The following is a 72,089-nucleotide window of genomic DNA, read 5'->3' on the forward strand; positions in this document are numbered from 1 at the left end:
TCTGCCTTTTGCTCTATTCATGGCTTCAGTGGATTAGGTGATGCCCACACACACTGAGAAGGACAATCACTTTACTGAATCCACAGGTTCAAATGCTAATCTCTTCTGGAAACACTCTCACAGGCATACCTCAAAATAATGTTTAATCTGGGTACTCTGTGGCCAGTCAAGTTGACACACAAAATTAATCATCAAAACCTTCCCAACTACAATGAACTTCATAAAGGAAGGTCTCAATACCCACCAAATGCTGCTTGTTGGGGATGATGGAAATGATTAACAATTGCACATGCCATTAGCAGTCATTTAACCTTAAAATTTAACCTTAAAAAGAAAAAGGAAAAGGACTAAGCAGAAAAGTAGGAGGAACGGGTCTGAAAGTTCTGAGTCTGTCAAGAAAAGGACTTTAGGAATAAAATAATAAGGAAAAGTCATTATCAGCACACTTTACTTTCACAACATCATCAGGGTTATCTCAAACTGTACTTGTCAAAAAGGATCTAATACCACAGTTTAAATACACTTTTTCTAAATAGAAACTAAATGACCAGAACGAGCAAGGTATTTGATCCTTGTTTAGCTTCTCTCTTACCTATTTTGGTCGGCTATACTTATGATACAATGTCATTGGCACACACTTGGATTACTCTACATTGGCTGTGGCCTCCACTATCCTTTGCCCTACAATTATGTAGAGGTATAGATTACATGTCTCAGGCAGTGAAACATAATCCCTAGATGAGACCAGGACAGAGCCATCCACAAAAAGACAATGGCATATTCTAGTTGAGGGAGAGCTGGGATAGTCTGAAATGTCTTCCCCTTTACCTTTAGTTGAAAACCACATTGTTCCTTTCAAATATGCTGAAACCACATTCTTGAGTGAGCAGCCTGAGGTTACAGATGATGAGGGTTTTAGACCTGAACCTAGATCTTGCAGCTCCTGAGCTTGTTCTCCATCTAGCCTACTTTGTGTGAATTTCAGTCTTAAATACATTTGTGTAACCAGCATCCACAACATTCTCATTTCCTAAACGGCAACAAAAGAGACTAGCGAGGATTGTTGTGGAGGCCTAAAGCAATGTTGAGAACATTGGTATTTAATGTGTTGTTCATTTATGCAAGAGAATTTAAAGATAACTTCATACCATGCTTCTCAACATTTTTCACAACATTTTTATAATCTTTCACTTTGCCTCACCGAATTTCTCTGACTTCTGCAGTAGTCAAGACAGGTTTTGGTTAGATTTACTTGAGTCCACAAGGCAAGTTTCAAAATGGGTGAGGTGTTTTAATTGGCTGGTTCAAACCAGGTCTTTTGGCCCCGCCAGTCAGCATATGGCCCCAGTTCCCTTGTATCCCCCAAAACTCAGCAGTTACCATGTTCATAGAGCAGAAACTACTGGACCTACATGATTAGATGGTCTTTCTATTGGTCCAAGGATAAATAACTTAATAATATCACTAAAACCACTAAATAATAGCAGAGTTATTTTTAAGAGCCCATGGAACATTCACTAATCCTGGATCATAAACCAAACAAAACTCAACAAATTAAAATCATCAAAATGATACACTGTGTGTTCCCCGATTATGATGAAATAAAAGTAGAAATTAATACCAGAATAACAGAAAAACCAACAAGCATTGGAAATTAAACACCATACTTCTTAATGGGTCAATGAAGACGTTTCAAGAGAAATTTTAAAATACATTAAACTGTATGAAAATATGAATACAACATTTGAAATCTGTGGGCACAATTAATGCCATGCTGAGAAGGAAATTTATAGCATAAGTGTTTATATTAGAATAGGAAAAAAGTCAAAAATAAATAATCTGAGCTCCAGTCTTAAGAATCAGAAAAAGAACAAAATAAACCTAAAGCAAGCAGGAAAAGAGAAATAATAAAGAACAGATGTCAATAAAGTGTAAAACAGAAAACCAGAGAGAAATCATTAAAACAAAAGCTGGTTCTTTGAAAATTTTGATGAAATTGAAAACCTCTTATGAGACTGATAGGAAAAAAAGGGATGCAAATTACAAATATCAGTACTGAAACAGAGATTTTACTACCATCCCCAAAGACATAAAAGGAAAATCTAAAAAATCATTATAACTCTTCATACATAAATGTGGTAATAATTTAGAGGTAATGAATTCCTTAAAAGCACAAACTACCAAAACTCCCCAATATAAAATACATAATTTGAATAGACTTGTAATTGTTACATTTGTAGTTTAAAAATTCTCAAAAAAAATCCTCTATGCTCAGATGGTTTCACTGAAGAATGCTACCAAACATTTAAAGAAAATTTAACATCAATTATACATAATCTCTTCCAAAAAACAGAAGAGGGAGGAACACTTTCCATCTCATTTTATAAGGCTACTGTTAACTGTGATACCAAAATCAGACAAAGACAGTACAGAAAAAAAGAAAAACTACACACCAGTATCCCTCATGCATAGAGGAGTACAAAACTTCAATAAAATATTAGCAAGTTAAATCCAATAATATATTTAACATTATACAACATGACCAAGTGCATTTATTCAGGGAATGCTAGGCTGGTTCAATATTTGAAAATCAATCTAACCCACCATATTAACAAGCTAAAGAGGAAAAATCATGTGATCATATCAACTGAAGCAGGAAAAGCATTTCCCAAAATCTAATAATCATCCATGGTAAATACTCTCAGCGAACTAGAAAACAGAGAGGATCTTCCTGAACCTGATAAAGAAGATCTACAAAACACCTACAGTTAACGTGATACTTAATGGTGAAAGGCTGAATGCTTTCTCCCTAGTACTGGGAAAAGGCAAGATTATCCACTCTACTATTCTTAGTTAATGTAACACTGAATGTCCTCATCAGTCAGCACAGTAAGAACAGAAAATAGGCCGGGCGCGGTGGCTCACGACTGCAATGCCAGCACTTTGGAAGGCTGAGGCGGGCGGATCACGAGGTCAGAAGATCTAGACCATCCTGGCTAACACGGTGAAACCCCGTCTCTACTAAAAATACACAAAAAAATCGGCTGAGCGTGGTCGCGGGCGCCGAGGCTGAGGCAGGAGAATGGCCCAGCTTGCAGTGAGCCGAGATAGCGCCACTGCACTCCAGCCTGGGCTACAGAGCGAGACTCCGTCTCAAAAAACAAGTAAAATAAAATAAAATAAAAAATAAAGAACAGAAAATAAATGAATAAATGGCACACAGATTAGAAAGGAAAAAAAAAAAAAAAAACTGTGCCTATACTTGCAGATAACATAATCTACCAAAACATTTCCTAAAACTGTTAAGTTCAGTGAATTTGCAGCATAAAAGGTCAACATATACAAATCTATTTCTATACACTAGCTATGAACAGTAAAAGCTTATAGTACCATTTGCAATCACTAAAAATGAAATACTTGGGTATAAGTCTAATTAAATATGTACAGAACATATATGCTGAAAAGTAAAATGCTGACGAAAGAAATCAAAGATTTGAATAAATAGATGTATGTGTTCATGGATTGGAAGACTCAACATCAATTCTCTCCAGACTAATCAAGGGCTTAACACATTCTCTATCAAAATCTGAGCAAGATTTTTTTTTTTAGAAACAGATAAGCTTATTCTAGAATGTACACAGGAAGGCAAAATAACTAGAATAGCTAAAACAGTTGTGAAAAAGAATAAAGTGGGAAGAATCACTCTACCTGATATTAAGATTTACAGTAATTATGGCAATATGTTATTGCCAGAGAGATAACAAACAAGACCAGTAGAACAGAATAGAGACCCCAGAAAAAGACCCACAAAAGCAGAGCCAACTAGATTTTGGCAATGCTATAGAAAAGCTATGCAACTAAGACAGTCTTTTCAACAAATGGTGCTGGGACAACTGGACAGACACAGGTTAAAAACTGACCCTCAACTTAAAACTTCATATCTTATACACAAAGACGAAGAAAAACATGGAAGAAAATCTTTAAGACCGAGGCTAGGTAAAGAGTTCTTAGACAGAACACCAAAAGCACAATCAATAAAGGAAAAAAAATAATAAACTGGAGTTCACTAAAATTAAAAACTTTTGTTCTACACAAGATACTGTTAAAAGGGTAAAGACAGCTAGGTGCGGTGGCTTACACCTGTAATCCCAGCACTTTGGGAGGCCGAGGTGGATGGATCACGAGGTCAAGACAGCGAGAGCAGCCTGGCCAATAGGGTGAAACCCAGTCTCTACTAAAAATACAAAAATTAGCCAGGCACGGTGGCACGTGCCTGTAGTCCCAGCTATGGGAGGATAGGGCAGGAGAATCGCTTGAACCTGGGAGGCAGAGGTTGCAGTGAGTCGAGATTGTGTTACTGCATTCCAGCCTGGGCGACAGAGCGAGACTCCGTCTCAAATAAATAAATAAATAAATAAATAAAAATAAAAAAAGTAAAGAACTCATCTAGATTACATAAAGAACTCCCAAAATTCCAACAGTAACAAAAACCAAACAGCCCAATCAGAAAATTGGTAAAAGACATGGAAAGACATTTCACCATAGAAGATAGATGGCAAATAAGCATGTGAAAATATATTCAACATCATTAGCTATTAGGGAAATGCAAATTAAAGCCACAATAAATATCACCTCACCTATAAAAGTTAAGCAAATAACAGTGACAATACCAAATGCTGATGAATATGTTAAGACACCAGGTCTCATATGCTGCTGCCATGAATGTAAAGTGACATAGCCTCTGTAGTAGTTTGCTAGGGCTGCCATAACAAAATACCACAGATTAGTGGCTTACACAATAGAAAATCCTTTTCTCAGGTCTGGAGGTTGGAAGTCCAAGATCAAGGTGCTGGCAGGTTTGGTTCACCCTGAGGCCTCTCTCCGTGGCTTGCAAATGGCCTTCTCTTGCAGCTTCTTTACATGGTCATCCCCCTGTGCATGCATGCTCCTGGTGTTGCTTCTCACAAGTACACCAGTCGTATTGGATTAGACCTCACCCTAAAATGGACTTATTTTAAACTCATCTCTCACCCCTTAAAACAACTTATCTCCCAATATGGTTACATTCTGAGGTACTGGATGTTAGGACTTCAACATCTGAGTTTTAGGGGGACACAATTAGGCCCTTAACAGCCATGCTGGAAAATATCTTAGGAATTTTTTAAAACACACACACACACACACACACACGAAAACTTCTTCCCACAATTTTTATTACTCGGGAAATTCTGTTCTCAACTGATAAGAGGGAGTTTTCACCAGTGGTGCCAAGTCCATGTGGCAGGCACAGGCGTTGCCTGGAACTCCTTATGTGCAAGTCTTCATGAATTTAACAATGAGATCAATGCATAAAAGAACAATACTATGGCAATAGCAAAGTGGTGATTTCTAGTCTCTTATTTATCACATGCCTCTATTCTATACCCCTTTTACTAGAATACTGTCCAAACTAGAAACATAGGGAGGGATCTGCAAACTAAGCTCCCTGTGTTATTTGACCAGTGTGGATCATTCATTAGAGCTTACCATCCCCATTCTGAAAGCCTGGGTGATTCTGGAGCTAGGTCATCAGTTAAAATGAAATGCTTTCACAAAGCATTATGGGAAAATCACAAAGCTGATGAATTCTTATTTCTGCTGCTGTACAAGGTCACCACATTTCCAGAGATTTATATCAGCACCTGTATCCTTTCGAGACTTTTTCTTATTAAACAAGATGCTTATGCCATAATATACAAAATCATTCTTAAGAGATTCTTTTCCATTTTTTACCCGAAAGTAGCTTCAATCTAATTTAGCTCTAAAATGTTTCTTTAAAATCTCAAAACATTGGTCTTTATAAACACATTTATCCATTCCAAGAGCAAAAATCTTTCAAAACTTGCATCTTTGCAATAAACACAAGAGCCCTTATAACACTGTTACAGCTCATTTACTTGTGATCTGAAAGCACCCAGCATCACTCTTACACATAGTAGGCACTCAAATACTGATCCGCATAGTGCTGTTTTCTAATAGGTGCAGTTGCCATCAAATATGAACAACCACACAGTTAAGTTGTGATTGCAGTATGACAGAGAGCCTTCCAGTTAATTTCTGGCTGTGGTCTCACCCCAGTAGCCTGTATTTCTTGATAAAGCAATCCAAGGTCCCTGGTTTGCTGCTGTGAAATAACGTGCTTTCGGCCCATCCTCACATCACATCCAATTTCTGTTCTTTCTGTACCTACAACCAGTGTGTTTTCCCCAACTCTGCATTCATCATTCCATTTTTTTTCTCCAGAAATAGAATAGCTACAATCCTGAAACAGATAATAGTATCTAGAAGTAAGGATATTGGGATTATATCAGGCAAAATGTTTGCAATGGCCATTAAGATACCCTCAATATTCCATCATAGAAGGCTAGTACAATTATGGTTATGTAATGGAATGTTATATAGTCAATACAAATGATGAGAGGACTCTACACATGTTGATAATAGGAAAAATATTAGGTGAAAAAAAAGTCGGTGCCAAAAGTATATGGTACATTTTAAAACATTTTAAAAGTATGTTTGAAATATTCTATACTAGAATAGCTTTAAAGTGAGCAGGAACAGAGAAGGGGAAGTTAGGAAAAAGAAGACTGGCTAAATAGTATAGTTGAATTATCCATAGAATTTTAAACACGGATATGTCTAATGATTGTTTTTAAGCTGTTAACATAAGCACAATTTAAGCTCATTTCCTCTTCTCAAATTTCCATTAGTCTGCCAATCACACACACACATACACACACACACGGACTCACACACATGAAATACGTGAAATGGATGTATTCTTAAGATATGCTAACTGGTTGCCTGGAGGAAACTGGAACCAAGATAGGAGACTTTTTTAATAGAATACTTTTTTATATAGTTGATTTTTTTTGCTTTGGCCTATTACCAATTTTTTACCAACCCTTTTAACTTCAATATAATACAAGGTTCTTGAACAGTTCACATTCACCTGCTTGCCATTTATTAGGCAAACAATGCCCCCTCCACCTGCAGTGTTCTTCCCTGCAGATACTCAAAATGTTTAATGATCCCTCACCTTGGGACTCCATTTAAATAGGAGACCCTCCCCACTATTTAAAATCAACATACCCGTATAATTATGCCAGTATCCTCCTACCATATCTGTTTCTTAACAGCACTTATTGCCATCTGAATTAAATTCCGTATTTGTTTATTTTCTGTATGTGCCTGGTCATTGAAACAATGGTATTTTGCTGCTTTGTTCCGTCCTAGCCACCAGAATAATGTTTACCACAAACCTAGACTCAATATGTACTGTTGCAGCAGATCTGAAAAATAACTACATAGCACTGACAGCTCCTATAGTTTTTCTCAACTTAGGGGCACCATGGCTGGGAGTGGGGAGAAATGTGAATGAACCCAAAAGGCAAGAACTCCCTTGTATACCCTTGTCACCCCACTGAATGAAGATTACTCAAAGAGACAGTACCAAATAATTCATGCCTACTATTGAACTCAGACATGAACTTCTGAATTTCCAGCTGTAGATTTCAACAGGAATCCAATTGTTTATCATCTCAAGCTTATATGCCTAAATTTGTGAAATAGTGTTAATTTAACTTTACATTTGGCTTTGAATTTACCACTAATCAAGTCAAGTAAAAGAAGTGGTGGAGAAGACAAACACAGGCTAAGGTCGGCAAAAATACACTCCTATTAAACATTTTGTCCTTTGAAGGGTAAAAATTTTATTTTCGAGGAACTTCTTACTGCACATTTTCAAAGAGAGTCACATAAGAAAGCAAAAATGTTATCCTCCCCTCATCCTAGAAATAAATAAGGAGGACATAAATTTTTTTTTTTTTAAATCATGACACTTGGAGGTTTAGCACCAGCATCCAAAATGAACAAAAACGGAAAAAAAAGCATTTACTATATATTTCAGACAGATTTCTTTGGTTGGGGTTTCTCCCCATGCAGTATTAATATTTTCTTGTTTTCCAATATATATTAACCAAAACAGTAAAAACCAGGAAAAAAATATAAACTAGCGGGTTGCTGAACTGGGGTAGGCCTGCTCTCTTGTCCTTCTGTGCAGGATTCCCAGGTTCTCAGCTTGCTGGAAAAATTTGTTGACATTTTCTTTTTGTAGTTGTTTCTTAAAAGAATAACCGTAAACATTCCAATGTCCAAATCTTGGTTTGTCTTCCACTTTATTGCTTGAATGTTTCTTTGGTGTTGGTAAGGTTGTGGCCTGCTTTTTGCTTTATTTCTGAATGGTCGCTAATTCTTTAGGTCACCTGGGAAAAGTTAAAATCAAACTTATAAAGAGTGACAAAGTAATAATGAGTTAAAGAATAAAAAGGCAGAAATTATCTGCTTTTCATATAATTAGAAAAAGAGTACTTCAAATGCTCTAAATACAAACATATCTTGTATAGATCTGTAAGCAGTATGTTAATTAAATTGAAACTCACTTTTAATAAACTATTTTATAAACCAGAAGTCAGTACATAGTAGCAAAATTTTATAAAATTGTATAAATGAAAATTACCATTACTAATGAACAATACTCAAAATCATTTTAGTGGCTGCACCCTATCTCCTAATATGAATATACCACAATTAGTTAGCTACTTACCAAATGTCAGACAGACTAAATTGTAAAAATATTTTTTCCTAATATTTAAAATTATTTCCTTAGAAACAATACCTAGAAATAATGTTACTCCATAAAAGGTTATGATCATTTTTATGATTAATATGCTACTCTAAATCAGTTAATTCCAAGTTTGAATAGGGAACTTATTTCTGTGACAGACTGCCCATGCTACCCAAGATAAAACAGAATATTGCCCTCACAGCAAATGCCTACCTAATTAAAGGCTGACTAAAATCCCCCATCATTGGATATAAAAGCAGATGGCCTTAAGACACAAGCACTTATAATAATCCCAAAACTTCACTCATGAAATGTTAACAATTTTTTAAAAACAGCATCGACACTGAGTTTACAACCTTTCTTAACTAAAAGCTAATGGAAAGGGTGATAACCAAGAAGTATAAGAACTAAAGTCTCACTTAAAAGGGTTATAGGAAAAAAAAAAGCCCAGAACTTATAATTGAGTTGATCTTTCTAGCTATAATTCTTTCTATGTAAATAAAATGTCCAAGACCTTTTTAAAAGACAGAAAAAAGTAGAAAATGACAAGAAAATAACAAGCTATCCTTTTATGAGACATTATTCTTTACCATACCCTACTGTAAACACTTCCTGTTATTTCACTTAATAATCCTTGCAACAACCCTAGTAAATATAATTAGTATCCTAATTCTTACCAGTAGCAGACAGTACTGAGACAGAGGATAAACTACACAAGATCACCCAGCAAATGAGAGGTGCAGTAGAGCCTGCATTGGATAGAAAAACCTTGGCTCTTATACATTATGCTGCACTGCCTCAAAATAAATAAAGTTGATTATCAAAGGAAAAGAGAAGGAAAAAAAAACGCTTTAGTTTATTCTACTGTTTCTGATTACTTAACAGGTTCTGAAACTGTTTCTGATTACTAAAACCAGGCCTTTGTTAGGAACTTTTAGCATCAGTTTTCCTAAGTGGTACTAGCAGTTAAAAAACTGCCTGTCTAGAAAAAAGAAGTTGAGTGTCATCAACTCTGTCTGAATGCTTATACCCTCACCAAAGCTTATCAAAATGAGGTCAATCCCAGAAATATTTAACCACCAAATCACTCTTTCCACAGAATCCCAACAGAGACAAAGGGTTGGCACAGATGAACTGCAGAACTAGTTTAGACTAATTTGTACTCTTGTTGAGAAACCAGTAATACTAAACAGAAAATACCAACTCAAGACTGGGCTGCCCCAGCTCTTACCCTGCTGATGGTGAAGGTGCCTGGGGAGCCTGGTGTTACTCAGCACTGCTCTGCTCGGTGGGTGGAGCAGGGTTCTCAGTTGGTGCTTCACCTGCCTTGGCCTAAAATGCAAAACAAAGCCATAAATCAGATAAAGTCACATGACAGTGGAAAGTTCAAGACTGAAAGTTCTTCAAAGTTTGAATTTTCCTGTGAAGGAAAATTAGCATGCAAAAAATTACTCTTATGTATGAGTCAAAAATTAGTACCATATTCAGTCCCTGGCATTTCTACCAAAACAACACCAAACCAAAACCCCACAAAAACAAAAAACAAAACAAAATTAGTACCATAGAAGAACAGCTTACAAACGGCAAACTAAATACCACTACTCTCCATGAAGTCTGTGACATACAACTGCTTCCAACTCATGCTTAGAGGCGGCTTCCTCTCGATAAATGCCTCTCTTATTTGAAGAGCCCTAAATGTATGAGCTTGAATCCCCATTAGTATGGGTCATTCTTTCAGAGAATGTTAACTGGATTCAAATATTTGGTCTGTGTTATGCGCAAGGCATACCCTATATATACGGATCTTGAGCAAAATGTTTTTGTATTTGTTAAGTGTCAGGTTATCATGTGATAAAACCACTCTTGGAATGCTAGTTTGACAGGATTAAAGACAATCCACCCTGACTGGCTGGACTGACCTCTTTGCCATCTTGTGAAGGAGCGTTAGGAAGACGCGGGCGACGCCGGTAATTGTAGGGACGCCGGTATCCACGGCGAACTGACGGCTGGTTTGGACCACTGGACGCTTGCTGATTTTCCTTATCTTCAGCCTCTCCAACTGCTGGGGCAGGTCGTGGGCGAGGAGGTCCCCTGCTGGAGGGAACACAGAACAAAAGAGAACAAGTGCCAACAGAACAAAATAGAACAAGTGCCAATGGGACAGAGCTTCTCCAGAAAATAAGGTTTTATTTATTTTTAAAAATTCAAAAGTCAAGTGTTCAGGGCCAGGCGTAGTGGCTCACTCCTGTAATCCCAGTACTTTGGGAGGTTGAGGCAGGGTTAGGAGTTTGAGACCAGCCTGGCTAACATGGTGAAACCCTATCTCTGCTAAAAATATAAAAATTAGCCAGGTGTGGTGGCACGTGCCTATAATCCCAGCTACTTGGGAGGCTGAGGCAAGAGAATTGGTTGAATCCATGAGGCAGAGGTTGCAGCAACCAGAGACTGTGGCACTGCACTGGAGCCTGGGTGACAGACGGAGACTCCATCTCAAAAAAAAAAAAAAAAAAAGTCAAGTGATCAGTACTTATTGCTAGAATTATTCACAGGCCAATGCAGCAAAAGGAATAGAGGTTTCATGAAAACAAACAAACAAACAAACAAACAAACAAAAACAAAAAACACACACTTAGTTTTCCATCATTTTCCCCTTTCATTTGAATACATATTTGCAGTGCACATACACATACTGAACACATACTCTGTTCCTATCAGACCCTTTGATAAGCACTAAGAATAGGAAAATTAAAAAAGAGAAGAGTAGTCTAGCATCTGCCTTCCATGAACAGAATTTAGTAGAGACTAAGGGAATGAAACATGAGAAGAAACATTATTATGTGTCAGAGTCTGTGCTAGTCGGTTTTCAAATTAAATATTTAATTTGAATGGTAATTCTGTGGATGAGATTTATAACGAGAAAACCAAGAAGTTTAGACGATAAAGTGTATGGTTGAGCTGTATAAAAGTGCTGCTTTTATAGGTTAAAAAAGGTCAACTATGACTTTCCAAGATCACATAGCCAGGGACTCATGAAGCTGAACCTCACACATGCTACTGCATCCTTTTTGTTCCAATAAGACATTTCTATGCCATCTCTTTTATTTGAAAGTCCGTAGTACTTAATCATTCTTGATTATGCCTAAAACTGGAGGGAACCTTGTGAAGAAAAAGGATACAATCCTTTTACAATTATATTGGTAGAATCCTTTCCCAGTATAATATACTTTTTCTCCCTTTAATAAACCCATATTGACACATTTCAAGGTAGCATAAACACCATTCAGGAAGGAAGTTGTAGTTTTTCCACTTACCACAAAGGGTAAGATAAAAGAATGGGCAGGCTTATAGTATAAAAGGCTTCAAAGGGATCTTAGGGAGGGAGTCTAGCCTAACTCAGTCTTCAAAAGGAATAAAGCACAAATACAATAACCCAGCATTCACTAATATTAGCCTCGATGGTGGTAATAATATCTAATACATATTGAGGCCTTTATCAGGTACCACACTAATTATCTTAGTTGCATTAGTACCTTTAATCCCCAACTACAGAATATCTCTGTTTTCAGACAGGGTCTCACTCTGTTATGCAGGCTGCAATGCAGTCCAAGAACATACATCTAATGAACTGTAGAGCTGGAAGATAAATTCAGGTGATCTGATCATACTCTGATTTAACCCCTCTACTGGACTGCCTCAAGGATTAATATTCAGTATCCCAAACACCCTCTGACACTCAATTCTTCCTCCATTTGCAGCATTACCACAGAATTGCCCACCAATAATTTATCTGATTTATTTTGATAAAAATTAGGTACTAATTTACATCATGTTATAGTTCCAGAATACAAAATGATGCTTTGGCGCAGAGAAAACTAAAACATCTAGTATTAAGTAGGGGGGAAATGTCACACCACCACCTGAAAACTCTGGCATGCAGTCAAAGCATTCCCATTTCCTAGATATATAATGAATCCATTAAAACAGAACCACACGGTCCTCATTCTACCACTGTGCACACAAGTCCTTTAATGAGCAATTAGTGGAAAATGCGACATACCTGCGGTACCTTGGGCGGTAAGTTGGATTTCGATGAACCGGTCCCTGAAGTTGTGCTCCCTCTGGGACTCCATCCTTCATCTCTCCAATCTCACCAGCCTGGAGAGGCAATGAGAGCTGACAGTGAGTGTCACAGCACAGGGGGTAAGATACAGTGCATACAGCTATGTTCAGAACATTTTTTAGAAGTAAAAAATAAAATGCTTCATTACAAAGCTAGGCACTCTCAGCGGTAACACAAACTATTTATGAGTAAATCTTTGTGAACGACTGAAAAGGAAGACAAACCTAGTCTGACTACAACAGTCATTTGCTTAATCCCAGAGCACCTCACTTTATTTTCGTGCATCAATTTAACATTTTGAAATCGGATACATCTCATTCATCTCTTTAAATAAAATACTCTTTTATTTTTCTTTACAACAAAGTTACTTTAAGCCAGTGGAATAAAATTAACTTATTGTACTACTTCCAGGGGGAAGAAAGAACAACTTAAAAAACAAACAAACAAACAAACAAAAACCCACCAACAATGCCTGCAATTCTTTACCATACATACAAGCCATAGCTTAACTTTATTTTCTTATCTCAAAACATCCCTTCCGCCTCCTAGGAGCCAAATACTATCCTTCATATTTTGTCAAGAAAAGAGAAACAGTCAGAAGACAGGTTCCACACTCTCACTAGCAAATCTACCAAGCTCCCTGTATTTACATCAGAATGTTCTTGTCTCTCATTACCCTGGGTAAGTGATCCAAGCTCATATTTGAAACCAACAGCCTCTCTATTCTCATCAAGTAGACACAGCATGTTAACTCTATCCTTCACTATATATTTTTGCTTTTTCTATCATTTCCATCCAAGCATAAATACCCAGGGAAATAGCACCCATACTTTTCAATTTCTTAAAAGTTTGAAATAAGCACAAAGTTACAGAAAAGTTACATGTAATTCTCAAATCCCATTCGAGTTTCACCATTTGTCCCAATGATGCCCTTTATAGCAAAAACACCATTTAGAATTATGCACTGAAGTAAGTTATATCTTTTTATTTGGAGCAATTATTTATTTATTTATTTGAGATGGAGTCTTGCTCTGTCGCCAGGCTGGAGTGCAGTGGCGTGATCTTAGCTCACTGCAACCTCCGCCTCCCTGGTTCTCCTCACTGCATCCTGTGAGGTGGCATATAGTTCCAATTGTGCCATTAGTGACAACGTTCACTTTGATAAGTGGTTAAGGTGGTTATCTGCCACCAGGGTCCTCCTCTGTAAGTTGACTGTTTCCTTCTTTGTAATTAATGGGTCCTTTGTGAGGAAGTACTTACAAAGTGTGTAAATATACTATTCCTTATCATATTTTTCAATATATTGGTTTATTTATTTATATTTTTATGGACTCATGGTTTTCTATTTTATTCAATGAGTTGTAATCTGTTACTATCATTACTGGCCAACGGGAACCCCTTCAAGCTGGCTCATATCCTTTTGACATGTTTCCAACATTCTTTGAGTACTTCTTCCCTTTCTGGCACAACATGATGTTCCAGGCTCATATTGTACTTTCTCTGTCCCAGCTCTGAAATCAGCCATTTCTCCAAAGGGAATTCTTTTTGCTTGAGAATGTTATTTAAAAACAAAAAATTGGGGGACAGGTATGCTCAATGTTGTTACTAAGGTATCACTGCTTTCAGGAACTTTCAATAGACAGAACTATGGAACACACATACACACAATGTTACATATATATGTGTGTCTATGTATGTGTATGTATGTGCGTGTATGGCAAACACACATGCCTACCTTGATCTGCCCATCTAATGGCTTTATAAGTTGTTGGTGAGATAAGGGGTAAGGGAGAGATGGGCAACTCTGTATTGTAAAAAGCAAATCAAATCACGCAAAAATCTTGCTCTGATCTCGTATCTTCTTCCAGCTACTACCCCATTTCTTTACAGACATACATACTAAAGAAAAACCAAACACCATGACCACCACTACAGAAACCTCAATGGGGGATATGTCTCCTCTTCTCACCCTTTGCTGTTTCTTAAGTTCATTCTATTTAAACTTTTGTCTTCACTAAACCACTAACCTCCAAGTTACCAAATCTAATAATCAATTCTCAGCTTAATCTCCTCTACTTATCAACAAGCATTTAACACATTTCATTCTTGAAATACGTTCTCCTTGGCTGCTCCTTCTCATTGTCCTTTGCTAGACAATCCTCATCTTCCTAATCTTTAATTGTTGGTGTGTCCCAGAACTTGATCCTGGAATCCTATTTCCACCTACACTCACCTTATAGTTAATCTCATCCTGCCCCTATGGCTTTAAATATCCTGTTTTATAACTCCAAATCAGCCAGGCGCGGTGACTCACGCCTGTAATCCCAGCATTTTGGGAGGCTGAGGCGGGTGGATCACAAAGTCAGGAGATTGAAACCATCCAGGCTAACACAGTGAAACCCCATCTCTACTAAAAATACAAAAAAAAAAAAAAAAAAAAAAATTAGCCAGGTGTGGTGGCGGGCGCCTGTAGTCCCAGCTACTCGGGAGGCTGAGGCAGGAGAATGGCGTAAACCCGGGAGGCGGAGCTTGCAGTGAGCTGAGATCACGCCACTGCACTCCAGCCTGGGCGACACAGCGAGACTCCATCTCAAAAAAATACATAAATAAAAAAAATAAATTTAAAAAACCTCCAAATCATTATTTACAATCCCATTTCTCCCCTTCAGACTCCATTCACGCTCTTCCTCGGACCTGATGGACTTGATCCCTTTGCTCCATTTAGGTCTCTTCTCAACTACAACTTAATGAACTCCTTAAAATGCTGTCAACCACTGTATCTAAGGCTACACATTCCATCCTCCAGCCACTTCCTACCTCTTCCCTCTACTTTATTTTTTCTGCCTACTTAACACCTCCACTTGTAAGTGAATTTAATATGAGAAAAAGACCTCCAAAGAATTTTCACCTTTCCCTCCAAACCCAATCTTCTTCAATATTCCCATATTTGTTTAAATCAAAACTACAGAGGTATTATTTACTCCTCATACAATACATTGCCATTCCTCACACTCCTCATTCAATCCATCATGAAATGACGACACCTCTATATGCTTAAAACATCTTCCAAATCTAACCATTTAGTGAGACCTTGCACTGACAGCTTCTCTAAAACAACCCATGTTCATCTCTCTACTGAGAAGATTATAGCAGCTGTTCTCCCTCCTTTTACCTCTTGCCTTCTGTGGTCTAGTCCCAACAAAACAGTCCAATAATCTCTTAAGTGTTTCTTTACTGTTGAGATCCCTTTACTGGCTTATTATCACATTTACAGTAGGTCAAGTCTTCACAGTGGTCTACCAGCATGACTGACCTCCCCTGAGATCTCACCTCATACCCTCCCCCGCTTCACTCACATCATCCCCATCACATGAGCCTCTCTTTAGTTTCCTAAGTAAGCTCGGCCATTTCTTCCTCAGAAACTGTGAGTCACAAAAAAAGACTGATAGAAACAGCAATTAAGGTGTCTAAAGGATGAGAGTCTGGCATAAAGACTGGGTGACATGAACAAAACAAAAATTAAAATTAAGTTCTACCACTTCTTGTCCATGTAAAATAAAAGTTGCTGATTTTTAGAAATAATCAAATTCCTTCATTTGTGACAACAACAAAAAATATGGAAACCGCTGTTTCCCTCAGGCTGTGGAGAGAACTAAAGAATCGATTCCAAGTATCTGTCACTTGGTAGATGCCACAATGTTGCTCCCTTCCCTCCATCATATAATTATTTTCTCAAAGACAAGTACCTAGTAGCTCAGTGAACGATTCTACTTAATTTTCAAATCTATAGAACTATTTTCTTTAAAAATGGAAGTCATTCAGTCACTAATAAATCATGCTATATTATGTCCTTGCATAAGGCAAATACCACAGGCCTATATATTCCTATTTTTTTCTATTATGCCCAATAAATTTCATAGCGTTGTAATGGAAAATGTTGGCAAAGACTTTTCTATTTGATCTCAGTAATTTTACCATCCTAGAGATCCATCTATATATTTTTAAGACATCACACTGACAACTCTGAAGTAGCTTAGTTATATGGATGAGAGCTTTAGGAATTTTCTTTTGATGATCTTGACTGGCTCAATCAGACTGCTTAGTCAGGGAACCAGTAGATATTATACAGATTATTAAAAAATACTGTTTAAAGGATCAAGACAACTTTTACTTCTGACATGGAATAGGTAGGAAAGTCAGTCATTCAGTCAACAACTAAATGCAGTTAGGTTACGGGAATAAGTGTGCATGTTCAAAAGAAGCTTTCGATTAGCTTCTGCACATCATGTTTTACGTGGCACTTAGGAATGACTTTGTTCTGAAACTTCAATTCCTGAGGTGAAATACATTTTATTTCAAAAGATATGAAAAAGAATCACCATGCTTTCAGCAAACATGACATATGGTGTATACGCCAAACACTAAGGAGGAGTATTTCAGGAAAGCACTATTAAGACACTAAAAATAAGTGCATATTACAATCCCACTGACTTTTCCTGTCCTTGTTTCCTAGAAGCCTAGAGTGCTGCCCTAAAGCTACTATGTCTCATGTACCCAATCTCTCCATATATGTAAGTCTACTTGTTATTTTTAGCACATTTGTCAGGGGCAGCTGTTGAAGAGTAGAAGGAAAAAAACAAGAAAGAACACAGTCATGCATGATGGGACAGGAGAAGGGTAGCAAACAACAGACTGAACATAATGTTCAGTCAAAACATCTAGTGGGGGGGACAAAAAGAAACCCCAAGGATACTAAGGAGAAAAAAGTTGTGGCTAGTGATAACAAAAATGAGGACCTAGCCCTAGTTTTCCAAGTTCCCCAGGAACTGCAAAGGTGATGTAAGGTTTATTAAGCACAAAACAAACTCACAACAGCTGTACTAATATTTTGCAGTAAAAAAGCAGAATCAATAATCAACAAGCTCCGTTGTGGTAGGCTGCCTTTAAAAATCAGCACTAGCTCATTTAAATCTAATACTTTATAAACGTTATTTATGCTGTAGGCATCTTTTGCTAAATCCTTTATCTTTAACCACCACAACCGTATGGTGCAAGCATTTAATGCCCCCGTTTAATGGATGAACTTAATCCAAAACTTGGTTTACTCAAAACCTCACAAGTAAGTAGCAGAAACAGGATTCAAATTAAGCCTGACTTCAGAGTCCAAGCTCTTACACACTCCACCTGTCTTGTTACCTTAATTATTTTTTCATCCTTCTATCAACTAGAAACTTCAGCCACGAGGGTTCCCTATTACAGGCATGGAACACGTGGTTTTGCTTTTAGAAATGTTACCGGAATGACTGCTTTGAAAAAGCAGACTGAAGGCCTTGCCTCAAGCTTTTGTAGCATCAGGAAGCCATAAGCAAAGTTTCTGGCAGCTGGTGTTGGAGGAGGAGGAGGAGGAAGAGGAGGCAGAGAAGGATGGAAGGGTGAGGATTGCTGAAGAGAAGTCTCAGTTGCAATTTTACCTGTATTCTGTTGGGATGGGGTAAGACCCGTGAGCGACGGTCAAAGGTCTGTCCCACGTGGTAAGGCGGGAACCGCCGCTGCCGGTACTGAGGGCGATACTGGGGGCGGCGCAGCTGATTCCGGGCCCCAGAGAACTGCCTATCAGTGGCACGGGGGTCAAATCCTTCACTGCTGCCGCTCCCTTCCTCCTCCTCCTCCCCAGCGTACTAGCGAAGCAAAGAAACAGAGATTCAGAAGAAGTTTTAGCAAGGAAAGAACCAAAGAACACCATTTAGGATGAGTATCACCAAAAGAAAAATCTCCCCAAAGCAATAATCCTTTCCATTATACAGACAAAATGCATTTAACCCAGATTATCATGTGATTTCCTGGGATAAACTACATTAAGATTAGAGTAGATCTGTGCAGATAAAATACCAAGAAGCAGAAAAGCAAGAGCAATCAATCTACAATCAATTTAATATTTATCTAATTAGAACTGGTTATCAGCTAACCAACCACCCGAAGAGTATCTGCAAAGCTTATGTTTAGCTCCATCAAATGCGTGTCTCCCAGGATTTACCATCCACTGAGGCAATGTCAGGGAAAAGCCAAAAAAGAATTCATTTTATGATGTTACCAACATATTTGACCCAAGTGGTATTCTTCCTACAACAGTCTGTAAAGTGTGGATGGGATCTTTGAAAACTTCCAGGGGTCAGCGAGGTCAAACTATTGCCATAATATTACTAAGATGCTATTTGCCTTTCCCAGGCATTCTCTCAGAAGTATATGGTCTCCCAAAGGCTACAATGACATGTGGTCTCTCAGCAGACTGAATGCAGAAACGGATGTGAGAATCCAGCTATCTTCTATTAAACCATACATCAGAGATCTGCAAAAGTATAAAGCAATACCACTCTTTTCAATTTAAATAATTTTTTCCATAAATACTGTTATTTTCATGAACATATAGTTACTTTAAATCAATTAATACTTTAAATTTTACTTTCTAATATAATATTAATATAAATACACATTGACAAAAGCTCTAGGATCCTCAATAACATGTAAGCATATAAACAGATCCCAAACCCAAGAAGTTTGAGAACCACCGACCTATGGCATGACTCCCTTTATATGTTTAAGAGTAAAGCTTAACCATACTCTGATGGTAATAAGCCCTAATACTGGAGGTTTCTAAATACAGAACTTATTAACAAAGGAAATTACTGATTCATTTTATATTTTTCCTCTAAATTATATCATATACTACCATTTTACATTTTAAAAAACCAAACATCCTACAAAGGCTATGTGATTTCATATCTGACTTTAAAGGGGATATGCAATTGTCTTTAATGGGAAGTAACTAGATTTTAAAATGAATAAATAAAAAAAGCAAAATAATGACCCATTACTTTTTTTACAGGTGTATTTAAGCTTTGGACCCTTCCAGAACAAGTCCACATGTGCAACCAAACTCCCCCTCCAAAAAAGCCTCAACTAGTCTAACTTCAAAAAAAATCAAGCCTTTCTACTCTTCATAAAACCTCTACCAAAGATGAGATTCACAATTATGTAAATGTTTATTTGCACAGAAAATGCTTACCAAAATACTAAGTGTGAGACAACATAAACTGTTTTTCTTCTTAGGCTTATCTTTCTCTTTTGCATTTCACACAATCAAATCTTTAAGAGTTTTACAAAGCATAATAATGGCACCAGCACTGCTGAACACGCTCTTTTGAGAGATACTGAACAAGTTGTTGGGACTTAGACTACGACAAAAAAGCTCATTTATGTCTACACTTAAGAGTTTTAATAATTTTGTTTCTTAAGCGTTTTAACAATTTTGTTTCTAAATATCTTTTATATGCATAACTTTAGAATTTTCAGGTTTTGGAGGGGAAGTCTTGAAGAAAATTTTCACTGAATGTTTTCTACCACTTTTACTTTTGAATTAACCTAGGAGTCAAAATAATCACAGTTAGAGCTCTGTGACTCTGATGAACTTGAAAGAGAACATGTAGGAAACGCTACAGCAGCTCTTTCCTAGCTACCCCCTCATAGCTTATTAAAAATCAAATAAGATAAGCAAAAACAAAGAAATAAGTGAGAAGTCCTAAGGAATCTGACAGAATTAATTTGGGCAGGGTGTGACGATGGCAGAATAAAGAGGAAAAGCAGTTAGGTAAACAGAAAGATGTAAATCTATCAAAACATAAAGAAAGGTCATTCTCAATCTGCAGATATTGAATTCTGTTGAGTTTCTCTTTGGATGAGATAGGTAGTCACAATCTTGTGCTGACAAACATTCGGAGTTTTCTTCCATGTGCCAGTACCTGGTTCTAATTCTAGAAACACCAAGAACTGATCCAAATCTAGTAAGTTCCTCATGACCACAAATATATTGGGTCCATTTTGGATGTCTTGAGAATACTCCTATAAACTGAGCCTCCCAAGAAAGCTCCAGCCAGATTTGCTTACAAACTCTTTCCCCTGCATTGAAACCAATCTAAAGAACTAAAAATCCACAGAATCACTTATTGCTTCTTTCCTTTGAAATAATGGAAAAATGCTATGCTAAATAAAACAGTCTCTTAACCAAGGCAAATTAGTTAATAGTTCCATGGCCTGCACTTTTATTGCCTATTCACAAGTTATTTCCCATTCTTTCACCAACGAAATTTTTATTTTCTTAGAGGTCAACAGTGTCGGCACCAAGCAATGAACAAGATTAAGTCAATGATGGAAATTGCATTCCCCTTTGCCAGTGAATGTGTGACTAGGTTCTGGTCAGAAAAAAGAGCCAAATGAAGAGAAACCTTGTTAAAACCTCAGCACTGTCTCCCTTAAGTCTTCCTGTTCCAAGATAATTAAATGTCTATTACTTGTAGCCAAATATATCCTAACTGATTCTGAATGGCAAGTTTCTAATGAGACCAGTAGCTCTTTAAAAATTCTGAGCACTAAAATTTCCCCTTTAGAGTACCGTGTATACTGCTCCAGTGATGGGTGCACCAAAATCTCAGAAATCACCACTAAAGAACTTATTCATGTAACTAATCACCACCGGTTTCCCAACAACCTATGGAAATAAATAATAAACATTTTAAAAAATAAGATAAAAATTTCCTCTAAACAAAAAATAAAAATCACTTAAATCATTTGTCTCCAGGAGAAGACAAGGCATTTATCTGCTCCAAGTACATACACTTAATTCCATGCATGAAGAATTTCTCAATCACTGGTAAGTAACAGAAGCAACGTACATTCCGGGGAGGGCCACGGCGTCTTCCATAGTAGCCACGTCTGTAACGGCGTCGATCAGCAGCGTAACGACTCCCTTCCACAGGAACTCCATCCGGGCCAGTCACATTGGCAGCTTCTGCACCCTGAGAAGAAAATAAAAAGATGGCCTCAAAATTAAAAAGAACATAAGCTAACTCACAAAACAGCCTTGGACTGCAAGAGTATAAGACAGGCAGAACATACTAAGAATTCCCACTGTGATTTTAAAAAACAGATCTAGGTTTTAAACAAAGTGAGCAAGGCACTTCACAACCTGATTTAAACATGTATGGCTTGTGTGCTCCCACAACCTGAGCTTTGCTTTCTTGTCTAGTTATGCCAATCGCAAAAGCAAAGTGTAACCTCTTTAAAGAACATAAACTAGCAAATATACAACTGTCCAAGTAGAAGTAATGCTAGACCAGGAAGACTATCTTCAGTGGGAAATATCTGAGATACTGTACCAAGAGAATCCCTATTCATGGGCTCACGTGATTATCTGTTCAGCACAAAGGTAATGAGTGAAACTTCTCCCATTTTGGCAGCAACAAGAAGAAAGGGTCTTTGATGAATAACATTCTCCACACATGTAGTCCTTCTTTACACTTTCCTTCTTTAGACTATCCTTGAAACAGATTTAGAACTCTTATTCTCATATGGACAAATGGATAATGTTTCAAAAATGTAAAAAAAAATGTAGACCAAGAAGATTTCAGAGAACGTATTTCACATCCTACGTCAATTTGTAAAACCCCGAGTTCTGAAAACATACAGAAGAAAAATCAACCCAAAACAATTTTTTAAAAATTGGACGGGATATCAGAGATCCTCAGAGACCGGCATGTGCCGGTGAGTGATCTGGAAATCTAAAAGACTTACAAGATACCCCGGAGCTCACACTGGTAAAGATAATCACTTAAATTTCTGCATCAAATGAAATAAAGTGTTTTCTTTTAAAACACAATGGTTTGAGAGCCATTAGGAACGTGAACTATGGAATGGTCTATGCGTCTGTGGGAGGAACACATACAGGGAGTTAACCTGTCATTCATTCAGTTAATTTCTAATTCAGCTGCCATGACTACCTGCCATGGCAGTTGGGCTATATGTAGTTTTAGCATGTTTTTAATCTAACTCAACATTGTTTTACTAATATCTATAACAGACTAAACATAAAGCATAAAGGATACTACTGACATGGAATTAAATATAGAACAGTATTAAAAACTTCTGTAGCTAGTCTTCAGGATAATCCCTCAACTTCTTGGATTCAATTCACCTGAACAAAGCTATTTTAGGGTCTATCAGTATACCTTCAGCTTCCCAAAATCCAAACCAAACAGAAAACAAAATGATTAATATTCAATTTCAATTTCCTTTTATTGAGATTAAAATATACTTTACCATGTATTATTTGTAGGTAGAAGTGCTTACAAGTCAGCCTGAAAACTTTACTTTGATAAAAGAAATCTTCTGCCCCAAAGCAGTTTTTTCTTTTTTTTCTTTTCTTTTTGTTTTTGAAACAGAATCTTGCTCTGTCACCCAGGCTGGAGTGCAATGTCTCAGAGGTACAAACTCCACCTCCTTGGTTCAAGCGATTCTCCTGCCTCAGCCTCCTAAGTAGCCAGAATTACAGGCGTGCGACCACACTCAGATATTTTTATAATTTTAGTAGAGACGGGTTTCACCATGTTGGCCAGGCTGGTCTCGAACTCCTGACCCCAGGAGATCCGCCCGCCTCGGCATCCCAAAGTGCTGGAATTACAGGTGTGGGCCACCACGTCCAGCTGCAAAGCAGTTGTAATAATAAGATAGCTAAATTTTAAACTGCATTTCAAAATACATACCTTTGGTACAAAAATAAAAGTTATTTTGAAATTGAGAAATCAGCTTTTCTTTCCATAATCAGAGTTGATCATTTATTAAATAAGAATTAAAGTATCTTTATTGCAGAATGTTTATAATGACAATGTCAAAAATATTTCTGCTGGCTGGGGGTGGTGGCTCACACCTGTAATCCCAATACTTTGGGAGGCCAACACAGGTGGATCACCTAAGGTCAGGAGTTTCAAGACCAGCCTGGTCAACATGGCGAAACCCAGTCTCTACTGAAAATACAAAAATTAGCCGGGCGTGGCGGTGGGTGCCTGTAATCCCAGCTACTTGAACCTGGATGGCAGAAGCTGCAGTGAACCAAGATCGCGCCAATGTACTCCAGCCTGGGCAATAGAGGGAGACTCCATCTAAAAAAAAAAGATTCTGTATAAAAGTCACTTCCTGCTATTGTACAAAAATTCCAAAGTCATGTCAATTAATAAGGGGCTGACAGACAATTTACTGTGCAACAAAACTATGTGCCAGCCCTTTTGATACCGAACCACAATTTCCTCTCACCTTCTCTCCTTCAACCACATCAAACTCTACAGTTTCTCCATCTCCTACACTGCGCAGATATTTCCGTGGGTTATTCTTCTTGATGGCAGTCTGGAAAGAGAACAGAAAATCTGATTCGAAGTAAAGAGAACAGAAAATTTTATTCAAAGTGTATTTCAATATTGGCCAGAGATTTCACTGCTTTCAAGTACACTAGAGTGAACCTGAAGAAACTATTGATCAATTATTATTTTTCCATCATTCTCCCACTAACCTGGAGCTCTAAAACAACAACAAAAAAAACACTATAAAACTATATTCCACATTACTTTCTTGATTTGTGCTATTCATCTTGACAGGTAGATTAAACAGAACATGTTTTTCCTATAATTGCAGTATGTGCAGTGACTACACACTACTGTCACAGGCTCATCACCTGATCATATCAGCTGTATTAATTACCTCAAACCAAAGATGAAGCTGTAGCTCCATCAGCAAGGGTAAAAAAATGCTTTTGTGAGATCTTACATATACACACAAACACATATTTTAGGGATAGAGGTTCCTGTAGACAACAGAAACTACTAACTTCAATAGGGATTTTTAAAATGCGAGCTAGGCTTGAGGGGGAAAGGAGGCAGTGATAAAGAAAAAAATTAAAATGCCAAGGGGATAAATATTTCTGACAGAGTAAACAAAATTGTCTCAAGAATCAGAATGTATTAGCAATAATCTGGCCTCCCCCCTCCTCCCTCCCATTTTGCAGATGAGTTAACATGAGGCTAACTGAAGTGATTTATCTGAAGTCACAAATGTAACAGCCCCAGGGATGATGGGGGAAGTGGAGGAGAGGGAATTCATATCCCTGTACTCTACCTATATGATATTTATTCAACATTTCCCCCATCACACAATTCATATGTCAACAAATCCTATGTTTCCTGATAATACATTAAAAGGTTAGTGAAGATGCTATTCTTCATTAAACATCTGCATCTAAATATCTCCTTATGAATAGGTACTGCTCTCTCTTTTTCAATCAATGAAGGCAGAAAATAATTCCTGCAATGCATTTCCATTTCTTTGGCTGGTATCTCTAAACAGTTAAAGGGGCTTGAGTTTCTATGGAACTAGGTCAACCTTATTTTACAAAGCGATTAAGCATGTGTAATCCAGCCCATCTCCTAACTCTGAGTAGGAGGGAAAAGAAATAGTGAGCCAATAGAGCAGAGACCTCACCCATAGAGGAAAAAAGGCAGTTCAGGACAGGATATATGCGCACGCAGCATGAACATTCAGCCATTCCAAAAACAGCCCCTCCCTGCCAGCTCTCTCCCTTTTTCCTGTTAAACTGGGCAGGCCTCAACACAGAGGTGACTCACCACACAACCTCACTGGGGCTGGAATCGGGTCATATACTCACAGGCTAATAAAGCCAGCCACCAATACAGCAACTTCTGAGGACCTTTACCTCTAGCAGTCTTCAGCATTCTTACCCCAAAAGGTCTATTAACCTCAAACCTCCAAGTATTATAAACAACTCTATTATGACCCTAAAAGTCACTGTATCTGAACAAAATAAATCTACTCAAATTATCTAGGTACAACTGAGATATATCCAGTCAAGTAGAAATATAAACAATAGAAACCATAGCTAGATACCACTATCTCCAACTCCTACTGCCACTCCAATACACACACAAACCTAAACAGAAGGAAACAAAAACACAGAAAATCAGATGTATTCTGGATTTCTGCATTGCAAGAGAATGGACTGGCATTAGTACCTGCTGCTCTATCTTCCTTATTGTTATACTCTGAGAACGCATATTTCAGACAATTCACTGAAAACTAAATAAACAAAAAGAACACTAAGGATAGTATTCCTTCTCTTAGCCTATTTTATAAAGGAAGTCTAGGACATATTAATAACAAAATAAGTAACATCCTAGGCTACCAAAGCAAAGAAAAACCGAGGCACCAACAGCAGAGAAGCTCCATATCTTACCCATTGCCTCTGTTTCCTGCGAATCTAAGGGAATTTGCATCTTTTGACCTGGGTATGTCCTAACATGCCTCATTTAACAAGAGTGAGGTCTACCCTGGAAACTGGAAGTTTTCTCATCTTACTATCTGCTTCTCTGTGCTATTTACTTCAATTGAGAGCTGCTCTGATAGAGGACCTTTAACCAACACCTACCCAGGCAGAAGCCAGATTGGCTCCAGGCAAACACTAAGGAGGAACCACATCAGGAGAACAGGATGCTAATATGGAAACAGACTTTTTTTTTTTTTGTCTAAGGACTCAAAGCCTTTAAAAATTAGAAAGTGGTCTAACCAAATACTGCTTTATAAAACTACAAAAATAAAACTATTTGAAAAGTTAGTATGACGGGACAGAAGAACTTATTTGCCAACCTTAAAATGTGGAACCGAGCTCTTGTTGCAAAATAAATCACAGAAAGAGTTTAGATTAAAATAATAATCCATAGGACTTACTTTTGGGAAAGGGATGACAGAAGATTACATACCCCCTCCTCACATAGCAAATGTAATATTTATAATCCCTCTTACCTGATGTACAAATACATCTTCTTTGGTGTCATTTCTGTTGAAAGACAAAAAGCTCACAATTAAAGGTAGTAGGTATGTGGAAAAACTTAAAAGAACCTATGTGTTATGAATTTAAATCCCAAGTCCTCAAAACACAACATATATTTTCACTTATTTTCTACACTCAATTCAGACACCTAAAATCAATCCTTGTTAAACATTTCTAACTCCACAAGCCACCCACCTTCTTCCTCCACATTGCCACAGTGCTTAGATCCAAGCTCACAGACTCAACATACAGAAACATCCCCTTCCTCTGTCTCTTTCTGAATCACATGGTGTGTAATCAGAGCCTTAGATTTTCCTCCCAGCAAAAGCAAAGCAAGACAGTTAAAAGGACAGGGCACAGCTGTGAACTAGGCTCTCCTTACACTGAAACTTAAAACAGCCCCCCACCCCCACCCCACCAAAGGAGACAAGAAATTGGAGGAACTTTAAGAAAGGGTGGGAAAGCAAAGAAAATGTCGGTATCATGTAAAAACCTCAGAATACTCCCAACATCTTGTAGTTGTGTTCTCATTCCTGTATGGTTAAAAGCGGCTACAGTTTTCAGTTTCTACATAGGACTGGACCAGAAGTGGGTTAAAGATCCAGCTAAATTACTCACTAGTTGGGTGACCTTAGGAAAGCAGCTTAACCAGTCTAAGACTCCATTTCTCCATCTGTGAAATTATGGATATTGTCTCATTTATCCTAAGGCCCTTCCCATTTCTGATTTTGTCCCCCCCTCCTTTTTTTCCTTAATGACTAGACTTTACGAAATAAGTTATTTATTAGTGTCCTGGAAATGTATTTTAAGTAATATTTAACAACCAGTAGCTTAGAAATAAGAATATTTACAGTGCCTAGAAACCTAAAAAATTTATATAAGCCATTAATGAAGCATAAGGGATTTATAACTGTTAGTGCCACAATATAAGTATAATTTAAAACATGCAAATATACACACACACATACCGATTTATAAATCCATATCCATTTCTGACGTTGAACCATTTGACAGTGCCAAGGACTTTGGTGGCTAAAATAGGATTAAGCAGATAAATTAGTATCTGACCTACAAAGAGATAAAGCTCATATCACTAAGATCTTGATAACATTAGACAAAGCCTAAACATACCTAAAGAAACCATTAAAAGCTTAATTCCAAAATACATTAGAAAAAGAAAATGGAGCAAGCCAAGATATTCTAAGGAAACACTTTTCAGAAGACTAAACCTTTCTTCCTTATTCAACTTTTCAGGAAAGTCACAAGATAAGCAGTGATTATGTCTATACAATTCTGTAATCATTAAAATTGAGAAACACTGAAGGAAAAAAAATGTTCAAGAAGAATCTTACAAGTTTTAAGCTAGACAAATGCTGTAAGTTCAAAAGAGGGGCTACAATAAAACAGTGAAAGACCTTAATATATCACTTTCATACCTCGAAATATTAGGCAAACTTTAATGAGAAACAAGGTGGCTCTTTGTTAACAGGCACTCTAGAAAGATGTAAAGCAACTTGTCCAGTTGCCAAATGGGAGCCCATCAGAGGAGTCAAGAATAATAATAGAACTGTTGCTGTCTCAATCCAGTTGGGTACTTACCACCCTGAGACATGACATAACAGGTCTTTTCAAACCACATGATGAATTTGGCTTTGTTTCTTTGTTTACAGTTGTGCGAATCAAACTTAAGCATTTTCCATAACATCCCCCTCTTTACTGTGATCACTGTCTCTACCTCATGAGCAGGACCACTTCTCTACAATGCCTGGTTTTAGCAGAATTAAGAGAAGGAATCTAAACAAAATAAAACTTCAAGTAACTTGTACTTTGTAGGTTTACATTTATCTCAACTATTTCAAATATGATCTTTGGAATCAATCGTGAATGACAAATTCAGTACTTCTAGGCAATGTCCCTCTCTAAATTCAGGAAGTGCAAAAAGCAATTATCGAGACTTAATGAAACAGGAAACCTGATAATAGATTACCTTAAAGACAAAAAAAAAGAAAAAAGGCTCAGTAGAGAATGAAAGTAATTATTAACATCAATCCATGCTGTCTCTTCATAAAATACAAAGTTTATAATTTCCAAGGATAAACAGTAAGGCTTCACTTTTAAATTCAAAACTAAAATAGTAATTAGGACTTGCTCTGTTGTTGGCAGGGTTAGTTCTGAATTTTGCTAGACTGATATACTTGGGAAAATACTTTAGCTCTCTTTGTGGGAGGGAAAGAAAAACAAAAACAAAAAACATGTCTTTATATCTCCAAAGTTATGCAGTCTACATTGATTAGGCATTCTCCAGCTTTAATTCCAAAGATCTCTCATCTCTCCAAAGAAGAAATCAAACCCAGGCAATCTTAGGCTTGAGGCCACTCTAACTGGAGCAGCAAGGCAAAGGAGAAAAAAAACAGTTGATGTTTTAGATGCAAATGTACACAGAAGAGGCCCGTTTTTGATACATGCATATGCATTTAAGTCAGGCAATATTCCAAATAATATGCTTTTAGTGCCTCTTTTTATTTGCCCAAAAAATTAAATTACCTGCGAAAATATAAAGACTGGAACTGTTTTTTAATATCTAGCATTGTTGACGGAATAATCTTGATTAAAAAGGCAAAACTAACAATAAAGGGAAAAGATGATAAATAATTCTCAGGTCTGGCCTCAATCCAGGCTGAAGGTTATTTTTACTCTCCAATGTAGTTTAAAAAAAAGTTTTGTAATTCCACAAATACTTCTCCAAGGACTTCATATGATCAAATTCATTCCCACTTCTTGCTTTAAACCATAAACCCACTGCATATACACTAAGCGGAAGGGTTGGGGAGGAAGACCATAGATTTCCATAATATTTATCAGAAGGAAAATTTTTTTGCACTCGTGAAAACAATTTTTCCTGGTCTATGTGCCTATAAACTCAAGGCCCATTTGCAAATACTAGAACATATCCATTTTAGTCAGCACTGTGCCTAGCACATGTTAGGCTTCCATGTGTTTGCTTGGCAAAGGAAAGGGGATGGCAGGACACACTAGACAGACAAACAGTGTTGAGGTGTCATGTAGAAAGGGCTGTCCTTCATTTTTAGAGAGATGCAGTAAGAGTGGAAAGATAAGTCATCAGACTCATCACCAGGGATCTGCAGAGGCAGTTGGTTGAGAAAATCAACCTTCATTTACCTGTTTCCTTTATCTTTAAAGAGAGTAGTATCTGCTTTCCCAATCTCAGAAGAGTACAGGATTAAGTGAAAAACTGCAAAAGCTTTCTACAAAAATAAGGTATCATTAAGAATGTTATCTTAACAGTGCTTTGGAGAACACAAGGTTGTCTCTCTCAGACATCTGGCAGAAAGTGTTCCAATAAATATTTGCTAGAAACAACAACACAGTGTACTACTGACTAGATTTAAGCAACTTTTAGTCCAGCAAAATGAGGCCTGTTTTGTTTCTTAACCTACACAGGTTACAATTAGCATATTGTTTGGTAGGGACTTAGTAAAAGCCCTGGGAAAAAAAGAGAAAAGTAGTCCTCTCAAGGTGGGGAATATTGAAAGGTGTTACACTTTTCTCACATTGTTCCCTCAACTTTCTTCCCAAAGGGGAAGCAGGGCTCAGAGAGATCAGACAAACATGCCCCACCCCAAATAGTGAAAATGTCTCCGAAGCATCCTACACCACACCATCTGTTAACGTTCCCGTGTTCCTGTTTAAAAGAGTGAACGATATGGACACACACCCTTTAGGGAGGTTATTCACCACCCACCCGCTTTGCAAGCGTTTAAGAACTCACACAGGGCGTTACTTAAGAACAGAACGCTTAAGTTACATGACTAAACCAACAACCATCACAGAAACCCTTTCCATCCACTCCCCGCCCCCCCCCTCAATCTGAACATTTCATCTTCCTGTTTCCCTTCCTAGGTTACAAGTGCCAAGGTAACAATGTTTTGAACTAACGTCATACTCCTACTTCCGACGAAGTTTTTTCAGCTGCTACACCACGTGCGTTCCCACAGTCCGGGAAGAGGGAAGCGTGTAGCCATTGGTGGACACTGAATGGCTGTTTGCAGCAGTGGGCACAGAGAGGGGGAGGAGGACGTGGGACTAAGATCCAAGTTTCCCGGAGACGATTGCAACACCTCTTTGCTGGCATGTGGCCAACAGGAGCATGGCGTCTTTCCCATGCCCATGTGGGAAGGGCGACAGGGACAGACACCCGACCCTTTCTGGCAAGAAGCTTTTCTATCTTTCCCTCCCCGTTTCCTTCTAGCGCCTTCCTCTTCCCCAAAGGAAATGCTCTCCTTTCCCAGATCCCAAGCAAGGACCCCAAAGTGCCAGGCCCACGTGTCCGTCCTTCCCCTACGTCCACATACATCTCTACCCAAGGTCCCCTCTCCCAGACCGCCTCTCCTTTCCTCTCCAAACGCAGGCATTTTCCACCAGGGCAATCCGCGACAGTGCCCGTCTGCTAGACAGAAGTTAAGACCTAAACTTTCTGGCCCGGAACCAGAAGGTAGGTGCACGCGGTGGCGAGGAGCGCAGGGCGCAGCGCGCTCACCTGGGAGCGCCGGCAAGGGAGGCGGCCAGCGGCGGCCGGAACTGGGGACCCGGAGACCCCCGGGGACCCCGTGCTGTCTGCGTCTCCAGCCCGGGTGGGAGGTGTAGCGCGAGCTGCCCACACGTGCTCCGCGGCCAGCCGGGCCCGCCCCACTACTGCATCCCCTGCCCTCCCCGGCCTGACTCACCGAGAACTTTTTTCTCCGCGTCTTCGCTGCCGGCGGCGGTGGCTAAAGAGGCGGCGGCCGCGGTACCCGCGGCTGCGGGGGCCGCGTCCCCACCCGGGTTTCCTGCGACGTGGGCGGCGGGCGCTGGGGCCGCGGCCTGGGGCGCACCGCTGCCCACTGGGCTCTTGGGCGCGGGGTCCTGGGAAGCCGCGGCGGCCGCCTCCGTCGGAGCCTGCGGGAGGGTGGTGGTGGTGGTGGTGGCCTCGCCCGCCTCGCTCATGCCTCCTCCTCCTCTGCTCTCGCTCAGGCGCCTCGGTGGCGGTTGGTCGGCGGTTAGCGCGGCTGGTGGTCGCGGCGGCCCGGGCTCGCTCTCGGGGAGGCCGGGGCGGATCTCGCGGCGCAGGCGGCGGCGGCCGAGGTGGGGTCGCGCGGCGGCGGCGGCTCGAGCTTTGGGTTGCGCGCTCGCTGTTGGGCTCCTCGCTCGATCTTACTGCCCCAAAAATGGCCCCGCACAAGTTTTTCTAGGCGGCGCACAGGCCCGGGAGGGAAGGGCGGGCGAGGGGAGAGGGTGGGGAAACTTGGCTTGGGAGTCGGGCCCTGGGCTCTCATTAGCATTTAAAGGCGCCCGGTGCCCTTTCCATGGCTCCAATCCGCCGGGACGCGAGCGCGCGGGCCGCGTTGCAGAGCCAAGGAAAGCCAGGGTGAACGAGGCGCCTGGGTTGTCGTCTGGAGCGTTCCGAGGAGCCTGCCCTGCTGACCCTTTGTTGGAGCGGGGTACAGGGGCTCTCCTCCCTCAACCCATCTTGACACCCGCAGCTGACCTATAGGAGAGGTAAAATAGGGCACCCAAACTACTCTGCGCTTTACTGTCTCAAACACTTGTTTTTAAATCCTTTGCATCTAGTCATTCATTCAACATATATGAAGCCCCAGCAGCTATTCGTAGCACAGCCATTAAGAACTGGAATAATAAAACCTTAAGACTATTTGGCAACTTACTCCTGAAAGGTAATATACGGATCATTTCATCTGTAACACGCAGATGAGGAAATTGACCTCACAGATTTAATGTAAATTCAGAGTTTACACCAATTTAACCGCGACAAATAATGAGCTGTCAATATATATTTAATAAGGTACTTGAAAAAAGCTGAATAAATCCACGTCCTACCTTCTGCTCCAGTTGCCTCTGCCAGCTGGTGAAAGCTTAAGGAACTGAGCCCTCTTAGCCTCCAGGATGAGAAGTATAGAGAAACAGATCACACAATCAACATTATTCCCAACTTGAAGAGCTCACATGGCCCTTTGAGAATGGACTGGATGGTACTAAACACAGGGCCAAAGGGTCTGGGATCTATACCCAAAGACTGTCTGGAATACAGGATTATTTGGCCCCTAGGGTTCAGACAGACGAGGTATAAATTCTGGCTCTGTTCTTTATTAACCAGGTTAATTTGGGACAGAGATTCAATGTCCCAGAGTCGGTTTCCTTCTTTATGAGAGGTTCTCAAAGGTGACATGAAAAGTAGATGAGATTATCATGTGTAACTCCAGTGTCCGGTCCACTTAAAGCTCCTTCGTTTTGTTTTTTAAGTTATTGCCTGTTCCCTGAAACAATTTACCAAATTTTTTCCAGGAATGTATCTGTAATGTCGATGTCTACCTTACATCAGTAGGGTAACTATCAAGTGTAATTCATCTTTGTATCTCCACTGGTTAGTACTGTATGTAGCATAGAGTTTGGACATAATAAGTTTTTACAAAATGAAAACAGACCAAATTCTTCCAAACTCAATTACTTATCTGCACATTTGCTATCAATTATGAAACTTTCCTGAATTCTTACTTTCTTGTTTCATCCACAAAAAACACAAAGAAAATAAATTATTTGAAAAAATGACAAATTATGGAATTTTGAGCTTTTCTATGTAATTCATCAATATTTTAAAAATTACAAACTCTTAAATGTTAGATTCATATTTTAGTTTGACTTCAATATGGAGCATACAATGATGTTATATAAATGCAGATGCTTTTAAAATGCTGGTCTAATTCTGAGAATGATTAAATTATTTCTTAATTCGAAAGATTATGCTCTTAATTACAATTAAATTATAAGAATGATTTATTCTGGTGAGGACTGACCATTGACTTTCTTATTCAGCAAAATGATTATCATTGCTATTACCTTCAGAATTACATTACAGGAAAAAAGAGATTGAACTCTTCAAACCGATCCAACAGTAAAGCCTTTAAAAAAAATTCATCCTTGGAAATAATTCATAACTAACAGGTGTGGTCTCCAACCTGTGGAAGACCCTAAAATAATTACAGATGCACCCTGGGATTTTCTAGAATTTGTGCTGGACTGGCTCCCAAAACTACTCATCATTGTCATCCAAAAAAAGCAGTGAGCAGCTGGAAGTTCTTGGTACTGGGCTAAATAAATCTAAAGAAAATTAGAACAAACATGATCTATGTTGTTTTAATAATCATAACTAGGAAGCAACTTGGATACAGATACACATAAATTTATCCATTCCGTCATTCACTAATTCACACACTCATATTTGCTAAGCAAATACTTTGTCAAGTACACCATTATGAGTATCCAATGTTGACCAGAATAGAGCTGGTCATAAGGTCTTTTGATGTGATGTTAAATTATTTTTCACTATCAACATTTCTGTTGTAAGACAATATCATCATTTATTAAGTTTAAGTCAACAAAGAATTATAATCTAATTTTTGACAGCAATCATTTTTAAGCAATTATTGATTTGATCATAAAAACAAATGCCACTCTGTTCCTAGCATGGAGGAAGTTAAAGCTTTCACAACCGTTGGAAGGGCTGAAGGAGGGAAACTCAGAGAAGCTCCGTTGAAGATCTCAGACTCCAGTCCCCAAGACAGTGGTTCTCAGGAGTTCTCCTGAAGCCACTGGAGCCACAAGATCTTTCGGAAGTTCTCAGCAATTCAGGGCTGGATTGAGGTTTTGTGACACTTAAAACTCATACAATTTAGAGAGCCCTTTTTGAGATAAAATAAAGTTATGAATACTAAATTGCTAGGACTGCTCCCAGAGTCTTAGAAAGGGTCTGTGCAAGATAGGAGCCCTGAAATTTAAACTTCATTAGCTTTACTTCTGTACCTGCTGTCTCAGTCAGCACCTCAGATGCAGTAAGTCCTCAAGAAGTTCATCTGGAAGCAGCTTCGATGCCCATGCATCTTTCTGTAACTGACTCTGGAATATAATGGTCTCCTCCTCTTCTTCCTTCTAAACTTTGAGCGAAAGCCTCTCATTTGCAGATTGCAACTTGGAAATATACAGGCCAGGAGGGCGATTCTGGGAAATGTAGTCTCTGCGTTTGAAGAAGCTAAGGTTGATGCTAAATTGACAAGAGACTAGCATATCACCCTAAAGAAGAAAATGCAATTAATTGACTAAAGAGATTGAGGAGAATTCAAGTTATTCAAGAGACTGGAGCTTAAAGTGAAGAAGCATTGTATATTAGCATATTTGAAAGTGGAAAACAGTGAAGTATTAATCTAAACTTAACACAAAAAAGAACATGAGGGAAATGATCAGTTTGGAACAGAAAAGTTCAAGAATAAGAGAGTAAAGGTATTTCAGGATGTCTCTAGCAATGTTCAGGGGGAGAGTGGACCTTGGTTATCATGCTGTTTGGCACTCAGTAATAGTGCATTCAGCACATTTATTAATCATTCCAATTCGGTGTTGAGAACATCATGCAAAACAGGACAGGAATGCCCCTGTATTGAATGAATTTATGGTATAGACCCACACTGTCCCAATGGAAATATAATTTGAGCCCCAAGTGTGAACCAAATATTTAATTTTAAATTTTCAAGCAGCCACAATAAAACAGTGAAAAACAGATGAAATTAATTTTAATAGATTTTACCTAACCCAATCAATATAAAATATATATTATTTCCACATTTAAACAAGAGTAAAACTATGAATGATGCATTCTACATTCCTCTTTTTTTTTGGTACTGTCTTCAAAGTGTGTATCTTACACTTTTAAGACATCTTAATTTGAACTCACATTTAAAGAGTTCAGTGTGGCTGATGACTACCATATTGAGTAGCACAAGCCTTCTAGACAATTAGAAGTTTAGCCTGAATAATTCTTCAGGATTCCATTGGGAAAAAGTCCCGGTCCTGAAAGGTGGACCATACATCAGTCTGTGGTTGCCCATCAGGATAATGCTACCTGTTGGGCTGGTTTGAGCTTCCTTTGTGACATACAATATCCAAAGAATTGGATATTATATCCAAACATGTAATTGGATATTATATCCAAACATGTAATATCCAAACATGAACCATAATGCTGTAATTCTGAATAACTCCATAATGATGTCACTGATAATCTCTAGGGTATGTAAACAAAGTGAATTTACAATATCCATTCCATGTCACCACTGCCTTTATAGACTATGCTTCTTATTTAACTTTCACATATATTGGCCTACCATAATGAATGTGTATTATAGGATTTCTTCCTTTTCATTAAGAGAACTAAGAATATGGTGGGGAATTGGCTGTGACTTTACTCTCCCCTCTGGGAAGCTAGATTTAGAGTTCAGAAAATGTTGCACCTGTAGACCTGAAATTATTAAGCAGTAGAAAAAAAAAAAAGCAATTTCTGAGAAGTTTTAAAAAACCTGATATTTCAACGTATATTGATTTTATATAAAAGTTCCAACTTCTAAGTGACTTTGTTGGATTTGTTTTGCTTTTACTTATTTTCTCAACTATTTAGATGTGTTCTTAGTGTTTATTTAAAGACTAGCAGATGGATACAGTTTTGGTGGAAGAACTTGAAAAGATTATCTGATAAATTCGAACTAGAAAGAAATTTATCCATCTCAACCCCACTCATTTTAGAAACAAGGAATTGCAGTTCAGAGATTAACCAACTTTCTCAAACTAATTTATGTATTTGGTGGCGAAGCTAGAACCAAAACCTGAGTCTCCTTATACCCAATTCAGCGCCCTTGCCACCATAAAATTCTGACTGACAAAATGTCCATGCTCTATCATTGAGTCCCCTCAAAACCAGAGCAAGGCAGCACTTTGGGAGGCCAACGCAGGTGGATCGCTTGAGCCCAGGAGTTTAGGACCAGCCTGGACAACATAGCAAAACCCCGTTTCTACAAAACCAACCAGCCAAACAAAAACTAACAAAAATTAGCTGTGCTGGACATGATGGCACATGCCTGTAGTTCCAGCTACTCAGGGCTACTCAGGAGACTGAGGTGGGAGGATCATTTGAGCCTGGGAGGTTGAGGCTAGAGTGAACCGTGATCATGCCACTGTGCTCTAGCCCGGGTGACAGAGTGAGATCCTGTCTTAAGAAAACAAAGAAAAGAAATAAAGCAAGGCTGTCTGGCCACAGAAGATAATGTTCAGATCTTTCCAATTAGGTCCTCTGGAGAGGAAACCAAACAGCTGTGTGCAATTTTATTTGAAGCATTTTGAAATTTTCTGAAGCAATGAATAAAATATATTCTCCTCTTCCTAAAAAAGCTTTATTCTGTCTCTTTTGCAATACTGTTTTCTCTTTTTTTTCTGTTTTAATCCACTTTCTTTATTCTTTTAACTTTCTTTGTCACCTCACTTTATGTCCATACTTGTTTAGGAATTAAATCTCAGAGACTATCAAATCTAGATTATTGTCTAGAAGATATAGAGTCTTTTATTTCTTGGTAGATATGATAATTCTTAAAAATGCACTCTCAAACAGCAAACAGGAAAATGCACTCTCACACAGCAAACAGGGAGGAAAATCATCCAATGTGTCTCTTCTTCGGTTTTTGCTCTTCAAAATTCTTCCTTCTCTTCTCTTTAAATTGAACTCTTCCTTTTAGTCAGACTTTCATTTGATCTCTTTAGCATCCCTAGTGGCTCACTATAATGATCTATTTAATACTCATTTTTTGGAGACACGTTTAATTGGATTTTGATGTTCCTTTAACATGGGAACTTTGGAGTAGAAACTGAGAATGAGAAAATTTGGGAGAAAGAAAACTGGCTCCTAAGAAAATTCCAAGAGAGAAAGATTTGTTAAAATTCCAATCTGAGTTTTAACTTCCAAATGAATATATATATATATATTCAAAAAATAAATACACGTGCACATGCACACACACATACACACACACACACACGACCACAAAATAGTAGTATTTGCTAATGTAGACCTGAATATTTATTTATTTTGACATTATGGACTAAATATAAACAAGAAGTATAATATCTGCTTCCTCCAAGGATTTAGATCTGCAGAAATCTTACTGTACTGTGAGCAAAATATTTCTAGTTTTTTATTTCCTTTTATTCTGCTTTTGCCAAATCCCTTGCATCCATCACTATTGGTCTTTTAGTAAGCATGGGATGGTAGGGAGCAGAATTTAAGCAAAAACGAGTATTATGACAGGATACCTATTAGTTTGTTTGGGGTGCTACAGAAAAATACCATAGACTGGGTAGTTTCTAAACAACAGAAATGTATTGCTTACAGTTTTGGAGGCGGGGAAATTGGAGATCAAGGCACCATTAGATTTGGTATCTGGTGAGGGCCTGTTCTTCATAGATGTTGCCTTCAGTGGGTCCTTACATGGTGGAAGGACAAAAAGGCTAACAAGCTCCCTCGGGTCTCTTTTATTAGGGTGCTAATCCTATTGGTGAGGGCCTGTGCTCATGACCTAAATGTCCCCAAAAGGCCCCATCTCCTAATGCCATCACCTTGGTGATTAGGCTTCAACGTGCGAATTGTGGAGAGACACAAACGTTCAGACCGTGGAACCTATGTCTTGACTAGCACGTATTTTACTACCATTTCCAATTACAGATCAGCTTGTTGCCAATTTCCAGAAACACATCAACCTAGTGATATTTTACTTTAAATCATAAAATATATATTTTAAAATAGTTTTAGTAAAATAATTTTTATTCTATTGGTATTCTTTTTTTGCAGCCTACACTGATTTGCAACATTAACTCTTAAGCCAGCTTTTTCTTCTCTTTGACTTTTATTAAATTTAAGATGAAAAGTAATCAATATTAGAATGGTCTTATTGATAAAGACAGATCAGTTTTAGAGTTTTTCAAGATAAATGTTTTAGCGTTTAAAGCTATACCACTCTAGAAGTACCCACAGTGAAATTTTACATGGAAAATTAAGAAACAAAGCTAGGAGTCTTGAAATATCAAAGGGATAAACTTAAATTCAAGTAGGTTAATTTGTAACAACAAGATTGCAAGAATCAACTGGAATGGTTTGGTTTGTTTTCTGAGGGGGTTACTTTTTTTGTTGTTGGTGAGTTGAGTGATGATTTATATACATTTATTATTATTATTTTGAGGGCCATCCTAAAAAAGACCCACCAAGCTAAAACCTGTATTTTAGAATACAAGGCAATATTAAAAAGTATGTTGCAGTAAAGACATACACTGTTTGACTGTGGCTACTCCCATTCTCCTGTATGTCGATTTCATGAATTTCTTTTCAAATTCAGGATTCATAACCTATAACTACTATGAAATATAAAATATTTCCCTAAAATATGGAAGCTGACATCTAAAAGGACCCATTACGCATACTGGGGCCTAAGAAAATAGAAGAATGCCATTTTATTTGAATTGCACTGATGTGTATAACTAGCTATTTTAATGTATCTAATAAGTGTAAAACAGAAGAACACAAGTTAAATTGTACCAAGAAGGAACTTGGTTTGGTAGCATCAAAATGTGAGGGGTGAGAAATTCCATCATGTGACAAAATGACTTTGAGGTGTCCCTTTGAGGTAACTACAATCTTTGTGGGCAGGGAGTTGGTTAATGGTTGGATGTAGTCTGGGCTGTCTGTGAAAAGGTCATTAAAATATACTCAATTAGGACTTGACTATCCGGATTTGACAGGAGTAGGAATCTGCTGTGGAGGGTTATCCACACTCCATTCCATCACTCAACCCTTCTTTATAGATTAGGAAATAAGATTCACTAATGAAGACTCAACAGGTATAACTGGGCACACCTTATCCTTGGTTTCTGATCTCAGTGTATCCTGGTCCTTCAAGATTAGTTGCCACTTTCCTGACCTTCATTATGGCTGAAACTCTTAAGCAAGCTGTACATACCTGCAGAAATAGGCCACAGTACTCTTTGAGTTAGAAGTCTGTTGAGAAAATGCTGGATTGGGGTTACTGATGCCTTTTGCTCCAGATGGGGACCAACCCCTGTTGAGAGTAAATTTGGTAATCCGAGGATCCCTCTCATTTCCTGCAAACAAAACTGGAAAGAAGAGACAAAATATCTTATGAGTAGAGACTCTTATAATTTAATTTGACCTTAACTCTCAGTCCAGTTCATTTTTCTCTTTTACTTTTCTATTTTCTTTACAGACAGGGTCTCGCTCTGTCACCCAGGCTGGAATGCAGTGGCACCATCATAACTCGCTGCAAACTGTATTTTCCAGGCTTAAGAGATCCTGCCTCTCCTGCCTCAGCCTCCCGAGTAGCTGGGAATACAGCTATGTTGCTATTGTTCCTCAAACTCCTGGCCTCAAGTGATCTTCCTACCTCACCTGCCTCAGCCTCCCAAACTGCTGGGATTACAGGCTTGAGCCACCACACTTGGCCAGTTCATTTTTTTAATCCATCAACTTCTCAGGCCTTTCTCTGGTTTGCTGTATTCTGTGGTTTTGAGGGTGGGATGATTACCTGAATATGAACAGGAAGCACTCTTCATCTGGTACTTACCATGGTCTATGTACTAAACAGGGACGTTGTATTTATCATTTCTAACCTTTACACCAGCTCAGTAAGTTTGGTGTTATTGTAATTTTATAGGTGAGGAAACCAAAACTCAGAATGGTTACTCAATTTGCTTATGATCATAAAGATAGTAGGTCATAAAATAGGGATTCAAACTGAGATTCATCAGGGTCCAAAGTCAGGACCATCTCCTCAGCTCTACACTGACATTCATTCCTCTTGTCCTTATCCATGCAGATTATGTGAGACTATCAGCTCTGGACAGTAATTAAGTACACGTTTAGAGAGGCAAGTTTGTTTAAATATTATAGGGGAAGTTACATCATTATATGCTTACCTTAATCCTCTTGCCTCCCTCCATCTCTGTCAAGCTCTGAGGCTCAGAAATATGGAGGCAAAGAGTGGAGGGGAAAGGATGTATGTGGAATCAGACAAGTGACAAGGCTATGACTGTTTTTCTATTTTTATATACATTGATATTTTATGTGTGTATTTTTTTCTTGTTTCTATCTTATATACAAGCTAGAATTAACATCAATTTCCCCTTCTGCTATGCTACCCCAACTCCATTTAAAATTCCAACTTGATTATGTAAATTAAATTGCATGTTATTCATGTTGCAATAGAAGAGTCAGAGAGAATTCTGACTAACTGGATTTGTTTCAGTGATTTTCTTTTCCTTATTCTAGAAAGCTAAGTTTTGGCATTTGGTAGTTTGCAGGACTGAAAGCAGAAGCTGCTTCCAGAAGAACCCCCTCCCCCGCCCTCTTAATTTTGTGAGAATCCAAGCCCACTGAAGAAATGATGCCAGGAAATTCAGAGTGGAAGGGGAAAAGAGTTAGTGTCTGAAAGAAGATTCGCAAAAGCAGAATTCAAGTTAAGGAGAATCTCAAGCCTGGGGAAAAAACAATAAGCTCATCTATGTAACTGGGACTGTGGCTGTTCCCTCTTGTGCTCCCTGGAAGGACTTCGAAATGTGGAGGATATCTTCATAGTAGGCACATTTGAGTAGCACCGTGTTCCTCAAGGTTCTCAATTCTAGCAAAGATTCCCATGAACACTGTGGTGCAGAGCCACAGAACCACTGGACTTGGGCATTCCTGCAAGTTGGACAGCGTTCATCTCATCAGTAAGTGTGGTCAGAATCTAGATTAAAGACTAAACAGCATGCTCTATTGAAGATGGGATGGGTGTGAAGAGGAGGGGATGGATTTGGGATGGATTCCCCCAAATAAAATTAATTTTAAGTGAAAGAAAATAATGTAGGCTGATTTTTTTTTTTGTCTCCAACATCCATTCTTTACCTTTTTTTCTCCCTGCTCTGTGCCCCAGAGAATTAACCACTTTGAACAGCTTCTACAGACTTCTTTGCTCTGGCTTCCAGTTGGGTCCAGTCATTGGAGAGCACTGCAGAAGAAGAGAATGGAATGAATTGGGATATTTATTTCCAAGGACCCCTCCCTATAGTTTGATGGAGTCCCTTTCCTGAAGGCAGCAAATCCTGTCTGGGGGTCCTATCTGGTCTGGGTTGGGTTCTGGAAACGATTTCCTCTCTTTGCACTCTCAAACCCTAGGATCTTTAAGCTTCCCTGTTTTTAGCCCTGAGGGTGCTTCATCATTCCTGGTTGATCTCCCCTAATCCTCCCTACACATTTTAGGGTATTTTTTTTGTTGTTGTTAAAACTCTCAATTAATTGCCTTTTATCATGCTTTTTCCTGCCAGGGCCCTGACTGATACATTATATGACTTTTTTTCACCACACATGAATATGTGGGCTATGACTCATATCTCTTATACGTGCCTTCCCCTCGGCTCCCCTACCACTGGAATTACCAAAGTATTTGTGTGGTCCATATCAGAGCCATGGGTAGATTACAGCTCTTAGCACTGAAGCCAAATCATTTGGAAATTTTAGCACCGAAAGTCCCACATCCTGGGAAATGCCTTAGTCCCAGACAAACTGGATGACTGGTCAGCCTAGCTGTGACTCTGGTGTAGATTTGGGTGTGCACTTTCACAAGTCCCTAGTGATATGTGACTAGGGTACTATGGTGAGACTGTTTGAAAGTTACTACACAATTACACATATAAGATTGTCCAGCAGAAGATAAAGAAATTAAATTAGGGTAAATACAATCCATTTTAGTGTTTAGCAATTACCTGGAGAGTCCTTTTTGGGGAGCATGACTATAAGACCATCATTTCAGAATGGATTGTTAAAAATTAAACTTCTGCTTGAAGATGGTGGAGTCATGTTGTTAGAATCCTGGGCACAAGGCAAACATCATTTCCCCAAACCTGGACATGCCATCTGACACATGGTTTAACATGATGGGACAGATGATAGAACCTGGAAAAGGCCACTTAGATTAAGCTGGAGATGATTACCTACCAGAAATTCAGAGTGTTTTTAGGAGACACAATTTCCATCCCAAGAGAAAAGACATGTCTGTCTTGATTAAGGCTCAATAATGAGGTGGCAGGTAGCTGAGAAAGGAAGATGACCTCTAGAACGCCTGAGGGTGTCAACCTCAGGAAGCCACTAGTGCCCTCAAGTCATGTGTTTCTGAGACTAGTTCAAGGTCCTTGACAGATGGTTCTGGGTACTTAAAACCAGAGAAGATTATAGGTAAACATCCCAAATGTTGCCAGGAAGCTCGGGAAAGCTGACTATATTCATAGTAAGGTTAACTGGCCCATTCAGCCCTGGTATGGGCAGGAGCAAAGCTGAGCATCCTTCTCTCTGCAAAGCCTAATCTGACTATACCCAATCCCTTTGCCAAACTTCTCTCAACTAATGAAGCTGGTAAAAGAAACTGTTTCCTTCCATAGCAGGAGACAGGGTGCAGGCAAACAGATCCTTTTCTGTGGATTGACCCAAGGCCCATGCGAGAGTTGATGGGGAATTAAGGTGGCAATTAAAATCTCTGAATGCTGCTTTTCAAAGTTTTGGGTAACTGGGGCCCCTGGATATCCACACTGGATACCCTTGTCTCATTCTCACCAGAGAATCGGCTTCTGTGAATGTTTGGCTGCTGGTAACGCCATTGAATTGTAATAGACTTTAACCTGCTGCCAATGTGGTGGCCTGAGGCACTCGGAGAGAGCCTGGGACCTGAAAAAGACTGGCCCCATAGCAACACCAGCTCTACCAGTATCATTTTGAAATTTTAGCACCGAAAGTCCCACATCCTGGGAAATGCCTTAGTCCCAGGCAAACTGGATGACTGGATAAAGGAAATTTGAAGTCATATGTCCTGGGTTTCAATTTTACAAGCTGTGCAACTTTGGACAAATTTCCATTTCGTTTCTTCGGTTTCTTCATCAGTAAAAGGAAATAATAATAATAGTACCTCTTGCCAAGCATAGTGCCTTATGCCTGTGATTTCAATATTTTGGGAGGCTGAGGTGGGAGGATCTCTTGAAGCCAGGAAATTTGAGAGCAGCCTGGGCAACATAATGGGACCTTGATCCTACAAAATTAAAAAGAGAAGAAATTAGCTGTGCAGTGGCGCACGTCTGTAGTCCTAGCTACTCAGGAGGCTGAGGCGGGAAGATCACTTGAGCCTAGGAGTTCAAGGCTGCTGTGAGCTTTGGTGGCACCACTATACTGCAGTGTAGGCAACAGAGCAAGACCCCAGCTCTTAAAAAATAATAATTATAAGGTTGTTGTAATGATTAAATGAGACAAAGTGCATAAAGTTCTTAGAATAATACTTGTCACAACCAAAAAACCCAGTGAATGTGTGCTTACCCTCATCATCAGAAGGGACACATGTATAAGATAGCTGTTTAGAGTTTAGGGGTATGCAATCACCCTTCTTTTATTGTGCTTTTGAGGAAAATTTACGTGCTCACAACTAACCACACAGTAAGTGCTTTGATGAAAAAGCTGAGTGTGTTTTGGGGTTCTTTAGGAGAGGGAGTTCCAGTGGGGCCACTCTTGTCTCAGTAGAGGCCACATGCAATTGACACCTCTTTTGCTTGACTCACTTTGAGTCACAGCTCTGCACACTGTGCTCAGGAACTGGGAAAACCTAACCAGCTCTTTCCAGGTACTTTCTCTGTAACAGAGAACTGGTTGTGCTTGGGAAAGATTTTTAGACAATAATAAACTGGAAATTTGAAACAGGAAAGTACCGTCAAACCTTTACCTGGTAATGGATGAAAAGCAAGGAGAGTGGCACTACCCTCTCATTCTTCCCCAAACATGGATGGATGTGAGCAGGGGACTATGACCCAAGGGTCAGGGAGAAAGGAGAAATGGAATGGCTTCAAGGATGAAGAGGCTTGACTGAAGATTTGGTTTGAATGAGCAATTCATGGCTTCCCACCCATAGAAAAACCTCATATCTCCGTTTAAGCCCCACATGGCTACTCCATTATCTGAGACTCCAAGTTCTGTGAGGCTAATATAGACTCTGAGTAGCCCTGTCAATGAGTGGATTTGGAACTGTTCTGGAAGAAAGAAAAATTTCCAAGAAGACTCAGTTTCTGAAAGGCACAGGCTAGAAATGTCCCCTGTGCTCAGCTCACATATTCAGCTCTTGAGGAACTCAGGGAACTTATCGCCCCTCCATCCAGCCACTGATTTTTCTGAAGCTTCCTGTCCTTGAAACATCTCTCATTCAGGCTAAAAAAAATGGTTTCTTTTTGTGTGCTGGGAAGAGGACAACAAAATAGGTGTCCCAATTAATTTACAGAGATAAATTAATTGATTATGGAAATGAGGTAGAACAATATTGAAATATAATATTAAATTATATCTTTCTGTCAGCCTATTTGAGTGGCTGGTTGGATTTGATTTAATTTCATTTAAAGAAAATAAAATAATTTGACAATTCATGGATATCTCATTTTGTGAGGACTCATGTCCTCATTATTTTTTCGAAACCATATAAAGTTCTGTAATAAGTGTAGATGTCTTGGTGACAGTTAATTTAGTAACTACCACTTGTTAAGCCCCACACTACAGAGCTAATTCTAACTAGTTAATATGTACACCCAGCCAGTTGATCACAAGAAGATTAGTTTACAGGCCATGAGCCATCAGTATAACTCCAAAAATTTGCCTTTCTTATGTGCATATCTTAAATAAGAGACAGGTATTAACAGTGTCCACTGTCTCAAGGCCAATTTCCTATTACTTCCTTCTGCCTTTACAGTGTCCCCGGGGAAATACTTTCTTTTACCGTTTTAAAATTTTTTTCATTCAATCTTTTAAAAAGAGGGAGGGATATGCGCTATTGTGAAAAGCTTAAAAAGTAAAGAGTTTGGCTGGGCGTGGTGGCTCACGCCTGTAATCCCAGCACTTTGGGAGGCCAAGGTGGGCGGATCATGAGGTCAGCAGTTTGAGACCAGCCTGGCCAACATGGTGAAACCTCATCTCTACTAAAAATACAAAATTAGCTGGGCGTGGTGGCACGCACCTGTAATCCCAGCTACTCGGAAGGCTGAGGCAGAAGAATCGCTTGAACCCAGGAGGCAGAGGTTGCAGTGAGACGAGATTGCGTCACTGCACTCCAGCCTGGGTGACAGAGAGAGACTCTGTCTCAAAAAAAAAAAAAGTAAAGAGTTTATAAAAAGTGAAAATCTCCCTTTCAAAGCCTTTTCTCCAAATCCCGCTCACCAGAGATAACCACTATTAAAAGTTTGTTTTACATAATTAGGTACAGTAATGACTTACATAATTAGATACCGTAATGAAAATATAGAAGGCTAGAGAGTCATGGTGATTAAAAAAATAAATAAATGGAGAGAAGAGAGGAATCTTGCTTAAGAACAAAATGCTGAGTAACTGCTGACTGGTGAATGTGAAAGCCAAACTGAGTTGTAAATCAGCATTCAGCAACCATCATGGCACTAACTGGATCAAGGTAAGATTCATCAATTTACACTAAATCAAGGAAGAAAATTTGATGAGCAGCAGAACATCTCCATGGGTTCAAAGTATCTCCCCACAAATTTCTTATTAGTTGGAAGAGAAAAAATAGTAATTATATAGTGGAGAAACTGAAGAACACCTTGATTAGGTAGGTGATCAAAATTAACACCATCAGTGAGTGGTAGGTGGACATCGTGTGTCTCTAGATGAGGTATCCTGTGAGGATACAACATCACCTGCGTAGGATTCCAGCTGTAAATGCATAACCTGAATTTAATAATGAGGAAATATTAAACAAAACCCAAATGAGGAATGCTGTATTAACACACAGTGGGTCTATATTCTTCAAAAATGCCGATGTTATAACAGAAAAAAAAGCTGAAAATATAGTCAAGATTAGAGGAGGCTAAAAAGGCATGACAACTAAATGCAGTAGTAAATTGGATCTGTGAGCTGGAAGATGAAAAAAATCTATAAAAGATATTATTGGGTCAACTGACAAAACTGGAATTCATATAGTAGATTAAAACATTATGTTTAACACTGTGATATAATGTGGAATTTATTTAAGTTGACACCTGTTCTGTAGTTATGTAAGAGACGATTTTGATTGTTAGGAAATACATCCTGAAAAGTTTCGGGTAAAGGACCATGATTTATGTAACTTACCCTCAAATGGTTCAGGCAAAAAAAGAGAGATAATAAAGCAAATGGTATAAAATTTTACTAAGTGAATCTGTGTAAAAGGCAAGTATTTGGATTATTTTTGTACTCCTCTTCTACTTCCAACTTTTCTGTACGTTTGAAATTATTTACTGAAAAAGTTAAATATTCTAAAAGCATTTTTTTAACCTTTCAGGATTTTTCTGTACATTTATAATGTTTGTGTGTGTGTGTGTGTGTATATATATGGATACTATATATTCAAATGCATTTTCTGTCATTATAAATCAAGTTTACTTTAAAAATTTATTAATCTACCAATCGCTATGATAAAACCATAGAACTGGGAACTGAAGAGGAGTTGGAGTGGTTCTTGGTACACCAAGAAGCCTAAGGCCTCAAAGCAGAGAGTATGACATCTTTGTCATTGGTTACGGTTCCTGTGGTCACCTGGCAGGTTGGGGAACAGGGCGAAATAAGGGTGAAGGGCATAATGTGAATATCTTACTATGTCTAAACACCCAAATCAAAATATAAAACACATTAAATGTATGAGATAAATATGGGCCATTATACATTTGGCATATTTTGTCACTTACTCATCTTAATATATGTCAGATTTGTAATCCATGCAACATCTAGCATATTGTGGAGATTTAATAGAATTTTAAGATAACTAAGAAAATAAATTATTTTATTAGATTCCGTTGGTCAATCACAATGCTTATGACCAAAAGGCAAAAGAGACATTAGTTATCAAAATACTCTGCTATTGATTGTGAGCCCTTCAGAATATAACCTGCTAAATTTAAGGCCTTTTTTCCTCTCATTATTTTTTGAGATAGGGTTTCGCTCTGTCACCCAGGTTGGTGTGTAGTGGTGCAAACAAGGCTCATTGCAGCCTCGATTTCCTGGGCTCAAGGGATCCTTCTGCCGCAGCCTCCTGAGTAGCCGGGGCCACAAGTATGCACCATCACACCTGGCTATTTTTAAAATATTTTGTAGAGCTGGAGTCTTGCCATGCTGCCCAGGCTAGACTTTAGCTTCTGGGCTCAAGGGATCTTCCTGCCTCAAGCTCCTAAAGTGCTGGGATTACAGGTGTGAGCCACCACACTTGATCTTCTTTTCCCTATCTTTAAAAGGCCATAATAATGCTGATTTCTCAGCAGCTCTCTGGGGAGTAACTTGTAAACAATGTCTAAAGACTTCAATAACTTATGAGTGCCTTATAAAGCTAAGTTAATACTGACAGGTGTTACGGGCTGAATGTTTGTTTCCCTTCCTCCCCAAATTTCATATGTTGAAGCCCTAACCATCAATGTGATGGTATTTGGAGGTATGGCCTTCTGGAAGGAATTAGGTTCAGAGGAAGTTATGAGGATGGGGCCACCATGATGGAATTAGTATCTTTATAAGAAGAGGAAAAGACCAGAACCCTCCCTCTCCCTGCCTTGAGGACTCAGCGAGAAGGCAGCCATTTGCAAGCCAGGAAGAGAGCCCTCACTGGGGTACCAAGTGGGATGGTACCCGCAAGAAGGCAGCCATCTGCAAGCCAGGAAGAGAGCCCTCACTGGGGTACCAAGTGGAGTGGTACCTCAATCTTGGATTTCCCAGATTCTAGAACTGTGAGAAATAAATTCTTGTTCTTTAAGGCACCCAGTTTATATTTGTTATGGCAGCCTGAGCTGACTAAGACAACTGGGTATCTCAGTCACATACAACTCTGTAGTTTCAGATGGTAAAGAGTGGAGTGAGTGGGAGGTCTCAAGATTGGCTGGAGGCAGTCATGAGCTTTAAGAAATATTGCATGTGAACACTGTGACAGTAAAGATATATACATTACTGTTATTTATTTGGGGATATAATTCCAGGAGCAATGCAATATGTACCAAATAGAATCAAATGAATAATGTAGCAAAATTTTGAAACACTTACCAAAAGGTAAGGTTCTTACAGAGCCCAGGAAGGTTATTTCAGGTGCTCAACTAAAACTCTAGTTAACTCGGCCTGTTTGTTATCACTCCTCTGAATGATATGGAGCAAAAAGGTAACCGAATTCCCCAAGCTTGACTCAGCATGCCCTTTCTTTTCCCACCTTCGCCTTTTTTTGGTCCCATTTTGAGACAGAGTCTTGCTTTGTCACCTAGGCTGGAGTATAGTGGCCTGGTTACTACTCACTGGAGCCTTGATCTCCTGGGCTCAAGCAGTCCTCCTACCCCAGCTTCCTGAGTAGCTGGGACTACAGCCATGCATCACCACACCCTGCTATGATTTTTATTTTTTTTTTGTAGAGACAAGTTCTGCTTTGTTGCCCAGACTAATCTCAGACTCCTGGCCTCAAGCAATCCTCCTGCTTTGGCCTCCCTGCTGGAATGGCAGGTCTCTTTCCCCTTTTATCATTTTTTCCTCTCTTTTCCAGGCTCAAGCCCTCTCTTCAGCAACAGTAGCATCTTGTTACCCTTATCTTACTCACATATATACAGAAGGGTGTCACCAATGAGAACTAATTTGAGTTACTCACATCAAAACCTCACCTACTGTAAAATATATACCACAAGCAGACTGAAATTCTAACAAATAGAAACTCATACATTTTAGTTAGTGTGTTTTTGTAAAGAGATTTCATATCTTGTGAAAACTTCAATGGGTTAACAGTGGTTGCCTGGACTGTTTCATTAAGAAGAGCTCGGGCCGGGCACGGTGGCTCAAGCCTGTAATCCCAGCACTTTGGGAGGCGAAGACGGGCGGATCACGAGGTCAGGAGATCGAGACCATCCTGGCTAACACGGTGAAACCCCGTCTCTACTAAAAAATACAAAGAACTAGCCGGGCGAGGTGGCGGGCGCCTGTAGTCCCAGCTACTCCAGAGGCTGAGGCAGGAGAATGGCGTAAACCCGGCAGGCGGAGCTTGCAGTGAGCTGAGATCTGGCCACTGCACTCCAGCCTGGGCGACAGAGAGAGACTCTGTCTCGAGAAAAAAAAAAAAAAAAAAAAAAGCTCTGGAGTCACATCTAAGCTCAGGATGAAGGAGAATCTTGACGGCTTAGTGATGCCAAACATGTCTACACAGGATTAGTCGGGGGGTTCCGTGTTCCTGTGTCGGATCTTCCATCTATAGGCAAACGTATTGCCTCCTCTACAAATCCTCTTTTTACTCATTTGCTGTCACGGCTTCATATGATTTTACAGGCTGTTTCATCTGGCTGGAATACCCTTTCTTGTTTGCACACCTGAGAGCTTTCATTATTTTTTCAAGACTGTGTTCACACTTTACCTTTTTTCCAAAGCCTCTCCCAGCTTCTCAAAGCTTCTTTTGACATCACTGGATTGTGAACTTCTGGTTTCTCACCAATCTCTGCAGCACCTGAAGAGGGCCCAGCTAAAAGTGAGCACCAAAAGAATGATAAGGGAGTAAATGTTCACACACAAGAAAAAGCACAATCTAGTGGAGGAAAAGAGAAGACAAGCAGTATCTAATATAGGAAGTTAAGCATGTAAAGAACACAAAAAAGTGACTTGCTGTATTGTAGGTATTTGGAAGCAAAGAAAAATCTGGGGATAAGGCAAAGAAGCATGGAGGAAATGACACTTGAGTGACACTTTGACAAACATAATATTTTGAGAGAGATGGCAAGGTTCATTGGCATAAAGGCAGTGTAGGTAAGGATGAAAATGTCCTCAAAAAGGCATTTATGTCATTTTATATCACTGACAGTATAATGTAAACTAGTTTATAAAACAGCCTCTGTTGTGTAGAACAAATAGTAAGAGAAGATGAGAATCTACTTTGTAGAAGAAATTCAAGATCAGATCCCACTCTCCTTCTGGGAACAAATCTAAGAGCAGAAACACTAAAGAATTATTGGAACAATGAAGGAAAAAATGGAGATAAGTTACCCAAAATAAACTTTCCTGCATCTTACGTTTGCTTAATTAGGTCTGCCAACAAGGTCCTGATGGAATAATAAATAAAAGTAGTGACCATTACTTAGAAAGAAGTAAAGCTAAAGAGGGCAAGGCATGGAATATTGACTAAATGAGGAAGTTATTCTGCAGTGAAACCTCTGTTTCATAACTGCCAGGGAACTTGAAATGGGAACTATAAGAGGTATAAGATAACTCATCTTTGTAGAAACATTTGGCTTCAAACTATTGTGGTTTGACTTTGAATTTTTGCCTAGATTATCTTGTAATTCTGTTTTTTTTTTTTTTTGTTTGCAAAATAGGAATAATGATGGTTATCATGATGATGACTGAAAAAACTTTTGCAAGGATTAAGAAACCTAATGGAGTCCCTTGCACATAATAGGACCCTAAAGCAATGTATGGTGGCTTCTGTGAGTGCTAGGCATTATGCCCTATGAGTTCTACTATGCACTAGGCATTTTAGTATACGTTATCTGATAGTGTTCTCAACATCACTTTTAATAGGTATTATGAAAACCAGGATACAGTCAAACAAATGTCCTCAGAGAGTTAGGTAAATGCTCAGATTCCATATTTAGTAAATGGCAGACCTAGATCTTAAAGACTGGATGGCCTGGCAACAAAAGGTGTAATAATTCCATTATACCATGCTCCTTCACAAACATGTGACAATTTGAGCGCAAATTTTTTTTCCCTTTTCATTTTGTCTAGGACTAGCCTTGACTCTAGCTTTTGAGCTTTCACTTACCTTTGAGAGAATGTAGATGTCATTTGTGAATGCACCTATATATATATATATTTATTTTTAACTCTCCTGACCACCATTGTACCAAATGGTAAATGGACCTTGAGAAGTAGGTCAGTTAAAAATTTTGCTGTATATTTGTTTGATTTTGGTTTTTGTTACATTTGGTTTTGTTTGGTATAACTCTGTATAAACCTAGAAAAATGTCAGTTAGAAATGGTTTCTCTGTCCTGAGCTTAGAGCAAGAGTTCTTAAAGTGCAATCCCAGATCAGCAGCATTTCATCACCTGGGAATTTGTGAGAGAAGCAAATTCTTGGACCATATACCCCGGACCTAATGAATCAGAAATTTGAAGGAGAAGAAGGTGGCTGGCAGGCAGCAGTCTATGTTTTAACAAGCCCTTTAGGCAATTCTAGAGGGTACTGTAGTTTGGGAACCACTGACCTAGGGCATAAGCAGCATGTAATTTAGCTTTTGATAACAGGTTACACTTATAGTGCATTGGTAATTTTTACCTTTCTTTTTTGCTAAGTATAATAAGAAATACTGGTTGTAAACAACTTCAGAATGTCATTTAAAAAATCCACTGACTTGCTTCTAATCAAGATATTGAATATTCTTACTATATCTGCTTTATTATTATTATTATTAATTTTCCCTAGGAAAAAGTCTTTTTTTTAATTATTATACTTTAAGTTCTAGAGTACATGTGCATAACATGCAGGTTTGTTATGTATACCTGTGCCTGTCTGTTGGTGTGCTGCACCATTACTCACATTTACATAGGTATGTTTCTCCTATCTCTCGCCTCCCCCAACCCCCCCCCAACCAAAACAGGCCCTATGTGTTCGAATGTTCCCTGCCCTGGTGTCCAACGTGTTCTCAATTGTTTCAATTTCCCCCTGTGAGTGAGAAACATGTGGTGTTTGGTTTCCTGTCCTTGTGAAAAGTTCTGCCTCAGAGATGGGTTTCCAGCTTCATCATACCCCTATAAGGACATAACTCATGCCATTTTTATGCTTGCATAGTAAAAAATTCCATGGAATGTTTGCCACCATTTTCCTTAATCCAGTCTATCATTGCATGGACATTTGGTTTTGGGTTCCAGTCTTTGCTATTGTGAATAGTGCCACCAATAACCATACTGTACATGTGCTCTTTATAGTACATGATTTAACTCCTTTGGTATATTACCCAGTATAGGATCACTGGGTCAAATGTAATTCTAGTTCTAGATCTTTGGAGAAATCTGCCATACTGTCCTCTATAGAAAAAACTACAATGGTTGAACCACCAAGTTTACACTCCCACCAACAGTTGTAAAAGCATCCCCTATTGTCTCTACATCCTCTCCCAGCACCTGTTTTCCTGACTTTTTAATGATCGCCCATTCTATGGCGGAGATGTATTCTCATTGGTGATTTTGATTCGCATTTCTCTAATAACCAGTGATGATGAGCATTTTTTATGTGTCCTGTTGGCTGCATGATGTCTTCTTTTGAGAAGAATGTCGTTCATTAGCCCTTTTGCCCCACTTTTTTGATGTGGTTGGTTTTTCTTGTAAATTTGTTTTGAGTTCTTTGTAGATTCTGGATATTACCCTTTGGTCCAATGGGGTATATTGGCAAACATTTTCTCCCATTCCTGATAGGTTTGGCCTTTCACTCCTGATGGTTGTTTTTCTTTTGCCGTGCAGAAGCTCTGTTTAGTCTTGATTAGATCCCATGGGTTTCGGTGCCATTGCTTTTTGTATTTTAGTCATGAAGTTCTTGCCCATCCCTATGTCCTGAATGGTATTACCTAGGTTTTCTTCTAGGGTTTTTATGGTTTTAGGGCTAAGATTTAAATCTTTAATCCATCTTGAATTAATTTTTGTATAAGGTGTAAGGAAGGGATCCAGTTTCAGCTTTCTACTTATGGCTAGCCAGTTTTCCCAGTACCATTTATTAAATAGGGAATCCTTTCCCCATTTCTTGTTTTGTCAGGTTTGTCAAAGATCAGATGGTTGTAGATGTGTGGTGTTATTTCTGAGGCCTCTGTTCTGTTCCATTGGCCTATCTCTCTGTTTTGGTACCAGTACCAAACAGGCTTTCTTCAGAGCTGTCACCCGGCTGTGATGAAACAACCATGACACTGACCCTAGACTAAGGTTTGAATTCTGCCTAAGTCACTCACTACCTCGGTTACCTTACATCATTTACTTGATTTCTCTCTTTCTAGTTTTTTTTTTTTTTTTTCCCCTGTAAAACGAGGAAGAGATTAGTAAAGTCTCCTTTGCATTACTGTGAGGATTGCCAAGGGTCTGGATCACAGTTGGTTCTCCCGTGGGAATCATTGCCATCATCGTCATTGCCTTGTGTGCCGCCTTCCTTCCGCCAGCTTCTGTGTCTTCGGTGACATCATAAAATCAGGGAAAGGGAAATCTGTAAACACTGGCCATTGAAGAATTTCTGAGAATTTCCACTCTGAATTCGCTTTCAGTTCAGTGTTATCGCCACCCTGTGGATTTCTTGGGTAATGAGACTCAGACCGGGAAGTGAAAACGGGGATTTTCAGCAAATCGGTTCCAGTAAATCTCAGCTGCTCTTGTGGGCGCCCTCTTTTGAGCACCGGAGGAATGAGCACAGTCCTTCATTCTTTTGGTTTTGCGAAGTTGTAGAGCTGCGTTCATAAGTGATATCATTAATTAATCTGCCCTTCTCCCTAGACCTTCCTCCTCCCCAATTTTCAATATAAAAACTGATTCCCAAATAGTTTTAATTTCAAAGCTGGTCAGTGGTAAATTTAGGAAAAGAATTTAAGGTCTCCTGACTTCCAATCAAACATAGTTCCCTCTTGCCCAAGTGGATAATAGATGTTTGTTTTACAATTAGCTGATTATTTCTCAGTATTTACTTTATAAGTAGTAATCAATTGACCAATTGGACTTATGGCACTGTGTTTACATGTGATCCTGCCCCTTTCTAGTTTATTTTCTGGAGGTTGTCAATCATCTTCCTTTAGAAGTATTTTCTGCCATTCTTTTTTGTGGAATTATTGGGTGATTGTCTAAAGGCCTGTCCCTATTTGCAGGGACTCCTTGAGAATTTCCACCTTTGTATATTTCTCATACTTCCTGAAATATCCCTTCATTTCTCAGAAACTGTGCAAATCTTATTTCCTCTAAGCCCAATTTAAGTCCTGCTCACTTTTGAGCCTTTTAGGCCATAGTAACTCTTGCTCTTCTTTCTGAGGCTCATATCACTGGCATATATGAATTATTTTAATGTCTTCATTGCATTACTAAGAGCACTCGAATTCCCAACACATATATGATTATGCTTATTTCTGGATCTATTGTGGGCATCCCTGCTTTCTCTTCCCCTTTCTATCATATTTCCATCTTTCCAAACAAACAGAAAAGAAAATCCATGGCCTATTTTAGGTAGTGGCAGATTATTGTGTTTTGTTTCTACAGGTGTTTACTTGTGGCATCCTGTTTCCTCATTGTGCATGTGTGTGCATGCTAAGTACGTGTGTGTGTTTAATTCCCTTATAACCTTCTGCTGTGAGGATTTTATCTATAAGTATTCCTTGGGATCTGTGTGCAAGTTGCTTTCCTCTACAGGAAAGGTTTTGCTTTGCTTCTTACATGCAAACTGAAGGTATCACTTTAAAACAAAATTTCAGGTTGAAGTTTTGGGGACTAAATGTTGCAAACATGTTTGAAGTCTGGCTTATGGTTATGAATTCTTAATGGCAATTATTTTCCCTCTCTCCTCTCATTTCCAAGGTTGAAACCTTTAATACATTTGTTGTTCCCTTTTTCTTGCCTTGTTTGTTTGCTTGTAGCTCTCCATCACAATCAGGGTATAGTTTTATTGTATCCCAGGTGCATGTGTGCTGGAGGAGTTTCTATGAATTAGTCTTCAATTTGACCGTTTTTTCATTAGTCCAACTTGAGTGTGGGCTTTGTGGCTGTCCTTTGTCCACATTGGCTACACCAATGAAAGCTCAGATTATCCTTGATTTACATATACCCTCAGGACAGGACCAAATTTTAGGCTTTACTTACTTCCCTGGATTTTTGCTTTGTCTTTATTTTTGTTAAATCTATGAACATTTCCTTTTATTTTTACCAGATCAGCCATGCATTTAGCCATATTTTTTCATGTTACAGCTAGAATCCTAAATTCTTTGAGTTGAGATACTTGTCCTTGAAGTACACAGTGATCACCCATTGAAAGTTTTAGACTAATTTTAGGATGAGTTTGTAAATTTCATGGAACAATTCTGTTAGGATTTTAGATTGGAATTTCACTAAATTTGGAGAATTCCAGGAGAATTAATATCTTCACAATACTCTTCCTTCTCATTCTTGAAAATAACTTATGATTCCACTTATTTATGTCATTATGTTCTTCAGTAATGTTTATGTTTTTTCCTTTGAAGATCTTACGCTGCGGGTTTGTAAACAGGGATTTTTTAACTTCCATTTTTTTATTTGTCACTGTTGTATAACTAGCTAATACTTACATAGTACTTACTATGTGGCAAAAATCATTTTAAATCCCTCAGTAATCTTTTACCTGATGAACTTGTTTATTGATTTAAATAGTCTGTCATTTGGTTTCTCTTGAATTTTCAATGAAGGCAACTATATTATCACTAGTCACTGACTCCTTTCTCATTTTCTTTTCAGTACCTGTGCTTTTCATATAATTATTCATTCATTTTTTCTTATTATTTGTCTATTTGGTGTCTTTCTTTAATGAGATTGTTCTGCACTGTGTGGTTGTCACTTTTGATTGCAGTTTTACATTTTCATTTGAGAATTCCTCTTCCCCTGCTTACGGTGTTCGAGTAGAGATGGTTAGAATCTGAAGGATAGAAATCTGACAGGATTGAATTGAGGAAGAAAATCTGGGCCCAAAGATAGAAATCAGATAAGATGGCTATGGGTGCGATTTGTTCTGTACATATATATGCAAACACACACATGCACATATATATAAAAGTATTGTCAAACCATTTGCAGTGGTAGCTCAACCTGATGGTTCAGAGTTTCCAGACAATACAAAATGTGTTGGGAAAATAGTGTTGAAAGACAGATACTTCCATCTTTCATGGAGCTTATATCAGAAGAGGAGTCAAATGTTAAAAAAAAAAAAAAAGATTGTACTAAAACAAAGTCATAATCATTGTACTAAGGACGTTAAAGCAATAAATCATTTGGCAATGTACTGCTCAAAAGAATCAAGTTTAATTCCTCTTCCCCTGCCTACAGTGTTCTAGTGGAGATGGCTGGAATCTATGAATGAAGATTTTTCTATTCCTTTTGGGTGTTGCCAAACACCTGGAACACTGTGCTACTTCTGTGACCCAGTTATTCATACTAATGTCTCCGGTCTAGAAGCAAATGCTACACTGTGCACTGCATGACTGTCTCTGTCTCTCTCTCTCTCTCTCTCTCTCTCTGTGTAAATGCTTATGTTTGCGTGGGGATGTGGAAACGGGGCCAACCTGCCTGACTGTTTTACATTCCATCTCTAAGCAGTCATCCGAAGGATGATTATCCTTGGCTCCATACTCCTCTTTATTTTCATTAATTGCAAGTTAGCAGAGTCTGCAGAATTCATCTCACTCATATCAGCCATCTTATCTGATTTCTAATTTCTATTTTTGTGCCCAGATTTTCTTCCTCAATTTGATCCTGTCAGATTTCTATCTTTTAGATACATATACATATATTTGGTTTTCTAGTGACATTTCCTTCTTTTGTTCCAACAGGGTTAAGACTTTGTTCTTTATTTTAAAATTCAATCTCAAAGATTAGTTGTGAGGCGAAATTTGTTGCATTTTTCCATCCTGCTTCATTGATGTAATTTTTACTAATACCTACTTATTAATTGTTTTCCTTATTCTTAGCTATCTTTTATTGACTGAACTGCTAGCACAACAACCAATAATAGAAGAAGTAATAAAATAATATTTGTATTCATCAACCTCTGATCAATGCATAGATCAGAGAAACAGTAATGTGAAAAAAATGAATAATGATCATAGGCTATTATATATTAACTGAAATCACTTTGCATTTCTCCAAAACGTTCATAAATCATATCACAAAATTCTCCCCACAAGGCTGGGACAATTGGTGTAATTTCAAGTAGAGAACAACAGATCCAAAGAGTAATTGAGATTCACACTATTAGAATGTAACAGAATGTCTCAATGCTCAGGGTAGCATGGCTGTTAAAAGCATGAGATGTGCAGCCAGACAGTCTGGGTTCATTTTTCATTCCAATTACCAACTAACTTGTGTTACCACTGCAAATTATTTCATTTCCCCCTCTCATAGTTTCTCATCTACAAAGTGTTATTAATTAGTACTTCCCTTAAAATATTAAAGATTAAATTGAAAGAGCTTAGAACCGTTTCCGGTGGTCAGGCACAAAGGCTCATAGCTGTAATCCAGCACTTTGGGAGGCCTAGGTGGGCAGATCACTTGAGGTCAGGAGTTTGAGACCAGCCTGGCTAACACAGTTAAACTCCATCTCTACTAAAAATACAAAAACTAGCCAGGTGTGGTGGTTGACTTGAACTCCTGGAATCAAGTTATCCACCCACCTAGGCCTCCCAAAGTGCTAGTTTATAGGTGGGAGCCAGCATGCCTGGCCACATATATGATTTGTATTAGTCCTTTTTCTCGCTACTGATAAAGACATACCCAAAACTGGGTAATACAGGAAAAGGGGTTTCATGCACTTGCAGTTCCACATGGCTCACAATCGTGGTAGAAGGTATGGAGTACTGTGTCACATCTTACATGGATGGTGGCAGGCAAAAAGAGCTTGTGCAGGGAAACTCCCCTTTTAAAACCCTCAGATCTCATGAGACTTATTCACTATCATGAGAACAGCATGTGAAAGACATGCCCCATGATTCAATTACCTTCCACCAGGTCTCTCTCACAGCATGTGGGAATTCAAGATAAGATTTGGGTGGGGACACAGCCAAACCATATCATTCCGCCCCAGCGCCTCCCAAATCTCATGCTCTCACATTTCAAAACCAATCACGTTTTCCCAAAAGTCCCCTGAAGTCTTAACTAATTTCAGCATTGACTCAGAAGTCCACAGTTCAAAGTCACATCTGAGACAAGGCAAGTCCCTTCCACCTATGAGCCTGTAAAATCAAAAGCTAGTTAGTTACTTCCTAGATACAATGGAGGTACAGGCATTGGGGAAATATAGCCATTCCAAATGGGAGAAATTGGCCAAACAAAGGGGCTACAGGCCCCATGCAACCCTGAAATCCAGAAGGGCAGTCAAATCTTAAAGCTCCAAAATGATCTCCTTTGACTCCATGTCTCACATCCAGGTCATGCTGATGCAAGAGGTGGGCTCCCATCACCTTGGGCAGCTCTGCCCCTGTGACTTTGCAGGGTATAGCCCAACTCCTGGCTGCTTTTATGGACTGGTGTTGTCTGCAGCTTTTCCAGGCACATGGAGCAAACTATCAGTAGATCTACCATTCTGGGGTCTGGAGGATGGTGGCCCTATTCTCACAGCTCCACTAGGTGGTGTCCCAGTAGGGACTTTTTGTGGGGGCTCTGACCCCACATTTCCCTTCCACACTGCCCTAGCAGAAGTCCTCCATGAGGGCCCAGACCCTACAGCTAACTTTTGCCTGGACATCCAGGAGTTTCCATACATCCTCTGAAATCTAGGTGGAGGTTCCCAAACCTTAATTCTGGATTTCTGTGCACCTGCAGGCTCGATACCACATGGAAGCTGCCAAGGCTTGGGGCTTCCACCCTCTGAAACAACAACCTGAGCTGTACCTTGGCCCCTTTTAGTCATGGCTGGAGTAGCTGGGATGCAGGGCACCAAGACCCTAGATTTCACACAGCAGAGGGACTCTGGGCCCGGCCCAGGAAACCAGTTTTTCTTTCTGAACCTCCTGGCCTGTGATCAGAAGGGCTGCAAAGGTCTCTGATATGCCCTGGAGACATTTTCCCTGTTGTCTTGGTGATTAACATTCGGCTCTTCATTGCTTTGCAAATTTATGTAGCTGGCTTGAATTTCTCCTCAACAAATGGGTTTTTCTTTTTTATCACATTGTCAGGCTGCACATTTTCCAAACGTTCATGCTCTGTTTCCTTTTTAAACTGAATGCCATTAACAGCACCCAAGTCACCTCTGGAATGCTTTGCTGCTTAGAAATTTCTTCTGCCACATACCCTAAATCATCCCTCTCAAGTTCAAAGTTCCACAAATCTGTAGGGCAGGAGCAAAATGCTGCCAATCTCTTTGCTAAAACATTATGAGAGTTCAGTTTTTTTTTTTTTTTTTTGCTCCAGTTCCTGACAAGTTTCTCATCTCCATCTGAGACCATCTCAGCCTGGATTTCATTGTCCATATCATTATCAGCATTTTGGTCAAAGCCATTCAACAAGTCTCTAGGGAGTTCCAGACTTTCCCGCATCTTCCTGTCTTTTTCTGAGCCCTCCAAACTGTTCCAACTGCTGGCTGTTACCCACTTCCAAAGCCACTTCCACATATTTGGGTATTTTTTCAGCAGCACCCCACTCCTGGTACAAATTTACTGTATTAGTTCGTTTTCATGCTGCTGATGAAGACATACCCGAGACTGGGTAATTTATACAGGAGAAAGGGTTTAGTAGACTTACAGTTCCACGTGCCTGGGGAGGTCTCACAGTCATGCAGAAGGCAAGGAGGAGCAAGTCGTGTCTTACATGGATGGTGGCAGGCAAAAAGAGCTTGTTTAGGGAAACTCCTCTTTTTAAAATCATCAGATCTCATGAGACTTATTAACTATCATAAGAACAGCATGGGAAAGACCTGCCCCCATGATTTAGTTACCTTCCACTGGGTCCGTCCTTCAACATGTGGGAATTCAAGATGAGATTTAGGTGAAGACATAGCCAAGCCATACCATGATTGAAACAGTTCTAAGCTCTTTCAGTGTAATATTTACTACCTTTTGAGGGCAGTACTATAATTAACAACATTTTGTAGATGAGAAACTAAGAGATGGGGAGATTAAATAATTGCAGTGGTAACACAAGTTAGAATAAAATTTGAACCCAGACTGATTACTAGACTAGTAGCCTGGTAATCCCAGCTACTTGAGAGGCTGAGGCAGGAGAATCACTTTAATCTGGGAGGTGGAGGTTTTAGTGCCAAGATTGCACACCTGCACTACATCCTGGGTGATAGAGCAAGACTGTCTCAAAAAATAAAATTATTTTAAAAAATCATATTACAGACACTCAATAATTGTAGTAGTTGTTATTATTATTGCTATAATTTTGTCCAGCAACTTTTACTGTATTATATTATTGTATGTATAGGGGTAAAACCCCACCCCCGATATTTAACCGTGAGTTCTTTTCTGTTTCCCTAAGTGTCTCGGCTGGTTTGAGAAATAAAGGGAGAGTACAAAAGAGAGAAACTTTAAAGCTGGTTGTCCAGAGGAGACATCACATGTCGGCAGGTTCTGTGATGCTCCCCGAGCTGTAAAACCAGCAAGTTTTTATTAGTGATTTTCAAAAGGGGAGGGAGTGCACGAATAGGGTGTGGGTCACAGAGATCACATACTTCACAAGGTAATAAAATATCACAAAGCAAGTGGAGGCAGGGCGAGATCACAGGACCACAGGATGGGGCGAAATTAAAATTGCTAATGAAGTTTTGGGCACGCATTGTCATTGATAACATCTTATCAGGAGACAGGGGTTGAGAGCAGACAACCTGTCTGACCAGAATTTATTAGGCGGGAATTTCCTCGTCCTAATAAGCCTGGGAGCGCTACAGGAGACCGGGGCTTATTTCATCCCTCCGGCTTCGACCTTAAAAGGTGGCCACCTCTAAGGGGCCATCTATAGACCTACCTTCAGGGTGCATCAGCGGTGTCATAGGACCGAGCCTCCTAGGTGGCGATCTCTGGTGCTGGTGCGTCAGGGCACTGTTCCTGCTAGAAAAGAATCTAGCGATATTTGCCTATCTTGCCATTTGAAAACGAGAGAGAAATATGGCTCTGTCCAATCCATAGCCACTGGCAGTCAGACTCAAGTCGTTATCTCCCTTGTTCCCTGAAGATTGCCTGTTATCTTCTTTTTTCACAATGCCCAGATTTCATATGATGTTCCACACACATGCTTACAGAGCAGATTTGTTCAAAGCAATCACGCAAAGGCGCTCCCGCAGAGGGACATTGGTATCCTGCCTCAGTTGATGAAGGGTAGATGGGATTAAGAGAGTAAGAATAACAGACAGGGCAGTGCGGGAAACGGCCAGCAAGGGGTATGGATGTGGTGGAAAATATAAGTGTCGCGATGGAATCTTCCGACAAGGATTTATGTCAGGAGATTAGCAGCAAAGACAACGGCGCTAGAAATTAGAAAAGTATTGAATTTGGGAGAGAACTAATAAACATCCGAGAAGTCTTCACCTTTACTGTTCTTCGCTGGTGAGGCATATGATATAAGAGAGAGGGCCATCCGATTTGGGGCCCGTGAGCTTTCCGCGAACAGTATGTTTTATGTTATTGATGCCACAATTTACATTTTAAATGTATCTAGTAACAAATCTATTATTGTTAATCCATATATCTATTATATAATATATACCTATTATATCCATATAATAGATATATATTAACAATTTATCCATTGTTATATCTATTAACAAATTATTGTACCTATAGTTTTGTATTTTATTATACTAGAGTTGAAGGCTATTTATGCACTACCATTATATTAGAGTATATGAATTTCACTATATTTTCCCTAAAGTGAGTTTTATTTTATTTTATTTATTTATTTAAAGTTAATAGACTCTGTTTCTTAGAGCAGTTTTAGATTTACAGAAAAATAGAACATAAAGTACAGAGTTCCTATGTATTCATCTCCCATCCCTACAGTTACCTTTATATTAACATCTTGTGTTGGTGTGGCACATTTGTTATAATTGATGAATCAATATGGACACACTATGTTATCTAAAGTTCCTATTTTATATTAGGATTCACTATGCATTGTAAAATTCTATGGGTCTTGCCAAATGCATAATGACTGCTTTAACTTTTATCCATCATAAGGACTAAGTGATATACAATTTTAGTAGAATGAACAGAAAAGAAATGAATATAATTAAAAATCAATTTGTGTAATAAAATGTTTTAAATTATGTGGATTGGTGCTGCATAATTTAATACATTTTTATTTGCACTGTAGCGTACTCATAAAAGTAGACTTATACAGTGAGTTATGTAGCTTTATATGTTTCTATGTTTATGGTTACAATTCTTTCCTTTCAGCTTTAAAAATTTTCTCTGGCGTTTCTTGTAAGGCAGGTGTAGTGGTGATGAACTACCATAGCTTTTGTTTGGGAAAATATTTCTCTCTCCTTTATATCTGAAGGGCAGTCTTAGTGAGCATAGTGGTCTCGGTTGCCACTTTTTTAAAATTTTAACTCTTTGAATAAATTATTCCACTGTATTCTGGATTCAGAGTTTCTGCTGATAAATTTGTTGAAAGTGTTTTTGGGGTTCCCCTATATGTGATATGTTACTTTTCTCTTTCTGCTTTCAAAATTTTCTTTTTGTCTTTGAATTTTGGTAATTTAATTATAATGTGTCTTGTGAAGATTTTTTAATATTGAGTCTATTTCGTTACTTTTGGCTTTATGAATCTAGACATTAATTTCTCTCTCCAGATTTGGGAAGATTTTTGCCATTATTTCTTTAAGTAAACTTTCTGCTTCTCTTTCTTTTCTCATTCTGTTACTCCTATAATGCATACATTGACTCTCTTGATGATGTACTATAAATTCTGCAGATTTTCTTCACTGCTTTTAATTTTTTTTTGTTTCTATAACTGGATAATTTCTAATGACATGTCTTTATGCTCACAGATTCTTTCTTCTGATTGATGAAGTCTGTAGTTGAAGTCTCTGTGATATTTTTAAGTTCAATCTTTATGTCCTTCAGCTTCAAAATTTCTATTTGATTTTACTTTTAATAGTTTCCATTTTTTTTGGAACTTTTCATTTTATTCATGTATTATTTTCCTAATATTTGCTTATTGTATATTTGTGTTCTCTTGTTCTCACTGAGCCTCTTTAAGATGGTGTTAATGACAACGATTACTGTTATTTTTTGAGACAGGATCTTGCTCTGTCATCCAAGCTGAGTAAAGTGGCATGATCATAGCTTACTGTGGCCTCAGGCTCCTGGGCTCAAGTGATCATCTCACCTCAGCCTCCTGAGCAACTGGAATTACAGGTGAGTGCCACCATGGCCAGCTAATTAAAGAAAAAAGTTGTAGAGAAGGGGTCTTGCTGTGTTGCCCAGGCTGGTCTCAAACTCCTGGCTTCAAGTGACTCTACAACCTCGGCCTTCCAAAGTGCTGATATAGGCATGAGCCACTGTACCTGACCAAGATGATTATTTTGAGTTCTTTTACAGGTAACTCATAGATCTCTATTTCCCTAGAGTTTGTGCATTTGATGAGCAGGTACCTTTTCCAGCCTTTATAGACTGGCTACAGCAGGGAAAATCCTGCACTAGTCAGTTTATCTAGAGATTCTGTGTGGGCCATGTAACAGAATCTCTAGAGAGATAGCTTTGGTGTTTGGATTAATAGTTGAGCAGGTCTGACACCTGGAAAAACAGAAGCTGTCCAGGCACCATGGTCTACTGCGGTGGACCTTTTGTCTGGGTCCGCAGAAGCAGGCCTGGAGGTGGGATCCACAAAGACCAGCCTGAAGCCTAGATCCATAGCAGCCAGCTGGAAGCTGCAGTGGGTCTGGGACCTGGGTCCATGATATAATAGTAGGCTTGGGTCTTTGGTCCTGGATCCACAAAGTCTGTCCTGGAGTCTGGATCTATAGCAGTGGTCCTGGAGCTTGGGTCCATGGGGCCAGTCTGGTATTGGAATGTACTGTAGCAGTTCTGGACCCTGGGTTTGTTCAAGTAAATCTGTAGTGTGGGATTCCAGGGGCTGGCTGGGACTCTGGGGCCATGGGAACCAGTCTGGAGCTAGGCAGACCTGGAGTCTGAGTCCATGTGGGCCAGCCTGGATCCTGGGCCATGGAATCTAGCCTGGTATGAGATTTCACTAAAAAAATATAGCAAAATTCTTTATGCCTACGGGTCCTGTCCACTGGAAGAGTTTAATTGGCTCACTTCTTCATTTTAATGGAGGCATAACCTATGTACACTATAGCACATATCTTAATTATATAGCTTGGTAAAATTTTACATATAAATAAACTTGTGTAACTGCTTATGAGATCTAGATAAGGAACATCTCTGTTAGCTTATTCTTAAATTGAACTCTTGATGTTTTTGGAGCAAAGTCTGTGCCCCCAGATCCAGGTGAGGAACAATATATCCCTTTCTGTAAGCTCTCTTCTTCCCCAAAAAGTGCTTTTTTATGGCTTCTGAATTTTGCAGGCCATAAGTATATTGCCTACTTCAAGGGAAGCAGATATAGCTCTGTAGTCCAAATCCTATTCTGAAGCAGTGGACTTGGCCTCTGGTGTTCTAAGATTTTTTGCCGATGTGACTTTACTTTTTTTTTCTAAAGCATATTTAACTTAATTGTTTTCATTTTGTATACATAATGACTAACAAAGTTGAATATCTTTTCTTGTGTTTATTGGCTATTTCAATTTACTGCTCTGTGAAGTGTCTGCTCAAATTATTTGCCTATTATTGAATGGTTGTCTCACATTTCTTATTGATTTGTAAGGGTTCTTTCTAATTTCTGGTACAGCCCTTCTTAAAGACTTGTGATGCAAATATCTTCTTTATGATCTGCTCTGTTGGTGTCAATTGCTATTTTTATGATTTCCTAGGACACTTTTGGAGGCCACCTCTCAATAAGTTTTGCAAATAGCTCCTACTAGAGCAGTTATTCCACTTTGTAGGATCTTGTTTTTCATTCTCCATTAAACCAATCCTGACCTATTGAAAATGAAGTGAGGCCATTAAATATAAATTGTGCTTGATCCAAAATGTAATATGTAAACATTGCATATAACTTTTTGAAATTAAACCTTACTATGGCATCATGAAGAATTAACAATAGATAAAGGAATCTGAGCAATGTTCCATAATGAAGTTTGTTTATTCTAGAGTAAAAGAGAGTGAATAATCTATGTATTTATATGTTGTAAAGATATTGTAAATATGTCTGAGTTAGCAGGTAGACATATAACCATTTTAAGGCAGGAGAACAGACCGCTAGATGCTATTGCATTGTTCCTGCATACCTTTGATTCTAAGTGTTTTCATAAAGGGAAACTATAACTTATGAGAAATAAGACTTTAGATCTATAGATTATTTGTTTAATAAAATAGGAAGACATATCAGGAAGCTCAGCATACCTCATTTAAATGGGCACTGGCCTCAATAAAGAAACTATTTTCTCTCAAAATTCTAATCCTTTTAAACAATACATTTTGTTAACCAACAAGAATCATCACAGTCCCTTTACTTTCTATTTCTTATTTGAATGATATTGTAGTTGACCCTAAGAAAACTCAGAATCTCTGTGTGGTGTAAGTATTAAGAGGAAAAAGCAAAACAAACTTAAATATTTCACCCTTGTATATAAGGACTGATGCCTAATATAGATCAACATCATCTAAAGAAAGTTTGAATAATATCATAATTTTTAGAAAATTCCTCTCCCGATCAGGAATATCAGACAGCTGTTAGTGTTTGTTAGTGTTTCTCTTGCTGTTCCACTTAGTGTTATTGACTTTTGTGCTTTAACCTTTCCCTTTCCTGGAATATCTAACTCCCCTGCCAATCTCAACAACCGGTGGAAATCTGACTGAGGAGCTTTCTCTAAATCTTGTGATGGAAATCTTCTCTAATGAGGAGGCACATTCTGTGTCATTGAGAATAAAGCTATCAATCATAAATAATCCATAACAATAAAATAATAAAGTAACAATGTTTTTCCTTTATCTCCCTGTTTTTGTGTTTTAGCATCCCTGTAGGACTCAATTTAATGTTGAGGGATAGGTAACATTTCACTGATTATTTCTGTATACCCACCAGTTCCCAAAGGGCTGTGATGGAGGTTTACTACTTTAAAATGCAAGGTACAAAGCAAAGGTCATCAGCTTTTATTCAAGGAAGTCTTTCAAAGTCATTGATATAACATCTATTTCAAATTGTCATGAATATATATGGCACATGAAAAGAAAGCAACCTCAAGAATTAAAACCCAAATTTTACTTTGGATTCTTCTCCCATAACGAGTAACAAGTACTTGAGAAAGTCATTAAAACACTCTGGGCTTCACTTCACTCTCCTCATTTTCAAGTTAAGGATTTGGGAAAAAAAGATTCCCTGATATTTTTTGCTTCATTATTTTCAGATAAAGTTTAGTTTTATAAAGTTAGATTAATAAAAATTTAGGTTTTAAAGGAGAAAATAAAAGAGCTATATCTATTGGGAGATAACCGGTTTTAATGATACTGTAGATACATTTTTCACCTACATCAATATTGTTTTCACCTGCAAACAATATTGTTCTGTAAAGACGGCACAAATGGTAGATGTCAGTTTAGAAGCCCACGTTTACCTGTGAATAGAACATACTGCTCTTTCTCAAATTTGCATCACTAGATGGAGCCCTTGAGGGAATACCATCTCAGGAGATGGAATTTTGAGGATTCACATTAGAAATGAAAGATTCCAAGCCCCACACAAATCCAAAGGGAATTAAAGCTCTTCTCTTGAAGTTGAATGCACTTTAATTTGGCTTTGGATAAACAGAGTGCCAAGCTGAGCTAATGATTTTCCCCAACTTCTACGACTGTTCTTCGTATCCCTTTCATACTGCTTTGAAGTAGACAGCTTTTAAAATTTCCTAAACTGAAATTCTAATAGTCTTCCTGTCTAAATTGTGTGAGTCAGGGCAAAGAAAAAAGTTGAAAATACAAAGTAGATATTTGGATAAGGCTATAATATACTTGTAGAAACTCACATAAGGGCTTAAGAGAAGACAGTAGAGGGATAATAATGTGAAATTCGTCTATGTTAATAAAAACTGTTGTTCTGTTCCCTGATAAGACTACTTTTGTGTTACTTTAAAAAATACTACAGTCATCATCTGGTCACTTCTCCCTGCAGCTACTATTATTTCTGCAGCGTGCTCCTGTGCCCCACCACCGTCTCTCCACATCTCATTCTGAATACTATACAACTCTCAACTTTCTCTTTGATACTGACTATCCTATTTGTTTTCTAATTTCTGCCTTTATCTTGTATAAAAGATAGAAATAAAAAGATAATTGGCCACAATCTTGCCTCCTCTCTGTAATAGCTCTGATTCTTTTCTGCCAATGTCTTCCTCCTGCATGCCAAAGACGTGGCTGCCAATGCCTTGGATCCTGTCTCTGGTGTTAACCTTCTACTTGGCTCTCTTACCAACTCACTCTCACCCTCCGTATACTAATACATGCTGTCAGTATGTGGGAGGCAATCTTTTCTTTCATCCTGCTGTAAATATCCCAAAGAAGAAATGCATGCATTCTAAGGAACACCTATATCGTTCATCATTATCACTAATATTTATTGAATATTTATGAATGTACCAAGATAAGAACTTTATATGTGTAATGTTATTTAATTATCACAAAATGATATGAGTTAATTACTGTTTCTCTTTTATAGACAAACAGAATGAATGCAGCTTAGAGAGGTTAATTAGTTTGCTCTAATTACACAGCCAGTAAGTGATGAAGACAGATTTTGATACTGCATCTGACTTCAAAACATAAACACTTATCCCCTGTGTTCTATTACTTAGGGAAAGTTTTCTTCCTTGGGTGTATTCTCTCAATCAAGCCTTTCCCCTGCTTATAAAATAGTCTTTTTTAGTTTTGTAATTTTTCATAGACAATTTGATAAAGTATCAATTTCTACCATTAGAAACTTTTTTTTTCGGATATGCAGCGTTTGGACAAGCATAAGTCTTTAGAAAGTGATTAATTCAGTTCTCTCAGTTTTAATAATGCTGCAGGTCAAAAGGCAATAAATGGGGAGCCAAGTCCTGAGTTCATGGAAATCATTGGATTTGACCTTTTGTGTTTATGTGAGAAGCAACATTTTTTTTTTTTTTTTTACTTCCTAATTTACTTCTGTGGAGGCAAGTTTGTCTTAATTTTCCTTTCAAGGTGCTGTGAAAAAATGCCATTGTTCACCACATGTTCTCTGGATCCTCTATACAACTTCTAACATTTCACTTCCAACATTTTTTGCTAAGGGCATGCATAAGGTGTCATCCATCTTTATTTTTAAATTTAATATCTATGAACTGAATTAAATCTTACATTAGATATTATACATTAATGTGGGTCTCTCCATTATAGATGCTTTCTCTGACGCTCCTTTGTGACTCCTTTTCTACTGAGAAATCAGAAAGTTCTCCTAGATTCTTTCCCAAAAGAGTTTTTGGGTCATCAGGCAATTATATTTGTGTTATCTTAACCTTTTGTTGTTTGTCATTCTTGTCATAGTTAAGGAAGACAGCAGAATCCATATATCATTTGACAATTGTTAGTAACATAGAACACCATGAAATAGGTGGTAAATCATATGAAGGAAATGTTCCAGTAAAAGCCACCTCAAACTCCAGAGGTCATTCCTGGGTAGCAGCAATGCTGTTATTGTTCTTTATAAGCCATATAAGTGAGGATCCCCAAATTTCCCCAGCAGAGGGGGAAGTATAAGTCTGATTTAAAGATGTTTTCTTTCTTTCTTTCATCTACCTTGCTGGCTTTGAGCACAACCCAGGAAGAAGTTCAAAACCAAGAAAATGGTAAGTCTGATACGATGATGGGTATAATGTTTTGAGACATGTTAGCAACTAGACTGTCTTTTCACTTCAGTCGTGTTTTCCTTTCTTTTCCCAAGACCACAGAGAATAAGATGTAACAGAATTAAGATTTCAACCCTAATTCCAGCATAACAACTGACTAGACAATCTACTCAGCACATGACTTGTTAAATCATGATTCCATTTCATATTTGTCTTTTAAGTCTATTGATTTCTCTATCAGTTATGTACGATGTCAGTTCTTCTAATCAGTAGTACAGATTAACAACAACTACACACTAACATTTCTAGGATTTCTCTTATCCTTTCTCAAGAGTCTTGCCTTATTATTTTAATCATGTGGTATTGAAATTTCAGGGAGAGATTTAGCTTATTTTGAATAGCATTTCTAATAGCTAATTGAAATAATTAAAGGACAATTTCTTATTATACACTTGTCACTTTGGTCAATTAAAATACAATTTTAGAATGCTAATTAAATTGATTAAAGAAGTTATTTTTTTCTATAGAATTGTAGAGATAAGCCTTCTTCAACTTATTCATTTTAAATTAAGAATGTATTTACTGAAAACCTATTATGCAGAGGGTTACAAAAGAAACATGTGATGTGACTTACTGCCTTTAGGTAGCAGACCATCTTCATGGGAGAGTAAGACTCAAATATACTTAGTAAGGTAGTACCTAAAAGAAGTACTAAATTCAACGTTTTTACTGATAGATTATGTTATACAAACAAGTGATACACATTCCATAGACCCGCAGGATTAGGATAATGACAAACGAGGTCTCTCCTTGCAGTACTATATGAAAGAAGAGTAAAAGTCGGCGATAGAGGGGCTCATGGCAGGGCAAGCATTTAGAAAGTTACTTCCACTCTTTGACCAAGTATTGGTTGAAAGATGTGCCATTGAAACTGTAACCAAAGGAACCATTATGCTTCCGGAAAAATCTCAAGGAAAAGTTTTGGCAGCCACAGTAGTAGCTGTTGGATCAGGCTCTAAAGAAAGGGTGGAGAGATTCAATCAGTTCTTATGAACCTTGGAGATAACGTTCTTCTTCCAGAATATGGAGGCACCAAAGTAGATGACAAGGATTAGTTCTCATTTAGAGATGGCGACATTCTTGGAAAGTATGTAGACTGAAAGAAATCCTGTTGAAATGGCATCAACACGAAGCTTCCTATTCCACTGAAGTTCTGAAATTTTTCATCATGTAAATAATTTATATGTCTCTCTTTTACACTAAGCTAATCATAAATAATGGCAAAATAATAATGACTAAATTATTAGAATAGAATAAAAGAGAATTAAAGGAGTCAGATGAAATGAGCAAGAATGGAGTATACTTGATTGAATTATTTTTTCATAGTTATGTTTACATCTATTATATGTTGTGCTATTGCAATGAACATTAAAATAGTAGTGCTTGGAATAAGATTAATAATAACTATTGTAAATGTATCATTTGAACCTCTCCATCCTTATGGTTTCATTATTTTAAAAAGTACCACTTTTTTCACATAGAAACAATATAAAACATACTTTAAAAGTCGAAATATTTACAAGTCAACTTCAGGTGTCATTACAAAGTTTTCAGCTAAATTGTAAAATCATGTATTTAGTTTTAAGAACCTATTTTTTTCATTCTCGTTAGTTTATCTAATATTCTTTTTTTGTAATTTACATCCTATATTTGGTCTTATATATTTTCAATCTTATATATTACTTAAAAATAAACTTAAAGTAGGAAGCCACATTAAGAATAAAATAAAAGGACCATGAAAATGGTTGTAATTGATATCTAGAAATAAGGTGATGTATAAAGTGGGTTGCATCAAAGCTATACTTACATTTACCACAAGGTGACACCCTAGCATCACGAGTGACAATAAAACTATACTACATTCAGAAGCATAATCACAATATGATGAAAACTAGCTCAAATTATTACAAGTTCTTTCTTTCAAGGAAATCATCATGAGAAACCAGGGTTTAAGCATTATGCTTACTATTTTATAAGTTTAACTCTCCCTGACTCTAGTTACCTTAGATTTTAGATAATTCTAAATAATTATCCAGAACAGAATTAATTCATATACTAATCTATCCAGACATAATTCTATATCAATTATCTAGATAAAACTAGATAATTCTAACATCTAATTTTACCTCTTACCTTGGCATCTGCCCTTTCCTCCTAGTCATATCTTTCTTTATTTAAAGAGAAAAATGAATCCTACCTAATCCTCAAGCCAATTATATATCAGCTCACTCAATTCTTGAAAAATAATCCTTGATTTGTAGAATCCACTTTCTAATTACTCTCCAGTTAACAGGAGTTTGGTCTCCAATGCCACCTTTCTATTGAAACTAGCTTTCAAAGTTTCAATGAGCTTAATGAGTATCAAAATGAGCTTGCATTTGACACTAACTGCTGTTCATCCCACTCCTTCAGAAACTCTCTTCTAGTAAGGTTTGGTGGCATTAGCCTCTTCTAAATTTGCTGTTAGCTGTTTGGTTGTTGCTATTCGATTTAATTGGTTCTTCTTCCTTTGTCTCTTCCTTATATGGTTGCATCCTCCAGAATTTTGCCACCAAAAGATCTGTCAGCCAGTCAGTTTTCTGTACAGGAGTCCACAGACTATTTTCTCAATCCTTTTCTTCGAGTTCAAGAAACACAATCCAGCCAATATTGATTTCATAATGTGGTGGGCTTTGGGGCATGCACATCTTTTTCTTGAGTTTCCATCCAAGGTGTAGGGTTTTTGTTCCTGATGCTGAGAACACCCAAGGCAGATGGCAGGTGGCTTCCCCTCTGAATCCTTTTCAGGCTCATCCTTCTATCTTTTCGACTTATCCACTGCCACCACTTGTCTCTTCTTGCATTTGATTCCAATGAGTCGTTCTACTGTTGGGCTCTACTGTTGAGTAGGGAGAAAAAAGCGGTCTTGGATCCTGCATG

General features: G+C 38.4%; 1 protein-coding gene, 1 long non-coding RNA gene and 1 pseudogene across 5 annotated transcripts in view; 2 read left to right on the plus strand and 1 right to left on the minus strand.

Moving 5' to 3' along the window:
* Positions 1 to 7,729: 7,729 nt before the first annotated feature.
* On the minus strand, positions 7,730 to 31,840 carry YBX3 (Y-box binding protein 3). 4 transcript variants are annotated; one of them, XM_017892009.1, is made up of 10 exons: positions 31,251 to 31,840; positions 27,474 to 27,537; positions 26,478 to 26,511; positions 23,925 to 24,014; positions 21,512 to 21,634; positions 18,257 to 18,463; positions 12,723 to 12,820; positions 10,585 to 10,756; positions 9,897 to 9,997; positions 7,730 to 8,303 (listed from the first exon to the last, which is right to left on the minus strand). In XM_017892009.1, exons 1-9 carry the CDS (start codon positions 31,507 to 31,509, stop codon positions 9,932 to 9,934), a joined length of 1,113 nt encoding a protein of 370 aa, XP_017747498.1. In that variant the 5' UTR covers positions 31,510 to 31,840; the 3' UTR covers positions 7,730 to 8,303; positions 9,897 to 9,931. The 4 variants fall into 4 exon arrangements, with proteins under 4 accessions (XP_017747498.1, XP_017747497.1, XP_017747500.1 ...); XM_017892008.1 differs by having other exon boundaries at positions 10,585 to 10,759; XM_017892011.1 differs by lacking the exon at positions 18,257 to 18,463.
* Positions 31,841 to 63,522: 31,682 nt separating this feature from the next.
* The window catches only part of LOC108542129 (uncharacterized), a 13,613-nt gene continuing 5,046 nt past the window's right edge, over positions 63,523 to 72,089 (plus strand). The window contains exons 1-2 of the long non-coding RNA XR_001889174.1: positions 63,523 to 63,549; positions 69,086 to 69,110. This is a non-coding gene — a long non-coding RNA (uncharacterized LOC108542129). The remainder of the gene's footprint in view (positions 63,550 to 69,085; positions 69,111 to 72,089) is intronic.
* Positions 69,969 to 70,270, plus strand: LOC108542128 (10 kDa heat shock protein, mitochondrial pseudogene; annotated as a pseudogene).

This window comes from Rhinopithecus bieti, unplaced genomic scaffold (assembly GCF_001698545.2).
Source record: "Rhinopithecus bieti isolate Rb0 unplaced genomic scaffold, ASM169854v2 scaffold_22452, whole genome shotgun sequence".
In the NCBI taxonomy this organism is placed as follows: Eukaryota; Metazoa; Chordata; class Mammalia; order Primates; family Cercopithecidae; genus Rhinopithecus; species Rhinopithecus bieti.

What these genes read in the sequence shown, in the direction of transcription:
- YBX3 (XM_017892008.1), bottom strand. Translation starts at nt 31,509, where the DNA reads ATGAGCGAGGCGGGCGAGGCCACCACCACCACCACCACCCTCCCGCAG. An exon ending in CGCGGAGAAAAAAGTTCTCG is followed by an intron (nt 27,538 to 31,250) that starts GTGAGTCAGGCC and finishes ATCCTATTTTAG; the next exon opens with CCACCAAAGTCCTTGGCACT. An exon ending in TACCGCCCAAGGTACCGCAG is followed by an intron (nt 10,760 to 12,722) that starts GTATGTCGCATT and finishes TGTTCCCTCCAG; the next exon opens with CAGGGGACCTCCTCGCCCAC.